The sequence below is a fragment of the Cryptomeria japonica genome, chromosome 9, assembly GCF_030272615.1.
Source record: "Cryptomeria japonica chromosome 9, Sugi_1.0, whole genome shotgun sequence".
Classification (NCBI taxonomy): Eukaryota; Viridiplantae; Streptophyta; class Pinopsida; order Cupressales; family Cupressaceae; genus Cryptomeria; species Cryptomeria japonica.
The window spans coordinates 664,780,225-664,852,313 of record NC_081413.1 but is presented as its reverse complement, the minus strand read 5'-3'; positions in this window follow the sequence as shown (position 1 = coordinate 664,852,313).

Genomic DNA, 72,089 nt, shown 5'->3' with positions numbered 1-72,089 from the left:
ACAGTTATTGAGCTAGACGAATGATATGCAGTATCTCTTGACTCCCAATGTTCATTGCCTGAGTTGGCTCGATCAATATGGAAGATCTCTCCTGGAAGTGACTCAGGAGTATATCAAGAATCTCACCTTCAGGTGCCTCAGAGAGGTTTTCACCTTTAGGTATGTCCTTTATTTTCTCTTTTTTAGAGTCTAACACCACCACAATGTGGTTTTCACCATTAGATCTTTTATTCTTATTTTTTTTGTTTTTGCGACTAAGATACCTGATATCTGATTTAGTCATGTTTTCATTCTGTTCACTGGTGGAAGAGTACATGGGTTCAACAACATTGAGATCTAGTGTATAGTCATTGACAAAGGTAGGTACATTCAAGGGTTGGTTATAAAGAGTATTATCAATCAGTTCTAGATGCATTAAGGATAAGGTTGGAACAGGCTCAAGGGAGTTCATGGTACTATCATCATTGTTTTAGACTGACTAGTCAAGTTCCAGAAGACTACCTTGCATATGTGTCTTGAGACTAGGAAGAGTTACGACATGATTATCATCATTCATGTTAGTATTTATTGGACCTAATTCAACTGACCTAGTTCTAGCATTGTCATCTACTTCAAACTGGGCTACATATCGTGGTATAATAGTAGACAGTATCTCATCATTCATGACAGAGTAGTCATAATGCATTGTTAAATAGTTATCATAGATAGAGCTCCTATCTGAGTCATCAGAGTCATAGGATGGAGTTGTTGACTCATCTTCAAGTGGTTTAGTGAAGGCATATATAGTATCAACACCCACATCCTTCATGTTGCGAGTTCCTTCATGATTTGGTTCATTGATTGCTTGCATTTGACACACTTGTGGACATGACTTTGACGGTTTTGTTAATCCCTGTCATCTGTTCCATTCAGCTTCTTCTGGACTGATGACTGGTTCTTTTTCTGTAGCTTCTAGTTCTTCTTGTGTAGTTCCGTACTTGATTTGTCCTATCTCATTAGGAGGGTTGGTAGGTGAAGGAATTGCTTGTGTCTTTTCTTTCTTCAACTGTCGTTCATAGTCTTCTTATCTTTTTAGTATGATTTCCTTTTGCATTCTTAGGCGTATTAGTTCTTGTGCGTCATCTGTAATAACTCTAGATTCTTTAGGGGTTTCTATAGTAGATGTATCTGAGAGATGGTCATGACCCCATTCATACTCATTTGAATCAGTTTCTGAATCATCTACTTGTTGTCTGCCAGTATATGTGACCAGAATGTTCAGCGGTGCAAACAATTCTCTGATTTTGTATATTTCATCTCTCATATCCTCTGGGGCTTCTACTTCCTATGGTATTATAGCTGATATAACTAGAACTTGATTACCATCTGTTTCCTCTTTTTGGGTGGGAAATTCTTTTTGTTCACCATCACATTCCTCCTAAGTTTGTTGAGTATCAATTTCTTGTGTTGTTAAAGGTAGTGCCTTCTATTTCCACTTACGTTGATGGTGAGATATGTGCTTCTGATCCGATTGCTTTCTTGGATCATATCCCAGTCCAGCTTTATCATTGACAGATTTATTTTGTAACTAAATAGGTTCAACAATACCCTTTTGATGTTTGCCAAGAGGACTAGTACCTAAATATCCCATGCATTGAAGCATCTTATAGCTTGGACCATATTGTGTTGGAGAAATCTCACAATGTCGCATTTCTTTATCTGCACTGTCTTCTTTGAAGAGTGATTTAAGGACATCATCCCCTTATATTTCACCTACAAGAGAAGTAGAGGACTATATAAAGGTGCCATCATAAATGACTTTTGGAGTTGAAGTTTGTGGCCTCATACCCTATGACAGTTTTCCCAACTGTCTTGGTGATGGAGGAAGTGACACCAATGAGAGTATAGGTTCTATCTTGTAGCCATCCATGCCAGTGTTTGTGATTTTTAGTTTCTTTTCCAAATCTTTTAGCAAAGATTCCAAACTTTTAGCTGCAAAAGTTGCTCTATTATTAGGAACAAAATCATCAGCACCCTGTGTTAATAAATTGTAGGTATAGCTTGTATCGGCAAGAATACCGACTTCAACTCCATTATAGGGAAATTTCAGGCATTAATGATACGTAGATTGTACTACTTCCATTTCATGAATCCATGGCCTACCTAGTAAGATGTTGTATGAAAGATGAAGATTCAGGACTTGAAAAATGACATCTCTCTCCACAGGTCCTACTCTGATTGGTAATGATACCAGTCCCTTAGAAGTTCTTTCCTCTTCATCATAAGCCTTGATTGTTATCTTCTTTGTTGGATCAATAACATTTTTCAGAGAATCCCAGCTGTGTTAATAGATTGTAAGTACAAATATTCAACCCAGCGCCTCCATCTATCAAAACACGTTTAACGCGGTGTTTATGGATCATGGCTTCAATGTGTAATGGCTAGTTATGTGGGTGACTTAGTGAATTATCATCTTCTTCAGAGAATGTGAGATAATGGGGTGAGGTCAGGTGACCCACCATATATTGAAACCGATCTATGTCTAAATCTTTAGGGACATTGGTAGTAAGTAGAGCCTTGTCTAGGACCTCTTTATGAGTAGAAGAGATCTTAAGCAGTTCTAAAATGAAGATTTGAGCATTGGTTCTCTTCAATTATTCGACAATACTATAACCAAGAGAAGACGATGAAGCTGGTTGTTTCAATTTAGCCATGATTGTGTCTGTTTGTCTATTTGGCAATTTTGATGTCATTTGATCAAAAGTTGGGGGACTAGCTCCTGGGAGAGAAATCTTCTTTTGAGCGTGAGTCACGACATTAGCAGTTTGTGCTTGACTTGGATGATCCTGGACTATGATCACATTGCAATATTCAAGTTGAACAGATTCAATCATGTTGATCACATTATCATGATTAGTGTAAGTATAATTGACTCTAGCTCCTCCCTTGGATTTTGAGGATTCTCCTTGTTCATAATTGGGTAAGGGATCTTTAAAAGCCTTATGATCAGCATTAGTCATGTGACTTCCAACAATGATCTTGCCTGTGTCAATGAGATCTTGGATTTCGTGCTAGAGTTTCATGCAGTTGTTTATGTTGTGTCCCTTGTTCCGATGATAGTCGTAGTATTGATTTTCTCTCCACCATCTGGGTCTAATTTATGGGTCATATGGTCTGGAATTGTCTGGCAATGTTATCAGATTATTTGCCAATAAAGTTTTAAAAGCTGATTCATATGATTCATCTAGAGGAGTAAAATCACGCTTCGGTTTTGAGACCCAAGGCTTGTCTTTAAACCACTCTCTTGTTTTCTTTGGAGGATTTTCCGTTGTAGTTTCAGCTACCTTGAGTGCTTGTGTGCCACTGGCCAAGTTAAATATTGTGGATTTTGTTTTTTCTTGGATAGTATCTACCACTCCATCACTAACGATGTTCTTGTTGTTGTCTTTGCCATATTTCTAGTATTTTCTCTTTTCTTTAGAGCTAGAACCTTGTGATGTTTCTTTCCAAAGTGATATATCTCCCTTTTTGATAAGCACGTCTTCCATTCTGAGGGTGTTATCTACCATTTTGTTGAATGAAGGGTGTACTTACATCTGGACACTATATTTCAATTTAGGGACTAAGTTGTTGACAAAGATATCCATTTTCTCAAGATCTGGGATAGTTTGTGAATATCTAGAGAACATCTTTCTCTATTGTTGGAGGAAAGTGAGAGAGGGTTCTCCTGTCCTTTGTCTAGTATTGCAAAGCTCTATCATAGTGACTGGGTGATGAATGTTGTATGAATATTGTTGTAAAAATAGTTGGATTAGTTCTTCAAACATTTTTATTCCTTTGGGTAGGCTTGCGAACCATTCCATTGTTTGTCCTCCTAAACTTCTTGGGAAAAGGTGCATGAGGTACGTTTGATCGTGCATGAATTTCATACAAGTGGCACAAAACTCTCTGACATGATCTTGAGGATTTGAGGTACCATCGTATTTATCAAATTTTGGGATCTCAACTCATGAAGGAAATGGAGACATGTAAAGGTTTTTGTCAAATGGGAATGGGCATATTGTGTCCAGAGAATATTGTTTTGGCGTTTTATCTTTGTTTTCTATTCTTGTGACTGTAGTTTGTAATGCTTGCATTTGTTTTCTCATTTTTCCCCATGGCGTCTCTTCCTCTTTGGCAACGAGGGCCTCCACATTATAACCACTAGGGAGTTTGGCACCTTGTTTTGCTAATTATAGGAAATAGTCTTCTTTTTCCCTAGCCATGATGACCTTCATCATTTTGCGGAATTCTTTATCATTCTAACATCTATGTACTTCATCTTCAGGAGGTTCAGGAAGCTCAGATTCAGTTGATGAATCGCTATCAGTGGCATGATTGCTGAAATCTTTGTGAGTGTTTTGTTTACTTGCTTCTCTTTCTTGCCTTTCTCCAGACATGGTGGGAGATAAGGGCTGACCAAAGATTGGTAAATCGTAAAATGGTATCTGTGACGAGGACAGTTTATTGTGAAAAGGATTTTCTTTCTAAAATGGATTGTCGTTGGTTGAAAAGGGTGTCTCTTTTACTTTGTCTATTTTGTTGCGAGAGCTTCTGGTTTGAACAGGCATTTCTAACCGACAGGACCAAGAGTGAGATGTGTTGCAGAAGTCAAGATCAAATTGTAGCTAGTAGTTCGTTTAACATAGTAATTAAGAGAAGTAACTTAAGATCTGGTCTAGTTTCAGGAACGATCTATCCTGTGTAAGACATTATCCAAGTTGACTTAGGTTTGATAAAATGTTTGTTTGAACTAGTTGAGAAATGATCGACAAAATTGTGCAACACAACTACAAAGGTACACTATCAAGGTTGTTTATGCTTATGAGGATGATAACCAATTTTAGTCTCGCTATAGACTATTTTGGATAGGTTTGACTGTTCTGCACTGGCAAAATCAAAGACTCATACGACATAATTTCTTAGACCGTACGACAGTTCAACAAGTTCAGGACGACAACAATTCTGTTTCGTACAAGTTGCTGCCTAGTACCGTACGACAAATGGGTAGGTCCAAGACGACAATTGATTCTGTTTGGTTCTATTTCGTACAACACAGGATTTAGCTTAAATGATAGACTGTTTGGTTTCATATGACACAAGATTGGACATAGGATGAAAATTTAGTATACTTGTATGACACGGGATTTGGTAAAGGACGACAATTCAGCAGACTCGTATGACTGTTCACAAAGCAAAGACTAAAATTTTGAGTTTTTCAATGACTAAGCATGATAACTGAGTACAACCAATTTCTGAGATGGACTAATTTTTTATAGAGATAGGCCAGTTTTGACACAGACAGAGTTTTGATCACTGAGTTTGTTGATTTGTTTGCTTCAGTTTTAGTATTCCAGTTTTAGTTTGAGGGATGAAAACACAGAAAACACACAGTATAAATAGTAACTCCAATCACAGCATGCAAACCCTATGGAAGTTGGCTTAGAGAAGAAAACCTTTGCTTGCTAACTTAGGTACACACCCAATAGCTAATCAGAATATGAACATTGAGTCTCACACAATGGATTCTCAACGCCGTATTATCCGACTCCAAATGCTAATGGGGGCACGATATGGAAAGTGTCTTGGGAGAGTTACTATCTCTCTTGCACAAACATTATCAACCTTTCAGAGGTGAATCGGGTAGCTTCTAATTTTATAGTTCTTAGTTAGGAATTTCATTTGAAATTACCCCTTGAAGTCATGCAAGCATGATTGAGGCCTATAGCCCGACAAGGTACTGAAACAAGCTGTAGTCACATAAACATGATTGAGACCGTGAGGCCCTACAAAATGCTCGATATGAGAGATCTCAAAGAGAAAACTCAAATAATCCCATCCTCTGAGACTTTAATCATCAGAAGCCTATTTATTATAGTGAGTTGGAATGCTCAGGTCTAGCTGTACTCACTTGGGTCATTCTCACAAGGTGATTACTTTTTCCCACTGTGACAGGCCCGCTAAAGGTACACAAATCTCAAAACTTAGAAAAAAGCTTCGAGGGTCTAGATTTCTGATTGTCTATAAAATACAAGAGCATACTCTCCTACCTCTCAGATTTTTTTGAAAATACAAAAGACAGTTTTTTTCTTTAACCAGATAGCAATTTAAGTGCCTAAAAAAATGAATTTAAAGAATACACGATGTTTGGTTGACTCTTTAGGCAACCTGCAAAAACAACATATCAGTAGTCATGTTGTTTTTATTCTTTGACAGATGTATGTTTGATTTGATAGATTCTTTGACAAGCGTCCTACAAGAAATTGGTCAGGCTGTAAAAATCTCAGGTAGACAAAAGACAATCCAGGGTCAAGGTTAGCATCATCAAAATTTAAGCAAAAATCCTGAAAGGTAGTCTATTTTTAATCTATCAGAAAACAGAATCGTACGACAATATTCATAAAATAGAATGACAAAATAGTTTTATCATACAAGTTAGAAACCAACATAGAATGACAAAAAGATAGCATAAGCAGTATGTCGTATGAGTTAGAAATCAGCATAGAACGACAAACTATAAGAAAATCAGTATGTCGTACGAATCCATATTCTGATTCGTATGACCATTTAAAGGATATGATCTTGTTTCGTAAGATGGAAACTGCAGGTCTCAATATAATGTCATACAATGCAGTGAAACTACTCATATGATATTTCGCAGAGGCTGTACGGACGAAACCTGCAGGATAAAAAAATGATTTTGAGGCCGAAAAAGTAGTTTTCTGGCCCACGGTGGGCGCCAGAAATGTGTGTGTGAAAAGTGGACCTGTATCTGTGAGCTAACCTTGAATTTTTCTTTATACTCACTTGCAATAGCCAGATCATCTCTCAGAATTATCATTTGTCTTTCAAGTTCTTGTTCATTGCTCTGGATTGCACTAAATCAGTTCTCAACATATCATTTTCATAAACCAACTGGATGCAATCTTTAGATCTATCTTTCAGGTATCTCCCAATATTTTATTCATTCATAATTCGGTCCTCAATCTCCTTTGACATCCTCATAATTAGGGCTTCGCATTTAATTCCTTATGACCATATTCTCCCAACTCACCTTCTGACATCTTTCATTAAGGGTATCTTTCTCTTCATTATCTTAATTTTGTAGAAGCTCCTTTCTCCTAGCTTGAACAGATGACAACCTCTCCTGTAGGATAAGAATGAATTCCTGAGCAGAATTCAATTCATCTTGTAACTTCAAGTGCTACCTTAAGTTGTCTCTCCAAACTCATATCCATGGATTCTAGATTCAAGATCTCCCTCAAGTTGTTAAACTTCCTCCGGGGCACAAGGCTCTGATACCAATTGTTGGAATCCAAGAACACTGAAAGAGAGGGGGGTGAATCAGCGTTCTACCAAAATGATCAATTTTAACCTTATTAAAACATGAATTCACCAATCGGTATATCGGTAACTATAAGATTGAAAAAGTAAAGCAACCAATAAGCCAATCACACAAATCAATAGTATAACATAAATAATTATACATGGAAAACCTCAAAGAGGAAAAACCACGATGGGATTTTTGACCCACAATATCAATCCACTGGCCATATGAAAAGATATTACACAATATGGGGGTCTGCACATGCAGGAAGGCTTATAGCCTAGATCACATTGCTCATCACAAAAGGAGTCTCACTAACTACATACAAATTCAGACTACAATCTGGAAGAATAAGTGAACTACAATGATAACATCTCCTATGCCTAAATACTGTCTGTGTGTGTGAAAAGTGGACCTGTATCTGTATGCACAACACTTCAATCAAGTCATTACATGCATGGTTAATCAGATATAATCAATGAATAATAAACCATAACAAATCAACCCATTGCCTTCTAAAAGATGGGAGTATAAGATTTCTCTCAGATTATTTAGCAATACCAGTGACTAGACAACATCAAGACGAAGGATTTTATCTATATGAGCATGATGAATGCTAGATGGATGCAATATTGATCTAACAATATTTAAGAAATATTAAGCTAAATGATTTAATCAATATGAAATAATCAATATGCAATATATCAATGAACCTAGAGCAAAAGCAGTATAATAACAATATATTCTCCAGGATTTTTGAATGAGAGATGAGAGCCTGAATTTATAGAAAATTCAGAAAGAAACCAACGGTTGAGATCAAATGATGATGAGCGGTCAAGATTTTCCAAGAGGAAGCACAATCCAGGTGAGTTGATGTGATTGGATGTTTTTCTCAGTTTTAAAGGAAATTGTACTAAAATTAAGATAAAATCAAGAAAAACTGATTTATTCTCTATTTCATTCAATTTTAATATTTAATTGTTTTAATTGCTTTCTTTGAGATTATTCATCAATTTTTAATTTGTTTTTTCAAGATTATCTCCAATTGATTTCTTTTTCAATTTTTAATTCTTTTTTGTCAATTAATTCCTTTTTTGATTTATTTCCTTTTTTGAAGATTTGTACTCATAATTTCCAATTCCTCTTTCTTGATTTGTTTCCTTTTTTGAAGATTTGTGACAAATTGATTTATTTTTGAAATTAATTCCTCTTTTTGATGTTTTAATGGCAAATTGATTTATTTAATTAAATATGTTGGGATATTTAATAAAATAAATAAGATAATTGTTTAAAATGATTTACTTGGAATGTTTTAATTAATGAAATAAATATTTAATTAATATTGGTTGATTAATTTTTTCATGTGACATTTGATGATTAAAGAATTAATTGTGTGCTCAAGATTTATTTAATTGCCTTTGGTTAGGACCTTGGTGATGTTGTCGAGATTAGGGGCTCATGGTTTAGATGACCATTTTTAGGGTATTACACTGTCCTGATTAAGCTTTGACTATTCTGGTTCTAAAACCCTAAACCCTTACCGGAATAACCTCTCACATAATCAACATTCCTCCCATTACAATTATATCTCTCTCACTCACATTACATTCCATCATATCATAAAACAATCTAATCAACTGACATATATACCCTTACAATCCTTCATGCCTTATGTCAGCTTACATAGATAATTACAAAATGAATATACATGTCGGCTCAATTATATATTTACATAAATATCAAAATCAATTGTCAATTGTTGGATCTCCCAAATGATGTCAGCCTCCTATACTGATATCTTGAATGTAAATCATGTCGGTCTGCAATGTCGGTAACCAAAGAATTGTTTTATACCGGTGAAGATACCTATCGGTGTTGGTGCCAGTGTTGGTGAAGTGTCTACTAGTAAACAACCAAACCAAAATATGAAAGACAACATGTTGCCATCAATGATAACATATTGAAACCAATCAAATAAGTGTCAATTGCCAACATCTATATGTTGTGCTCTTGTGTGTCTACTTGAGGGTGATGCAAAGTATTGAGATCTATTATTGGTCTCTTCCATGTTGACTCAAAATGACACGTGTGCTCTTCTTCCTTTGTGTTTGTAGTTCCACTACCTTTGGGGCATGAGGTCAATTCAATACAAATATTCGTTGTGTCGTCTTGAATTTCATCCTCAGAATGCTACCCGCAACAAGTTAGTTTCACAAAATACCAATGGAAATGCTACAGGAAATCCAAACTCAACCAATGAAACTACATGAAATACATATGAAATAAAAATACTAATATTACCTTCATAGTTTATGTCTCATTGTGTCCTAACTCCACTGTTTCTAGTTGTAGATGGTGTGCTCTCAGACAATGCACTGATAGCTTCCAAGATGGCATATGAAGGATGGATTGATAACTGATAGTTCACAAATGCTATGATATGCAATACTACATGATTATGCTAAATTGCTTCAAGATTAAAACTCACGGTTGCATAAGTTTTACAAATGATTTTCTTGAAAATGCACTTGAAGTCTAACTCTCTCTCAATTGAATCTCTTGATATCATAGACCTTGAGAGGATGAGATGATGTGGCTTAGATCAATGGTCATGATCAGATCTGTAGATTTGAATGGTTGTGAGAAAAGGTGAAGGTTGAGAGAAAGGGGGAAGGAGAAGACAAGTGTCACTCATCTCACCTTGACTAGGTTGCTGACTGAGGGAATCTAGGGATGGTTGGAGAAGATTTAAGCATGAGAGGACAAGTGGACTCAAGTCCTTCCTAAGATGTAGGGATGTTTGGAGAGAATATAGAAGCAGGTTATGAAATATGTGTACGTACACAATATTCATTAAGTTTGGTGGTTGACGATAAATGATGAATTAATATTTAGGAAATATTAATTTCCTTAGCCACACGATAGATGAGTTGGCAAAGGGAAGATGAAGTGGAGATGGAAGGTGAGCTGGAAAAGAGGGATTAAATAATTTAGGAAATCATTTAATGAGACTATAGGATAGGAGAATAACCATTAAATATTAGATATTTAATTGATTAGAGGAGATATTTAATTAATTAGAGGAATATGATAGATGAATTAATTAATAAATTATTAATTAATAGAAAGAAATGAAATAAATTAAATAAAGTAATGTTTTCAAATTAACTATTTAATAGAAGAATAATTATTAAATAAAAATAAAATGTTTATTTAATTGCTCATAGCCATTTTTATGTGTATACATTCTTAATATACATTATTTATCATAAGAGCATATTGATCCCATAGTTAGTGGATCCCTTATGTGACTTTTTTATATGTTTTGTGATCATTATCCTTTGTTTTGTCCTTTCTTTGGGGCATCTCATTGTGGTAACATGTTTGTCTTTTTGGATCCATTCTACCTTAAAGCAGTTACTCCCGATAAGGTGTTTGCAATTACTTTAACGTGGGGTCATACACTCCACTCAATGTTACACTTTATGCACACACCATGACATGTTTTTGATACTCAAGTTACTTTCAAAACTAAGGCTTTTTATTGTAATTTGGTATTTTTCTTTTCATGACTCATAGTAAGTAAATCTTACTAGGCAAGTGCAATCATGCTCTCTCTCTCTCTCATGTGTTGTCCCTTTTATCTTTATATTTGAGTAGTAAGATCCTAAAGTTCCTAGGGGCTTGGTGTATCTTGTCTCATGGGTATCTAGGTGAAAGTTTTTCGATGCAACTTTGTACTTTACCCTGAGTATGCTTATTTTTCAAGGTAATTTTTTTACTTTACTATGAGTATTCTTAGTCTCATACTCCTGCTAAAGTTGGGGCTAAATGTAGTTTCGTAAATTGTATCGACATATAATTTCATCCTCACCTAGACGTCACTTTGGTGCTTTGGTGTCTGATCCCCAATTTTTATCCTAATTCTGCTCACACTGCCTATCAACATCACATTTTCATCACCTTCACTATCTCCCCCTCATGTTGGAGTCTTCATTTCAAGGACTAGGGTGTGATAGCTCTGAAAAATGATTACATGATAATTATCAATTTTGAGCTTAAACATTGATTGTTCTGGTTTTATTTGCATCCTTTATCAAGGTCAAAGGTCTAGGGTTTACGGTTTATCAAAATTTATTATGTTTTGTGAAGAAAACCCTACCAATGATATATCGCATGATTACATTTTCCCACTTAAAGCCAAGGGTTGTAATCCATTGGTGGGGCCATTTTATTCCCTAAGTATTAAGTTGTGTTAGACCCATTTATGAAATAATTTTTCCTAAGTCATGTGCAAAAATTTCCCTATGGTCGGTCTCCCTTTAAATATTTGTGACCACACTTATATTTCCTAAGTCTAAAAGTCCTAAATATTTTGGTTAGTTGCTAAAGACAAATTGAATCCGATGGTTTGCACTTCCCCGTGGTCAAACGTGCAAGGATGATAAAGGTCGCAACATCGTGGGATGATGCCACATGTCTTCAATGGAAACCGACAAGCTGGTGATGTAATCTGCTAAAGGCATTGTGTTACCGGTTCTCAGGTGGTAAAAACCGGTTTACTAACAATCTTATCAATTGGCACGTGTTCAAAATGAATGGCGATGTTATGTCCTAAAGGTAAAAGGTGCTCGATTTTTAAATCTGGAGGAGTTAACATGCACTTTGCAAAGTAGTAAAGAGTGAACAGATCTGACAACCCCCGTATCCCCGTGATGGAAGTTGCAAGGAAGTTATAAACCGCGGCATCACGAGATGATGCCACCTGTCCTGGGTTGGCCAGGAAGACTTATGGTGGGGCCGCTGACAGAGTCTATTCGAAAGATGATATGACGCTGATTAGTCATGGCTTCGTGGGTCCATAGATACAGATGGAAGGTCAAATTCCACATCAACAAGTAATGATCATTAGATTTGGCAAGCTGGGTAAGATCTATGGTTGAGTTTCAAATGTGAAATTAGGAGGGATCATTGAAGGCATTAGTCATAGCCCGCATGGGAGAGGTAAGATGAACAGGAATACAGACTTGTCGACTCAGGATTGATTGGACAGTCAAAGATGATATCTCAAAGATGTCAAAGGATTAGGATGAGCTTCAGGTTTTGATATGATGGATCACGAGTTCTCTGATAAATTCAAAGATTTGTTTATTGATAGGAATCCTGAAGTAGAAAACTATACGCTGAAAAAGGAATAAGATCAGAACAAAATCATTCATGCAAGGTGAACATATGCAGGTGGCAATGGAATGATGGCCTAGAAAATGACTGTGACCTAAGTTGTAGGCATGATTGTTGGAATCTATAGCTGACAAAATGAGCAAAAGCAATCAAGATGATGATTCTTCACATGGATTGGCACCGCCACTTTAAAGGGAATTTTGATTATAAATTCACTAGACCGATGATAGAATAGGTAGAAACAAATACAAAATTCTTCATTTTTCTGAGAATAGTTTTTCATCAATGAGAAGATGGTGTTCAAACAAAAATATGTATGGATTCATTGCATATTTTGTGACACTGGATGGATATTTTTTCTCTAGTATGAGGTTTCTCATTGTCAGAGGGGTTGTGAAAGATCAGAGGATTGTCAAAGGGGGTGTGAAAGCCTTTTCTTATTAGGAAAAGCCACCTAGGACATCTCCTTTGTTCTTACTCTGCATTTCGTTGGCAAAGTATTCTAAGAGGGAGCTCGCAGGGAACTGAAAGAAGGATGTGTTCGAGTGAGGATTGGTAGCCAGTCGTCTCTGCAATGACATGGAAGCTGCAACACCTTCTCAACAAATTCTATTTACCCCCAAGCTCCTCTTTCCATTTTCTCTAATTTGGGGCATAAAGGCTAGAGATTTTCCTCTATTTCAGTGGGATCTTGTTTCATGTCGGGATCTATTTTCCTTTTTCAGGAAGGGAAATTCTATGGAGTAGACTAAGCATCTAAGGGTCCATCTAGGAGTGTTTGGGTGATATCAGCATGGCTCAAGTCTTTTTGTTTCTACCGATAATAAGTTAAAGATTTTGGTTCCACCTCATCACGGGCACCAACTTGTGAGTAAGGAATATTTTGTAACAGAATGGTGTACAACCTCTAGGGCTTGGTTTTGGTGACAAGTGTCTTTTGGCCTGAAGCTTGTCGCTCCCTTGTTTTCTATAAAAGAAAAATCAAGGCCATTAGTTAGGGTTCCAAATTTTCTGAGAAGGATCTTTGTAAAAATAGGTCCATTCTGTAGGGGTAGGTTCCGTATAGTTCGAGAGAGTCATGGAAAATACCAGGGACAGTAATGTCATTTTGCAGAGCAGAAGTAATAAAGCAGTTGCAAGTTTCCTTTTCAAGTGGGTTATTAATTGAAATTGTTGACTATTATCTGATAGAAGATAGCTTATGATTTTAATGCAAATATATTTTCTAATCTTTACTCTCCTGAGTGCGATTTTATCTTCTTTTGAGCAAATGGGATCAAGGGTTTCATTTTTTGTTGCATTGTTATGATGTATGTAATTTTCCATTCAATGGTTTAGTCCAAGGGTTAATTAAAATGCTTGAATGAGATTATAGAGAAATAAGACTTGTAACAAGATTTGATAAGAAGTTTAGGTAAGTGATTGTAGGCAGAATAATATTGTAAGGCAATATTGTTCAAGGTTATACTAGCTATTAGACAAGTTCTATTAGATTCATCACTTTTTCAGAGACTCAGTTACCCAAATGAACAAGGCACTAGTATTTGCTAGCAAATGTCATTAGGTTTTCGGTTTCTGGTCTATGTTCTTTGTGATTTATCAGAACAAATCTTTTAAAATATCAGAATATTATCTGTTGAGTTTTAATGTTTTTTTGAAAGTTGTCTCACCCATCTCATGCTCCAGCCTAAGGTCGAGGATCACTGAAGGACTTTCCATCCTTGAGCATTCTCCCTTTCTGTTGAGTCCTTTTATGAGATAATCTACTTTGTTTTTAGTAAACTCCTGAGTATCATTGTAGAGAGCAGGAAGTTCACTGAAGGGATCACCCTCTCGGGTCCTGCAGAGCCCAAAGTGTACAAGGATCTTGAATCCTTGTTGAAGTTGGTCCAAGCCTGATGAATATTGATAGTTGGAGGTGGCTTTCCATAGGTATTTGGAGGAATCAGCTTGGTCTATGCCCTGTGGCTGTGTAAGCCCATTTATTTTGGGAACCAACAAAAATGGCGACTCTTCTTGGGAGAATATGAATTGTAAAGAATCTCTGGTAAGAAGATTTGCTATTATGTAGTTGAGATTATCCCATCCGAGTCACCAACAAAAATGGTGACTCTACTAGGCATGTTGCATAAATTTGTCTGGTTCTTTTGTGGTTTCATGGTTGAGCATTGCTCGCGTCACATGACTAAATTTTTTCTCCAAAGAGTGAAAAGTTTCTTAACATGTCCCTTATCGGTTTGAGTCAATTCTCATAAATTTTGCTAGAGAATCTGTTGTAGTTCATATTTTTATAAAGAGTTTTATCCAGATCTATCCGTATTTCAAGATTATTTGTAATACCTCACAAGTTGTAAGTGGCGACTCTGAAACTCTGAGATCTATGCACCAGTGTGTGTTTGTTTGAAGAACCAATGAATTTACAGAAGAGATGAAGCAGATTTGAGCTCTTATGATGAAGTACCCTGACAAGCTGAGGACAGAATCCATATAAGGTCATTTGATGATAGGGAAGTGTTGTAGTGTTGTGTTGAAAGAAATCTAACCTGTGAAGGAATTCCAGTTGTTTGAGTATTTGTCCTCTGCAAGGAGGTGGTGACTCTGCCAAAGATCGGTGTTAAATATTTCAAGGATCAAAGGTGAGTTTTCAAGTCCCAAGTTAAAGAAGGCAGCAACAACTTCAACATTTCAAGGTATTTTTATTTTCAAGAGTCAAATGTATTTTCATGAAAATTATGTGTAAAAATGTTCCCTAAAGAGTAAGAGAAGCACTAAGGAAGGGAATGGTAGTGATTATTTTATATACTCCTGTGATACAATGTTTTACATTTTGTATGAGGTTAGATATAGTATTTTTTGAGCTATGCAATGCAATAATTTAAGATTCATAGCAAAAAAGGAAAGAAATAGGGAAATGAATGAAAATTTGTATTATGTTCTTGTGCTTCCCTATGAAATGTCAACTATAAATGTGCAACCTCTACTGAATCACCATACAGATTACTTTATGGAAAGATATAGGCCATTGAATTTTAGTGGTATCCAAGCTTTTCCAAATCCTATTCTTGTAAGGGTTAGGGAACAATTGCCAGAATTCAATGGGAAAAGGTCAGAATCAGCATGACAATATTTGCAGGAGTTTTCTGAATTAATGGAGGATTTTGAGATAAATCAAGTAGATGTTTTCATGACGTTGTTTGTTCAGTCTTTGAAGAAAAATGTTAGAGGCTAGTTTTCTTTCATACCTGTATGTTCTATCTTGTCATGGGATGAGCTAAAGGTAGCATTCATGGAATAATTTGGTGAAAAAATTAATCCAAACTCAGTTATAAAAATATTCATGGGTATCTAGAAGGAAGAAGACAAGTTAGTACCTACTTTTAACCTTAGGTTTTCTAGGGCATTCAATAATATTCCTAGTTGTTATAGACCAAATGATGCAGTATGCTTAGTTGTTTATTTGGCTGCATTTGACGAGGAAGAAAGATATTTGCTAAGAGATAAAGATCCTAAAACCTTGTATCAGGTTTATAGGATATCAATGGATATTGAGAACAACTTGAAGTATGGGATCCCTTGAGGTTATCTATATGCAAGAGTATGCTATCCCATAGTATTAGAGGTTAAAGAGAGGTATGAGTCAGAAGATAAAGATCCATATCAAGGCGTATGAGCCCTGTTATTGATTATAATTTGAACAAAAATATGAGTGAGGAGAACTCATCCTAGATAGTGGTTATTCCTCATATTGATGAAGAAAAGGCTAATGAGGTATTATTTGACTTATTGGATATAGAGATGGAAATATTATCAATCACTTTACCAAGTGACAATAATAGTGGTTGTTCCAGGAATGAATTCCACAAGAGGTTCATCTGCAGTCTTGTGTTTTAGATAGATCCAATAGTGAGTATGAAGGGTTGGAAAGTGTTATGTCTCAATTAGATGCAAGCATGCAAGATTTTAATGATATAAATGCAGTCTCTTAGGAAGTAGTTGTATATGATAACGAAAACTCAGATGATGAGATGCCATCAACATTTGCTGATAAGATTTGTGAGATAGACAGCTATATGGTGTGTTTAAATAATGAGAATAGATTGCAATTTGTATCTGAGCCATAGGAATCCACCTAGAGTAAGGTGCATAAAAGGCTAATTGAGATATGTGTCCTTGAAAATAATGTTTTGAGTAGTTGCAAACCAATTGTTCCATTACAAACAATTGTGTATGAAGGAACTCAAAAATCAACAAACAATGAGGAGATCATATTAGAGCAGTTTAGGGATCAACCTTATAGTGAATTGTCTTTATGCAAGGAGTTTACTTCACATTAAGAGTGGGAGATTGAAGAAGATGAAAAAGATTATGCTAGAACTTGTTGTCCTGATACTCTTGGGGATTTTTATAAATTTGATCTAGAAATGTTTATGACCAATGAATGCAAGGGTGATTTCCTCTTTGATCTTATGAGTGCTGAAATTGAATATGAGAGTGTGGAGTTTGTTGATATTAACCAAGGTTATGAAATAGATGAAGAAGATTGTTGTTTTGTTGCTACACATAACATCTTAAAACCAGAATTGAAATGTTTTGTTGTACATGAGGATACCTTTGTTGACGCATTAATCCTTGATGTTGTCAAAAAGGAGACAAAGCCCTTAGAAGGGGTGACCTTTAGCAAGGATCATGTTGCATTGGTCATGTGGTCATTAAGAAGGGAAGAAATCAGGAAAAGAAAAGGCCCCTCAGAGTCCAGCTACTCAGGGGGAATGATTGTAACAAGAGTGAAAGACAAAGGGCTGGTGGAGGCTGCTAGTACAACTTTGGAGTCTACAAAGTTCAACATGTCAGTAGCTAAGAGAGAAGCAAAAGAGAAGGTTGACATCCATGTGAAGATGGAAGTAATTTTAAAAGCATACAATGAGGCTAAGGTGGAATTAGCCCACAAGGATAAAATAATTGCAAACTTAAAGGTCAGATTGAAGGGTCGTAGCAGAAAGGTGAGTCATCCACTTTGATGATTGCTTCCACTCTAGCAACATCTTCACCCACTGTCCCAATCGTTGAGCTTCCCCCTTCCCCTGGGACATTTGGTTTTCAATCATCTAAGACTCTTCAGGATGAAATAGAAAAGTTGAAGCAAGCTCAGGCTATTTTTGCAAGCAAGTATGAAGAGAAGGTTAGAGACACAATTTTGAAGTTTGCTGACATAGTAGGGGCTCCTATTGTAAATATACATGAAGAGAATTTTGAATATGTTGACCTCTTTAAATGAGGATAAAGTTGTTTTGGAGCCAATTCTAAATAAATGGATGGCTACGGAAGTGGATTTGGAACTTATGTGCTCATCCAATGAAGGGGCAGATCCTAATGCCACCATTAAGTCCACCTATGAGTTAGTAAAAGGTATGTCTAGGTTAGCAGAAAGAAGAGTTGGTCTAGAAAGAAAAGAAAACCTATACAGGAAAGAGTACGCTGATAAAAAATTTGAATTATTTCCTGGAGGTTTTGTTAGTAATAGAAAGATAAAGGATGAAGAGGTATGGCTTGGTGAGTTAGGCCATAAATTGTCACAACGGATAAATAATGTTATCAATTCTGATGACACGTCTTTATTTATTCGAACAATTGAAGAAATTGAAAAGATGAAGTCACGTTATGGTTTTTTGGAAGCAGAAGTCAAGCAGTTAAGAAGCACTTGGAAAAGATTAAATAAGCTAAAGAAGAAAATTGTTAGTTATTCTTAGCCTAGTGATGACGAGTTTCAAGAATGGAAAGACAAATATATGATGCAAGAAGTGGAGGCTCAAGAATAGCTAATTGATGTGGCAGCTTTGCAACAACCCTCAGGAAGTTAGGAATGAAAATGGTTGTAACCTCTTTTAAAGAGGAAATTATGGTTGTAACAAAACTATTCCTAGGAAAGTCTGAAGCTTGTTTGCATCCATATCATTATAAATGGATACAAGGACATCAAAAATAATCATCACAAGAATTTGTAAAGAAACTCTGCCAAAATATATCTAAGCTTTTTTGGTCCTTTCAGAAATCACCTTGAGTTCTATACGATTTTGAAAATGAATATTAATATATAGATCAAAGCATTTTGAGCCTAGATCTTTGCTGTCTTTTTGTGTGCATTCATTGATTTACTAGTTTCTTTTAAATAATCTAAGGTTATTTGATTGAATAGGGTTTGCAAGGCAATCTTACAGACATGTTTTAGGTTTTTCTCTCAAGGAGGAGAATTAAATATACGTGAAATCTTTCTGTTAGTAAATTAATAGTTTTCTGCTTGAATTTGATGATTGGGTCTAGCATAAAGAAAAGACTTATATATATGTCAAACATATATTAGGTTGACAAAGCCGAAGTGATGAGATGTATGTGAATGTCCAGATTTGGAATTCTTGTTTAGTTTGGGTGATTTTGTAGTTCGGAAAAGGCACTGATATCATTTGTGGAGTTTTTCTATCTTCCTTGGTGTCAAGACTAAAAATGAACACAAGTTTTCTTTTATGTTTCAATATTGTTGAGGTGATAAGGTTTACAGGTTTCTAACACTGGTTTACTATGGATCTTATATTATAATTGTGAAAGTATTCACAAGAGGTATACCCACCTAAGCTTAGGATAAGCTTAAAAGTGTAGAAGGTTTTGTATAAACCTTGTTATATGTTATTCTGGATTTTGATTTTCTTATCATTCTCTCCATATGCAATAGAGGCTCTAATTTTCTTACAGAGGAGATAGGGAAATCAGAATTTGAGACCAACAAAAGTGGTGACTTTGTTGGGGAGAGTCATAGTGTGAATCTATGCTACAAATTAGTGCTTATATTAACTAAAAATTTGTTCAAAATTGTGTGTATTTGGTCCTTGTTGTAGGTCATTTTATCCCTGATCTTTGTTATTTTCTCTCTGAAGATTTTCTTGTTCTACTGTCTCCTGTGAATGATTTGCCAAGCTTAATTCCTTATTTTCTCATAGTTTTAGGTGGCGACTCTGACATAAAATAACCAGTGCTCTTGAATAAGCATAATTCATTTTAAGGAAACAAGTATAATGCAGAGAGGAAAAAACACCAGATCATACATGAGGAGAAATCCTCAAGACACATTGCAAGGGGGATTGCTTGAGTAGGCCCGAAAAGGCCAGAAAAGATCAGTTGCACATGAACCATCTAATGTTGCTTGGATACAAAAAAGTAGTCATACGGGTAAGTCATCTGAAAGACCCGTGAATCTGAGCAAGACATTTTGGGTTTTCAAATTGGTTTGTTTGGTAATAATGAAGATGTCCAAGTTTTGAATCCAAAGATTTCTCATGCTAGTTTATCTGGGAAGGATAGAAATACTTCTAATGTTAAGATTGATTTTGTACCAAGAACTGTAGATGGGAATATTAGTCTGATTGATATTGATCAGGTCAATATGTCAAATTCAAAAGAGATTTTTCCTAATGAAGATGAAGTATCCCAAGAAATTAAGGCTCTTAATAGAAGAGTTCATCAATTGATCTCTCTAAGGACACAAAGGAAATAAATAAAGAAAACAAAGTTAAGGCTAAATTGATTGAGAGAGATAGGCTTTTAAGGCAGATTGTTGATCTTGAATTGTTCACCCAAGAGAAAACCAAGAGTGAGGGGGAAGGTCCAGTTATCAGAGAAAATCTGACTATCAAGACCAACCCTACATGCAAATTTGTTGTGCAACCTAGTAGGGAGGTTCTTAGTGATCCACAACCTATTAGAACTAATATTGACAAAGGAAAACAAAAGTGCATGGAAACTGGGTCTAGATCTAAGACTACAGAAGAAATATCTCATCGATTGTTTGCACATGAGATAGAGATAAAAAGGATGAGGAAAGAAAAGGAAGATCTGCAAAGGGAATTGGAGAGAGCTGAGTTAGAAGCAGCCAATCAAGAGGTTAAAAGAAAAATTAATTATCTAAAGGCTCCTCCCATAATCTTTCCTTCAATAGACCCAAATAAGCTTTTACCTTAGCATGCCTTACACCCTCTAGTCAAAATTCAGTCAACCCTACCTGTGAGTATTGTTCTAGTTAGTCGAGTCCCTATTACCAATCAAAGTAACCTATTCCCTCTAACTCATGGTCTTAATATGAGAATGAACATGGGTAGTAATCCTACTGGTAACCAATTACAAAGAAGATCCATTAATTTGGAGTTGTACAGACAACTTTTCTTTGAGGGAATCCCAGGGTACCCTAACCATGTTCCTACCGAGTTGAGGGATAGGCTTCACAAATTGCTGGCAATAATGCTATAAGTGCAGAAGAGCACTTAAAATCTTTTGATGACCTGGTAAATGACTATGAGATTGTAGATGAAGATGTCATCATGAAATTATTTGTATAGTCTTTGGTGGATGATGCAAGGGATTGGTACAGAGGTCTATCCATAAATAGCATTGGTTCTTGGGAGGAGTTTAAGAATTGCTTCCAAGAGCAATATGGTGATAAAATGAATGTGAGCTTTATGCTCAACGATTTCAACAATATTAGGAAGTCTAATAATGAAATTGTCATAGACTTCAATGCGAGGTTTCAGAAAGCAATGCATAGGCTCTACCAAGTGATGAGATTAGATGATAATATGTGTCTGAACACTTACTATAATTCTTTTGATTCTAAAATGGCTTACATCCTGAGGGATAAAAACCCACATAGTCTAAGAGATGCTTTCAGAATTACCATAAATGTAGAAAGTAATAGGAAAGCATCTGGAAAGGTGGGAAGGAGGACTGATGGTAGGCTATGGCAAGAATCAAAACAACAGCCTAATAAAGTTGCCAAGGAAGAAGACAAAATGGAAAAGTTAATGACTGTTCTGAAAGATCTTACTGCTAAAGTAAATAAGAATGACAAACCTCATTACAATTGGCAAGATAGGCCTCCCAAATTACATGATATGCCATACAACACCACTTGGAAGGATGGCAAACCTTAGCATGATAAGTTAAAAAACACACAGAACCAGGACACTCCAGATCCATTAAAGGGAGGAAATGTACACAACATGGAAAATAATCCTTGGTGCATGGCCTATGATGGGCCAAATTCTCCCCATCAGTGTGTTGTGGCTCAAGCTCTAGATGAATCCATGAGAAAGGAGGGTGAGCCTAATATTAACATGTTTGACACTATTGTTGAAAATGATAATGAGTCTTCAAAAAGTGAATCTAGCGGGTATGATGCACTAAGTTATAATGAATGTTATCAAGGGTAGCTAAAAATTGATTGTCATCCCACTTTAAATGTGGTAACCATTGAAGATGAAGAAGTTCATCTCAGAAGACCTAGTGATGAAGAGGTAAAAAATCTTACTCAAGCTGCCATAGCCAAAGCCAAGCACAATTACAATCTGAGAAGTAATAAAAGGGATGGAGATTAGGGTGAACCTGGCTCCTTGTTCATGAAAGAAGTATCTTAGAAAATGACAACAAGCAATAATGCTTTACCTCAAGATGGTCATGCAAAAGGTGACCAATCCAAAGATGTGGCCAAGAGTGAAGATAACAATACTACAAGAAATTTACAAGGGACTGCTATAGCTAAAAGGGCAAACCAACCAAAAATAGAAAAGGATAAAATTAATACTGAGTCAATTATCAGTTCCACTTTTGATATGACTCAGACTTTGACCCAAATGAAGGTTACAGTCCCATTGGTAGAACTATTGAAAATAAAGGAACACAGAGAAGTTGATCTCTCTTTATTTTCTAATATATTAGATAATAGTGCAGCTTTACCTGTAGACACCATGAAGGATGAAAAGGATCATGAACTTTAGACTCCAAAAATATATGTCAGAACAACAATTACTCAAGAACCTTCCCAGGTGGATCCGTTTTATGTGACCTTATTAGTCAATAATAGGCTAATTAAAAATTGTATGATAGACTCTGGTGTAGCTGCAAATGTGATGCCATATGGTGTCATGGAAGAATTGGGATTATCAGTAAGTACTGTGTATGGGAAATGTTATGCTATGGACAATAGAGAAGTACCTATGGTAGGTACAATGAAGGATGTGGAGGTAAAGATAGCAGCATTTCCTGTAGCAACTTATAAGATGGATGTCATAGTAACTGACACAAAACCCCATTATGGCATGTTATTATCCAGACAATGGGTTGCAACAGTTGGAGGAAACGTGCAATTAGATCTTTCATATGCAACAATCCCAATGAATGGAAGCCAGGTTAAGTTATATAGAGAACCACATGCTCCTAGGGTAATTGAGAAGATAGACCCTGATATGTTGAATTGTATGATTGATGTGGATCTTGACAATTTCAGAGTACAGCCAATTCAACCTCAATTGAGAAATACTAATCCCATTGTCAATGAATTGAAATCTCAACAAGAAGGCTTGTGGCATATGTATATTGATGGAGCTTGCTCGAAGGAAGGGTCTGGAGCAGGAGTGCTTTTTGTGTCTCCATCAGGTATAACTTTCAAGTATTTTTTTCTATTGGCTTTCCAATGTACAAACAACACATCTGAATACGAGGCCTTATTTATTGGGACTGGAGATTGCTAAGAAACATGGCATTCAGTTGTTCAAATTATTTGGGGATTCAAAGTTGGTGGTCTCTCAGATAAGGTCTAAATATGCATCCAAAAATTATCATTTGAAAAGATATAAATATGTTGTTTGGGATGTGATTGAGCATTTTTTTGCATTTTCTATTAACTGGATAGAAAGATCAAAAAATATCATGGCTGATTTTTTAGCTAATGTTGCATTAAAGAATGATGATGTAACATTAATCGGTGTGTCTACAGTTGAGATAAAAGCTAGGCCTGCTATTCCTAATAATGTATATAACTGGCAAGAATTTGTAGATGATGAAGATATTCTTAGATTCATACAGTGCATTGATGATTATAATGGACAAAAAAATGATTGCAATGCATTAGTAGAAGTGGTGGATGATAGAGAAATGGTGTTTGGAAGTGACATGGTCCAGTTGGATACCAATGAAATCCTTAAAGGATTGGTAGAATTGGAAGGTATGTTCAGTCACAATGATAGTCATTTGCATCAACAATCAACCACCAAGTTGGAAGAATTGGAGGAGGTGAATTTGGGGACTCAATCACTCCCTAAGTTGGTATATATTGGGAAGAGCCTTTCTCCTCATATTAAGACCAAAATTATTAATTTATTAAGAAAATACAAACATGTTTTTGCCTAGTCTTATGAGGACCTAAAGGCATATAGACAGGACCTATTTCAACATGAAATTCCTCTACATTCAGATGCTAAGCCTTTTCGATAGAAGCAAAGACCTATCAACCCCCTTTTAGAGACTAAGATGCAACAAGAACTAATCAAGTTGAGAGGGGGGGGATTATTAAACCTATAAGGCATTCTTCATGGGTGTCCAATTTAGTCCCTGTTAGAAAAAAGAATGGGGACATAAGGCTTTGTGTTGATTTTAGAAACTTAAATGTTGATTCTTTGAAAGACAACTATTCTTCCCCCAATATGGAGGCAATGTTACAAAGAGTAACTAGATGTGATCTATTGTCCATGATGGATGGATTCTCAGGATATAATCAGGTTTTGTTAAAGGAGCATGAACAGTTTAAGACTACTTTTACCACCCCTTGGGGGATGTATGTATATATGAGAATGTTGTTTGGTCTAAAAAAATGTTGGAGCTACTTTTCAGAGAGAAATGGATGTAGCTTTCAAGGAATTTATCAACATCATCATGGTTGTGTACCAGGATGATTTAACATGTTTCTCTAAAAGGGTAGATGAGCACTGCGGTCATTTGGAAAAAAATTTCAGCAAAGCTCTGGAGTTTGGTGTTTCCCTAAACCCAAAAAAGTGTCATTTTGCAATCACTGAAGGGAAGTTGCTTGGGCATATTGTCTCCAAGGAAGGGGTTAGAATAAACCCTGAAAGGATCAAAGCAATAAACAATGTATCTGAGCCAAATAATGTCAAAGGTATTTAGTCTTTCTTGGGCAAGGTAAATTTTGTCAGACAATTCATTGCTAACTTTGCTGAAATAGTTAAACCTATTGTTAAGTTGCTTAAGAAAGATGCAAAGTTTTCTTGGGATGAAGAAGTTGCAAAATCTTTTGATAAAGTTAAAAAGGCTATTCAGGAGGCACCAGTGTTGAAGTCCACTGATTACAATAAGCCCTTTTCATTATTCTCTTTTGCTTCCTATCACACAGTGGCAACAGTCTTGCTTCAAAAGGATGTTGAGGGATATGAACACCCTATTGCTTTTTATAGCAAATCTCTACAATTTGCAGAGCTGAAATATGAAATCATGGAAAAGCAAGCGTATGCTCTAGTTAAAGTTGTAAAAGCATTTAGGCCATATCTTGTAAATGTACAAATAGTTGCTTATGTCCCACATGCGGCTGTTAAGGACATCTTATCTCAATCCGAGATCATTGGCAAAAGGTGCAAATGGATAACTTGGATTCAAGGGTTTGATCTAGAAATCAAGATTACCAAATTGGTAAGAGGGTTAGGTCTTACTAAGTTGATGGCTGAATCAAATTTCCTTGATGTTGAAGTTAACAATGTTGAAATTGAGAATGTCCTGGTCACAAGTATTGAGACACAACCCTGGTACTCAGAAGTAGTACATTTTCTGAGGGATGCAACATACTCAGAGGGAATGACTCCTAATTAGAGAAGGACATTGAAACTAAAGTCTCAAAATTATGTACTTATATAGGGTGATCTATATTGACGAAATAGAGATGGAGCATTGTTGATGTGCCTAGATAAATCCCAAGCTAGAAGGATGCTAACTAAAATGCATAATGGAGTATGTGGAGGTCATTACTCGACCAAAACCATGGTAAAATAGTCTGGGCTAGATACTATTGGCCCACTTTGTTCAAAGATGCCCATGAGCATGTTCAGAGGTGTGACCCATGCCAAAAAATTTCTTCCAAGTTAAAGTATGAAGGAGCTTTTCCCCTTAACCCGGTTACAGTGGAAGCCCCTTTTGTTCAGTGGGGCATTGATTTTATTGGGGAAATAGCTGAGAAGTCAGGAAGAGGTCATAGATGGATCATAGTGGCCACTGATTACTTTACTAAGTGGATTGAGGCTATACCTACTAAAAGAGCTACTAGTAAAGTTGTCATTGAATTTCTGATGGATAATGTCATAACACGATTTGGTGTTCCTGTGAAACTGATAATGGATAATGCCATGAGTTTTAGATTAGAAGAATTCACAGAATGTTGTACTAGCCATGGGATAATCATGTCTTACTCTTCCCCATACCATCCACAAGGCAACAACCAAGCAGAATCCAGCAATAAAAGTCTTTTGAATATGATCAAGAAAATTCTTGAGGAGAACAAAAGGTCTTGGGATCAGAAACTAAATTTTGGCCTTATGGGCAAACAAGATTACTGTTAAGAAAGAAATCGGTGTATCACCATTTTAATTGGTTTATGGCACACAAAATAGGGTGCCAGTCAATAAACTTCTCCCTATATATAAGTTCCTACAAGCTAGGGAGTTGGAGTTGTCAGAACCCATGGAAGACAGAATGGTTTAGATGGTGGAAGTGGAAGAAATCAGGACTCTGGCTCATAAAAGAAACTTGAAGATTCAGTTGCAGTCCAAGTATCCTTTTGAAAAAAGAACCACATCAAGGAAGTTTCAAATTGGTGACATGGTTCTTCAATGGAATGCAAGAGGACAAGATAAGGACAAACATAAAAAATTTGAGTCACTATGGATAGGCCCTTCTATTGTCTATGATATTAATGGAAAAGACTCATACTTCTTGTAGAAAATGAATGGTGAGGTACAGGAATTTCTAGTGCATGGACAATTTCCAAAGTATTACTTCTCTTTAGTTTTAAAAGTCCATGCACAGTAGGTTGTAGTCTATACATATTTAGGTTTGCTTCTGTTGGTTTTTTGGGCTTGTTTTCTGGTCTACTTTCCAGAGTTTTTTCTATGATCTTGTGTTGGTCTCACATCCAACCACCCCCAATCAGGGCCACTGTTGTTTGTATTTTGAGTATTGGAATTTTTCTTCTTTCAATCTGCTAAAATCTGCAAGGGTTTAGTATTTCTTTCTGCCTCTGAAGGTTATCTTTCTAGGGGTTTAGGGTTTTGGAATTTCACCTTTTCATCTTGTAGGCCTTGCGTTCTTTTTCCTTGTTGCTTTTTCCACTTAAGTGGAAGGGTTAGTCTGTCATGCGAAGAGGGGCCCTTTTTAGATTTTATCCTAGGTGGGTTATGATTTCTCTTAATTTTCCGCCTTTTTCCTAAGTCTTTTGCATCCCTTGTCGAGTCTCTTAATCACCGTGCAAGTTCCTGTTGATCCTGTGGATATTGCTATACCACAAATAGAAGATGCACAAAGATTACTCTTCACGAAACAATGACTAACGGTGGGACCTACCTTTTTGAGGATGTTGCTACGGGTGTTAAAGTGACTGCATGTTTGATGATGATCAAGGGTTGTCGCTACTCTGCAATGCGAAGGAATCTGAAGTTTACCCTTCGTGGAATAGCGACCTATGAGCTGGCAATCCGGGTGGCACTAAGCTAGCGGGTCCCAATGAGGTGGTAAAACACATGGCATAATAGGTGGAAGTGTTTGCGAGGCAGTTCTACCAAAAGGGAAAATGATCCAGTTGCCTGAAATACACATGGTTGTCAGAAGGTGGAAACCGCTATACTTGTGAGCAAATAAATAGATGAAAGGTGGATACACCTGGCATAAGCGTGGGCTAAGTAAATCAAGGGTATAAGGCCAACTTTGATAGTTAAAGGAATTAAAATCTGGATGAGTTTCATTGAGATCTACTGGCATCACTGACCCACTAGTTGAAGTCGTGTGAAGTTTAAGGCCCGCGACCTAGTGACAAACCATTCGCAGTCACAGTGAGATAAAATTTAAAGGACAGGCGGTTATAGTGAACGATAAAGATCGAGTGGTTAAGTGAAGATCCAACGATTGTCGCTACACCGTGAGACAGAGATGTGCAATGTTTAAAGTCAGCACTTTAGCGACAAACCACCAGTGGTCGGCCAGGAAAATAGTTAGCAAATGGCGGTTAGTGCTTAGCAGTTAAGTTAAAGTTTCCCAAGGAAGGTAAAGGTCAAACAAGTTTGGAAGAGGTCTACAGCGGTCGCTAAGGTGCATGGTGAATTTATGCGAGGTTTAAGGTTTGCGACCCAGCAACAAGCCATTACAGGCAGGCCCAGATGATAGTTAAGATTGAGTGTTAAGGGGAAAATAGTTACAATGAGATAAAGGTCGATTTAGTTCCACAAGATCTAAGGGTCATCACTAACCTGTTGGTTGAAGGTGCATGAAGTTTAAGGTCCGCGGGTTAGCGACAAAGGAAAAGCAATTTTTTTTTAAAGCGATTGGTTACCCGTTGGTGCCAAAATTTGAATTTATGAAATTGATTGTTGAAGCGTGCCTCTTAATTAGCCCTAGTCAAGTCCTTAGTTACTGCAAAAAATTTCTCGTAAGGCCAATTTTTTCCTATCTGCATTTAAAATTCTCGAACAAGAACCAGAGCGTAAGGCGAATTTTCTCTAATCACAGGTAAGTTTCTTGAAATCCTGCTCTGTAATTGTCGACTGCTTGGTGTGCTAGGTTTCTGATTTTTTGAGAGGGCTAAAGGGTTAATTAGTTAAAGAAAGTAAATTTCCTTAAGATGGCTCCACAGAGAGAATTCAAAGGGAAGGTTGATTATCAGGAAAGAGCCATCTGCGATGACTTCCTGGAGCAATTGACTCTGTCAACCAATAGTGCAGCAAAGATTAAAGAACTCATGCCCAAATCTCCCCACCTAAGGGTTACTGATGGTCTGTACGACAAAGGAAATTGGTTAAGGGATGCACAAATAGGAATGACACGGTTAGGACTCTTTAGGGCTTCTTTTGGTCAAAGGCATTCTCTTGCACCGAACAACAATTTGTGGGAGCTAGATATAAGAAAATTGATAGTGCCTAGGGTTTTTATGGATGTGGACCTCTTGACCCAGATTGTAGCCAATTATGACCCTGTGGCCAAAGTAATTAGAAATGTGAATGGAAGGGTTCTGATTGAAATAAATGATGATGAGTTTAAAAAGGTTTTCAAACTCAATGAAGTCTCCAATTACTTAGAGCCTATCAATTTTGAGACATTGGCTAAGGTTTATGAGACACAGAGGGATCATCTCCGAAGTGGTCCATTGAAGGAGTTTTTTATAAAGATAGGAGGATTAATAGTGGTAGGCCCAAGCACCATGGAACCCTTCTCCCTAAATATTTTTACTTTGAGGGCTAAGGGAATGTACTGGTCTCTTTGTCAGATTTTTGGAGAAGATGTAGAAACAACCATGCCCACACATTACATGCTTATGATGGCACAAATACTTAACCCATCCTTGGCCATAACATTTGACTTTTCTCACTACCTTACTGATGCTATTCATGAGGGTCTGATAGGAATTAAAAATGCCAAAGTAGTTAGGCCTTTTGGATGGTATTCCCTCCTTATGCACATGTTCTTATTCAAGGGTGAAAACTACTTTGCCAGTGAAATGGATTTATTAATAGAGAAGGATGGAGAAGAAATGCCAGTACAATTATGGAGCACTATCCTATCTTGGGATAGAGAGGATGCTAGCTACCTGAAATTTGATAGATGTTTTGCAACCAGGATTAGGATCCTGATGTGTTCTGAAAACCCTAGGATTCCCAAAGCCCTTCTTGATTTCCTCAGGCCAAAAGAATTTGTTGAGGACATAAAAATTGTGCATAACTGGGTTGATATTTAATTATACCTTGTTTCTACTATTTTTCAGAGTTTATGGGTTCAGAGGAGCTCCATATCTGCTCCCTTACCAGATCCCCTTGAAGATTGGAATCGCAGAGGTGTTGAGACAATTAGGAAGTCTGTAGGAAGCAGAGTTGACAAACAAAGGCAAGGGATCTATTTTCCCAACTGTAACCATGGCTCACCAATTTGTAATTACCAAGGGAGGATGGGTACATTTTGACAAGTTCCTTCAACCTTACAGGTTGTTCACTGCGATGGTAAGATTTGCTGACCCAGAAGGGTTTTTCAATGATATGTTCAGAAAAAGAGTCAGATGTGGAGGGAGGGACCACCAATTCCACTTTCCTGAAGATTTGATCAAGAATGAATTCAACTTATATGAACAGGAATTAAGAAAAGAAAAGTGGATTGCATACAACAAGGCCATTGACTTCATCCACCAGTTTGACAGTAGTTATGATCCTTTGGCCAGTTTTAACCCTTTTGAGGAGAAGGTCAATTTTTTTATACTCCATTTGAGGATTTAATGTAGGTTTTAAAGGAGAAGAGGGAAATTATTTTGAAAAATGACCCTGAGAAGGTTAAAATTGTCTTAGTTAAGCCTACATTTGCAAAGGCAGTGCCCTCAGGAGATTATGTAATACAAAAGAGATCAACATAAAATGTGTTGATGTCGGCAAGAGATGAGCCCTCCTCATCAATAGGAAAAAGGCTTGTAATAGATGTGGTAGAAATCCAAGATTCATCCAAGAGGCAAAGAGTAGAAATGCAGATACAAACAGGTGAAGATTTATAATCTCCATCTGAATCCCCAATTCATGTGGGAGATGACCATGTAGCAACAGAGCAACTGTTGCAATTAGGAAGTCTTGGGGAAATTGCCCTCACTTATGAGGAGTTGCAAGAAGGAATGCCCGAGGAGCCAGTAAGTGCCCAAATGGACTTAACTGCAGGGGAGTTTATAGGCAAAGAACTGGACCCTGTTATCAAACAAGCCAGTGAGGATTTTTTGGCCGATAACAATTTTGTCAAAATGGGATCTTTCATGCAGTTTGTTTGGAAAACAAACATGCAAAACTTCAAGAAAAGATGTGAGGAAAGGAAAATGGAGTATCTAGATAAGGACACATCTGTAGTTGAAGAAGAGGTTAAGAAATAAATGATGACTGAATTTGAAGCCATTACCCCTAAGCAAGGGAGAGAAATGATAGAAAAGGTTGGAGTGTTAATTCTACCTAAGTGGGATATAGCTGACACATTAATCCTTGATACTGTCAGAAAGGAGACAAAGCCCTTAGAAGGGGTGACCTTTAGCAAGGATCATGCTGCATTGGTCATGTGGCCACTAAGAAGGGAAGAAATCAAGAAAAGAAAAGGCCCCTCAGAGTCCAACTACTCAGGGGGAATGATTGTAAAAAGAGTGAAAGACCGAGGGTTGGTGGAGGCTCCTAGTACAACTTTGGAGTCTGCAAAGTTCAACATCATAGTAGTTGAGAGAGAAGAAGAAGAGAAGGCTGACATCCATGTGAAGATGGAAGTAATTTTAAAAGAATACAATGAGGCTAAGGTGGAATTAGCCCACAAGGATAAAATAATTGCAAAGTTAAAAGGTCAGATTGAAAGGCCGCAGCAGAAAGGTGAGTAATCCACTTTGATGATTGCTTCCACTCCAGCAACATCTTCACCCACTTTCCAATTTGTTGAGTTTCCCCCTTCCCCTGGGACATCTGGTTTTCAATCATTTAAGACTCTTCAGGATGAAATAGAAAAGTTGAAACAAGCTCAGACTGTTTTTGCAAGCAAGCATGAAGAGAAGGTTAGAGACACAATTTTGAAGTTTGTTGACACAGTAGGGGCTCCTATTGTATATATATACATGAAGAGAATTTTGAATCTGTTGACCTCTTTAGATGAGGATAAAGTTGTTTTAGAGCCAATTCTAAATAAATGGATGGATAGGGAAGCGGATTTGGAACTTATGTGCTCATTCAATGAAGGGGCGGATGCTAATGCCACCATTAAGTCCACCCATGAGTTAGTAAAAGGTATGTCTAGGTTAGAAGGAGGAAGAGGTGGTCTAGAAAGAAAAGCAAACCTATATAGGAAAGAGTACACTGATCAAAAATTTGAATTATTTCCTGGAGGTTTTGTTAGTACTAGCAAGATAAAGGATGAACTAGTATGGCTTGGTGAAATAGGCCATAAATTGTCACAACGGATAAATAATGTTATCAATTCAGATGACACATCTTTATTTATTCAAAAAATTGAAGAAATTGAAAAGATGAAGTCACATTATGGTTTTTTGGAGGTAGAAGTCAAGTAGTTAAGAAGCAATTGGAAAAGATTAAATAAGCTAAAGAAGAAAATTGTTAGTTATTCTTGGCCTAGTGATGATGAGTTTCAAGAATGGAAAGACAAATATATGATGTAAGAAGCAGAGGCTCAAGAATAGCTAATTGATGTGGCCACTTTGCAACAACCCTCAAGAAGTTAGGAATGAAAATGGTTGTAACCTCTTTTAAAGAGGAAATTACGGTTGTAATAAAAATATTCATAGGAAAGTCTGAAGCTTGTTCACATCCATATCATTATAAATGGATACTAGGACTTTAGAAAGAATCATCACAAGAATTTGTAAAGAAGCACTGCCAAAATATATCTAAGCTTTTTTGGTCCTTTCAGAAATTACCTTGAGTTATGTACAATTTTGAAAATGAATATTAATATACAGATCAAAGCATTTTGAGCCTAGATCTCTGCTATCTTTTTGTGTGCATTCATTGATTTATTGGTTTCTTTTAAATAATCTAGGGTTATTTGATTGAATAGGGTTTGCAAGGCAATCTTACAGACATGTTTTAGGTTTTTCTCTCGAGGAGGGGAATTAAATATACATGAAATATTTCTGTTACTAAATCAATAGTTTTATGCTTGAATTTGATGACTGGGTCTAGCATAAAGAAAAGACTTATATATATGTCAGGCATATGTTAGGTTGATAAAACCGAAGTGATGAGATGTATGTGAATGTCCAAATTTGGAATTCTTGTTTAGTTTGGGTGACTCTGTAGCCCGAAAAAGGCACTGATATCATTTGTGGAGTTTTTTTATCTTCCTTGGGGTCAAGAGTGAAAATGAACACAAGTTTTCTTTTATGTTTCAGTATTGTTGAGGTGATAAGGTTTACAGATTTCTAACACTGGTTTACTGTGGAACTTATATTATAATTGCAAAAGTATTCACAAGAGGTATACCCACCTAAGCTTAGGATAAGCTTAAAGTGTAGAAGGTTTTGTATAAACCTTGTTATATGTTATTCTGGATTTTGATTTTCTTATCGTTCTCTCCATATGCAATAGAGGCTCTAATTTTCTTACAAAGGAGATAGGGAAATCAGAATTTTAGACCAACACAAAGCTTAATTGTGGGATCGGATGGCAAGTTGGACGCAACAAGCTTTGAGGTGAAAGGAAATTGTGACACTTGGCACAAGGAGGGAACTTTGGAGAAGTACAATTCTTAGGATATTGTCAAACCCCCTTCCAAGTCACATGTGGCAATTGCATTCTTTAGCACATTTTTGGAAAGATTTTCAGTGGGACTAAATCTTCTACTTGGATAGGCTTGGAGTAAAATGGAACATTCCAAATTAGAAAAAGGCTTGTTTATCTCATCTTAGATGATTTATGTTTATGGAATAAATAATATTTGTATTAAATATTATTTATGCAAGAGTTATGCAAAAGGAAGTTTCTAATAACATTCGTGGATACATTGAATGTGGACACTTGTGGGAAGCTATTGTTTTTTGCATTGTAAACTCTATAAATGTAAGAAATGCTAGATGAGTTGAGAAGATAGAGGAGTTTATTTTACAGGGGTTATGCTGCTAGATTTTCTCCAGGATGGAGAAGGATGTAAATCTCCATGTAGAGACCTAAAGCCTGAAATTTTTTATTGTAACTGTATATTTCTTGTTGAATAATACAATGGCTCTTTGATTTTGGAGTGGGGGGATTTTGACCTGAAATTATTTTCCTGACAATAAATCTATGTTCTATTAGATTCTATCTTTTTCTTCTGTTTTATGATTCTGTGTTGTTGAATCTAAATGTATGCATGTTGTTGAAACTGCTCTTCAATCTCACAAGATCTAAAATTGCAATCGCTTTCCTCTAAGGGTTAATGTGGGAAATAAAATGTGTCTGGTTTTTCTTTATGGAATATTAGTGTGCGTTTGTATTTGATGTTGGATGCACATATTGATCTCAGATGGATGTTCTAGGATGCCCAATTTCCTTTCATTTGGTATCAAAGCAATGTTCCAAGATTTGCAAGTTGCTTGCATGTGCATTTTGTGAGATGCATGTACTTGCATGGACTTACAAGTTGCTTGCATGTCAATGCATGTGTAGATTATTGGTGTTTTGGGTTCTATCTATTCCTTCTATGAAGATTTCTTGGCCTGCCAAGCTTGAGGGAATCTGAAAGAATTGACTAAATATTGATCCTTTGGTGAGTGGAAGTTTTGTACTTGTTTCAATCTCAGGTGACATCACACATTTTGAAGGATGGTTAAGATGGATAAAATAGAGTTGGTCACGTTGAAATGATATTGATCTGAAGATCTTGTTTGATAGCAGAATAATTCCTAAAGCATGGGGTGTTCTTTTTACACTTTGTGGTTGCATGCAACAAAGTTATCATATTGGGTGTCTATGAGTGGCTCCCTGGTAATAAGGAGAAGATTGGGTTGTTTCAACTATGTAGTGAGTTTCTTATGTAGCGTGCTTGATTTTCCTAGTATTGGAAGGTGTTGCTTTTGTTACCCCGAATGCATGGAGGCTATGGAGTTGATCATTCGATGATCTAGAAGCTTCTAGATAACCTGTCTCCCTCAAATACATGTACTGATGGTGGTTAAAGAGTTGGCCTACAAATGGGTCTGGAATTCCTAATCTACTTTTTCCTTATGGATGATTGTACTTGCATGGCTCAGATTCATGTTCCTTGGATCTGAGGGGTTTATAGATTTTCCTTAAAAAATTATGGTGATACTCATCTATGATAGTCCATTGTTCTAGGTTAAGTTGTTTGGTACTTTTTCAAACTTTTGAGTCTTTCAGATGTGAAGTGGGCATGGATGTGCATAGGTGTTCTCAAACATAGTGGTTTTGCAAGTTTTACATGCTCAAGAAAAAAAACTTGTGGTTTTGTGGAGCTATAGAGGAGCTATTTTCTAGACCTTATTTCCTTTCGGGTGTTACTGGATGAGATAGTTGCAGTTCTCCATGCATTCTTTGTGCATGGTGAGAGGAGGTGAGATGCTTTCTCTACATGGGGATGTTGGTATGTGATTATTCACTCAACATTTATGTGGTGGTACTTGGTGGATTCCTACATTATGGTGCTCAATGTGGACATGATTGGCAAATCAGATTTGTGTTTGATTTGGTGCTTGAGTCATGCTGTCTACATGATTGTTCTCTTTAAGATCTCAATTTGCATGTTGCTGATGTGATAGTGAGTTTGCATGTTTCAATGGTTGGATCTATGAGTTGTGCAATATTGTGGGTTGTCTTTACCTACATGTTTGCAGTGGGAGAACTCGAATGTGGACTGTCTATATCCATGAGGTTTGATTCAGTGTTAATGTAGACTTGTTAGCTAGCCTTGTTTGTGGTCACTTGTGCATTGGTGTGGTTGCTTTGAGATGAGAGGATGAAAGATAAGTGAGCACCTGGATAGTTGGCTATGGGGTCATGTAGCATGGTGTATTTCCTTGGTTTGGAGATCTTGGTTTCACTTTGTGTGATTATTAGTACACTTGTATGTGTGTAGACCTGGATGATTTTAAAATTTGGGAGATAGTGCATCATGTGGTTGGAGAGATCGATACCATGTTTCAATGGGAGCTTTAGGAGTGACTGTGTATTCATCACTTGGTGATGGATGATCTTATTTAGTGATGAAGATGGTTTGGAGGGGCTCTTAGATCATGTTGTTGCAGAAGGGTTCTTTCATCTTTTGCATGTACACTATTTGAGGATGTGTAACATCTTGCATCCATGGAGGGCTCTTTTAGTCTTTGGCGTGAGGTTTTGGTGGTGTTGACCATATGATGCAATTGATTATGTGTTTCATTGATGTTTTGTCATTGATGTCAACACTAGCTGTTATGGTTGTTTACCGACTTCCGGTAGAAGGATTGGATTGGGAAGATTATTAGTTGATTGTCACTGGTATGATCTAGATGATGGAATAAGTTTGTATGGATGGTTCATATTCTTTTAAAGTATGTTTTAGTCAGTTGGTATTGACTTGATGATCCAATGCTATCTCATGTTCTAGTAAGCCTGCTTTGCAAGTCCGGTAAGGGTTTCACCGGTAGAGCTTTATTGAAGATCTTTGATGTAATGCATAAGTGGTGTTGGTACAGCTTCTAGAAGAGATTCAAGATGTTGATGGTGATTGTGTTCGTGCCTTGACTGATTGATGTCATTGCTTTGTCATGTGTGGATCTAATTTAGGCCCGATGCTATCTAGGTTATGGACCGGTTTTCATGTAACATGTTGGTGGATCCTCGGATGCATTTTTGGGATGTTTTTTTTGATTGGGAAGATTATTAGTTGATTGTCACTGGTATGATCTAGATGATGGAATAAGTTTGTATGGATGGTTCATATTCTTTTAAAGTATGTTTTAGTCAGTTGGTATTGACTTGATGATCCAATGCTATCTCATGTTCTAGTAAGCCTGCTTTGCAAGTCCGGTAAGGGTTTCACCGATAGAGCTTTATTGAAGATCTTTGATGTAATGCATAAGTGGTGTTGGTACAGCTTCTAGAAGAGATTCAAGATGTTGATGGTGATTGTGTTCGTGCCTTGACTGATTGATGTCATTGCTTTGTCATTTGTAGATCTAATTTAGGCCCGATGCTATCTAGGTTATGGACTGGTTTTCATGTAACATGTTGGTGGATCCTCGGATGCATTTCTGGGATGTTTTTTTGGCCTTAGGCCGACATGCTTTATTATTTTATTTTAGGATTATGTAATGGATCTATTGAATTATCATTTGGGTGGTTGACCTAATTGGTTAGGTCCCAAGTTGGTATAAATATATGTAAGATCTCATTGTAGATCATGGCAAGGAGCGAACAATGTAATAATCATTTGTGTAGAGGATTTTGTCGATCATAGGAGATCGAGTTGCATTTATGTAAGAGGTTTTAGACCTCCTATATTGAGCTTATCCGGAACTAAAATCTGATATGTTTGATGCTATCACCGATAGTTCTTCTCTCTAGATTGTTGTCCAAATATTTTGAAATCATTGACATCTATGTAGTCAATGAGACTCCATTGTGATGAGCAGTGCACTGTAGACATTGTGTCTTCCTGCATGTGCAGGCCCCTATTGGAATCATATACTTGCTGCAGAAGTATCATCTGACTGTGACTAGGGTTTCCCATCGTGGTTTTTCCCTTTCCGAGTTTTCCACATACAAATCATGGTGTTATGTGTTATGATTACATGGTATTAATTCTTTGGTTTTCAATTATTCTTTAATGCTTAATCAGTTATTTTGGTATAAAGTTTTAAGTAGTTTAATCCACATAATCTATTAAGAACTGATTCACCCCCCCCCTCTCAATTGTTCACCAGTTATCCTAATATGGTTATTGATAGGTGATGTTGGTTTAGAGTAATGTTGGTGTTATGTCATGGTATACTCTTGATTGTGCATTTAGAGTTTGGCATGATGCATTGCTCTTGGGACCATGGTATGTTCACTTAGAGCATGTGATCTCCTAGGAGGGGATGGTAAGATCACGATGTCATGATGGGTTCTTGATTTAGCTGATTGGAGCTTTGACAGTGGTCTGGTGAGTACTCTTTGTATTGGGTGCATTGGTCATATGCCTAAGAACTTCATGGAAGTGCAAATAAGCATTAGGAGTTTGGCATGGATTGATCATTTATTGGTACTCATGGATACATGGAGACTTAGTGAGGCTATAGTTATCTTGAGATGAGAGAAATGTGTTGAGATGGTTACTCTTGATGAGATTTCAATTGGAAGTCTGAGAAGCCTACACCTGGATTGGATGTGAGTTCAATAAAGACCTATGAGGAGATTGCTCTTGGATGAGTCATGATGACTTGGATATTTTGGAGTAGACTTCTCATTCCCCACTCTCGGTCTACTTGGCAATTTATAACTTGAGAGGTATTGCCCATTGTTTCTCTCAAGTGGTTTATGCTTTTCTTTCATATACATGGATCTTGAGCTAAAGTTGGATAGTTCTCGAGGATTCATTATGAGAGATTGTTAGCATGGTTATCTCCTTAGAATGTGCTTTCTTTTATAATGATCATAGGGGATGGTAGTGGGTTGATTTCCTAAAATGGGAAATGGAGTAGTTTGATCTTCTTTAAGACGCTTACATCCATGTAGATTTATGATGCATATGTTATGTTTGATCTCTTGAGGTTCAACGGGTTTGAGAGTTCATCTAGGGTTTCAAGGTATGAGAGAGAAATGAAAGAGATGGAAGTGTTAGGTCCCGGGGACAACTGAGAGGGGGGGTGATATAGTTGTCTGATAATTACAAACCAAAAACAACTTAAATAAATTACTGCTTAGTACCGATGAGACATTTTGTTATACCAGTGGACAGATTAACCTATAAATGCAATACCGATAAAGATTAGTGCATGAAAATAAAAGACAAAGTCATCCAGTAAACATAACACCAATTTTTGTACGTGGAAACCCTGTAAGGGGAAAAACCATGGTGGGAAACCTTACCCACAATAAGATGATACTACTACAGATAGTAAGTGTACATAAATGGGGTCTACACATGCAGAAAGGCCAAGTGCCTAGAGATCACTGCTCAAACACAAATGGGAGTCCCACTGACTACAATTGGATGGTTAAATCCAATAAGAATGTACTGCTCAAAATAGCATCTTTATATGTTGGATTCAGTACCAGTGTAATGCTGATATACTTTCATAAAAACCTAGCTTCAACTTCAAATGATGTCTGCGTGTATAGCTCTACTTAATCTCGCATATACCTTCACAAAAACCTTCTTCGCATTCCACACTTGATCTTACATCTAAGATCTTACATTTATACCATAACCTAAGACCAATTTTAGTAGGTCGACTCTACAAGATATTACAATAAAATTTTTTTACAAATAATACAATATATGATGCAATAACTAATTGAACATGTTGGTTTAATGCATTTACAACAATAATTAATCATCTCCATAGCGTGCCATGCTAATCTGGAAAAGATAAACTTGTCGGTGTAAACCTGGATAACCCTGGACCTATTTGTCGGTAAAGGCAAATATGCAAATATGAATATACCAATGATCAATTCATTAAGACAAGATGTCCACATGATGTCTTCAATATTACCAAGTGTCTTCCATGCCATTCCAAGTGTCAGTGATCATTATATTCTGTCAGTGTACCATATACCACTAACTATGCAATAGTTGCTTGCCAGTGAATGTTGCTGGATCTTCAAAGTGCTAGTGTTTTAGTAGGTGTTGACATCAATGACAAAACCATACCAAAATACCAACAATCTCCCCCTTTGGCATTGATGGCAACACAAGATGGAAAAACCATCAAAGTGCCAAAACGAAAATGCCAAGTACCAAAAACCAAAAATTTCCAAAAAGATCATAACCAGAAATCAAAATACAGATACAAAGAGTAATAATATCTCCCAAACAACAATCTCTCCCCCTGGGAGCAACATATGTTTTTTTCAAAGTTTTTCCATACCAATCTCTCCCCCTTTGACATCAAATGTCAAAGTTACAACAAAACCAAGTTCATATACAAAATACGAATCAATTCAGTATACCAACTACTCCCCCTGAGAAGTAGCTTCCTCATCAAAGCTGGAGTAAGAATATATCTCTGTTAATTCTGTTGGTTGATGATAGACATCAACTCTCTAAGTATCTACCGGTGGGGGTATGACCCCAATCTGCTCTCTAAGATATTCAAAAGTCTCCTTAGGCAAAGGTTTTGTAAAAATATTTGCAAGTTGTTCTTTAGTATTCACATAAACCAGATTTATTGTTGTTGTGTTATCACAATAGATAGTTATAGGTTCCTTGCATTTTACCTTTAAGTCTTTCAACATTTGTTTAAGCCAAAGTACCTATGTACAGTTAGTTGTTGTTGCAACATATTTTGATTCTACTGTTGATAAAGATGTACAACTCTGTTTCTTGCTCAACCAAGAAACTACTCTGTTTCCAAGAAAATAATGCTCTGTCAGTGGTGCTTTTTCTGTCATCCACATCTCTTGCCCTATTTGCATCTGTGTATGCACATAGATCAAAATTTTCATCTCTAGGATACCATAATCCAAGATTTGTAGTGCCTTGTAAGTACCGAAAAATCCTTTTTACTGCTGATTCATGATTTTCTCTAGGATTACTCTGAAATCTTGAAACAATACATATTGCATTCATAATATCAGGTCTTGTTTGTGTTAAATACAGTAAACCTCCTATCATAGATTTGTACCTTGTTGGATTAACAGGATTAGATTCATCTCTTAAAGATAGTTTGTCATTTGTAGTCATAGGTGTGCTTACCGGTTTAGAGTTCTCCATCCCAAATTTATTAAGTAACTCTTTTAAGTATTTTGATTGACTCAAGAATATACCTTTGTCAGTCTTTGAAATCTGCAATCCTAAAAAGAATCTTATTTCACCAATCATAGACATTTCAAATTCTTGTTTCATTTTGATAGAAAAGTCTTTACACAATCCATCTTCTCCTCCAAATATTATATCATCAACAAAAACTTCTATAGCCAAGATGTCATCATTAGTCACTTTATAGTATAAGTTACTGTCAGCATTACCTTTAGAAAAACCAATTTTCAAAAGATACTTATCCAATCTGTCATACCAAGCTCTTGGAGCTTGCTTCAATCCATACAAAGCTTTCTTTAACTTGCAAACCATATCTTTGTCATCTGTTAAAAAAAATCCATCAGGTTGTTCAATGCAAACTTCCTCCTCAAGATCTCCATTCAAAAATGCACATTTAATATCCATTTGATATACTTTGTAGTTCTTATGTGCTGAAAAGGCCAAAAACAATCTAACTGCCTCAATTCTACCTACCGGTGCAAAGGTTTCATTATAATCAACTCCTTTTTGAGAATATCCCTTACACACTAGTCTTGTTTTGTTTCTTATAACTTTACCATCTTCATTAAGTTTGCTTCTGAATACCCATTTTGTTCCAATTACATTTTTATCTTTAGGCCGGGGAACTAATGTCCAAGTGTTATTTTTCTCAATTTTCTCTAATTCTTCTTCCATAGCTTTAGTCGAATAGTTATCTTCACATGCCTCATTAATTGATGATGGTTCAATTTGAGAAATAAGACATACCTCTTCATTTGCCAATCTTTCTCTTGTCATAACTCCTTTGTACTTGTTTCCAATTATCTGATCTTCAGAATGATTCAATCCTACATATTGGGGTGTCTTTGTTTGTTGTTGTTTTTTCAGTCACAGTGGAATTGTCAGATGATATCGATGTAACTGGATCTTCACTCTGTACCAGTGTATTCAGTGTAGGTTCATTTTTTAGAATTTTTTTTATCGGTTCTGAGTCTATATACCTTGAAGTTCCCCTGAATTGTTCATCAATCTTTACGTTTGTACTCTCAACAATTTTCTGCAATCTCTTATTAAAACATCTATATGCTTTGCTCTTAAATGAATAACCAAGAAATATTCCTTCATCACTTCTAGGATCAAATTTTCCTATATACTCATCTCTTCTAATGTAACATTTGCTTCCAAATACTTTGAAATACTTAAGAGTAGGAGTATTACCAAACCATAGTTCATGAGGGGTCTTACTAGTTTCACCTTTGATGTGAACTTTGTTGAATGTATAGACCGTTGTACTTACTGCTTCTCTCCAATACACGTGGTAAATTTGCTTCTGATAACATACTTCAAGCTACATCCAAGATACTTCTATTTTTTCTTTCAACAACTCCATTCTGTTGTGGTGTCTGAGGTGCTGATAGTTGTCTTTTGATTCCATTCACTTCATAGAATGTATTATATTCCTTATATGTGAATTCTCCTCCTTGATCTGATCTTAAACATTTGATTTTCTTACCAGTTTCATTTTCAACCATTGCTTTGAACAGTTTAAACTTTCCAAGTGCTTCTGATTTTTCTCTAAGAAAAGTAACCCAACACATTCTGGAATAGACATCAATGATTAGCATGAAATATCTATCACCTTGTAAGCTTTTAGTTCTAGCTAGACCACATAAATCAGTATGAATTAAATCAAGAGCATTATTAGATTTCTCTGGAATACTTTTGAAACTATCTCTAACCTATTTTCCAAATTGACATTCCTTACATACTGTATTGTGAGGTTTGACAATTTTAGGTAGATCTCTAACTGCCTTAGTAGTACTGATTTTTACCTCTAGTCTGATTACCGGTTGCAATTTCTAAACCAGTTCTGTTCATGATATTGCATTTTCCATTCTTAAATTGTAACTGAAATCCTTTCTCAACTAGTTGACCAACACTCAAAAGATTATGCTTTAAACCTTCAACATGGTAGACATTGTCAGTGTTATGCTTACCATCAAGAGATATTGAACCCTTACCTTTGATCTGACAAGCTTTGTCATCTCCAAATCTTACTAAACTGCCATTATATTCTTGAAAGTTCAAGAATTTACCTTTATCTCATGTCATATGATGTGAGCATCCAGAATCAATGATCCATTCATCCTTTACTTTAATTTTAGTTGCTAGGGCTTGTTCTACCAGTTGCACTACAGGTGTTGGTTGATCTTTAGTTATAGCAACAAAAACCCATCCATTGTCTGTCGGATCTTCATCAGAATCATCAGTCACTCCTTCATCAGCAACATAACAAGATTTGTCCTTATTCTTCTTAAATCTGTATCTCTGATATTCAGGATTAGGCTTGTATGTCCTTCTAGCTTCTTCTCTTAGTCTAGCATGTCTATCAGGGCATCTTAAAGCCATATGACCAATTTTATTGTAGTTAAAACATTTAAAAGGTGCTTTACCTTCATACTTACTTCCAATTGGACCTTTAGGCATTTTCCTTGCAAATAGTGCTTCAAGTTCTTCAAGTTCTTTCCTACTTTCTTCAAGTTCTCTTGCATAAAAGGATTTCCAATCAAATTTGTCAAATGATGGAGCAGATGATGTTGATGCTTTAAAGGCCAAATTTGTCTTAATAGTAGCAACAGGACCAAATTCTTCAATTTCAAAAGCTGAAAGTTTTCCAATCAATGTATCCCTAGTTACTGATGTATTAGGCATTGTTCTTAACTCATTTATAGCAGTAACCTTCATTTTATATGCCGGTGGCAATCCTCTTAAAACTTTTGAAACAATTTCATCTTCACTTAAGGTTCCTCCACAACATTTAATACCCAAAACAATTTCATTTACTCTTTCCATAAAAGCATAAATTCTTTCATCTTCTTCCATTTTCAGATTTTCATACCTGACTTGGAAGCTTTCGAGTTTGCAATTTTGACTGTGGAATCTCCTTCATTCAGTGTTTCCAAATGATCCCAAATAGCTTTAGCAGTTGATGTATCTAATAATCCCATGATTTGTTGATCTGTCAATGCGCTCAAAAGTGCTTCTCTTGCTTTGCAATCATTCTCTTCATCTTTAGTCAAGTTAGGTGGATTAGGCTGAGTGGTAGTGGCAACAGTATAGCCATTATTTGTAACATCCTAGATGTCTTTTCCAATGCAATTCAGATGTGTCTCCATTCTGATCTTCCATATCCCATAGTTAGTTCCATAAAGTTTAGTATTGTCCTTCCTAAAATAGTTAGTAGATATTGGATCTCCTCAAGTTGTTAAACTTCTGCAAAAAGAGGACTTAGCTCTGATACCAATTTTTAGGTCCCGGGGACAACTGAGAGGGGGGGTGAATCAGTTGTCTGATAATTACAAACCAAAAACAACTTAAACAAATTACTGCTTAGTACTATTGAGACAATCTGTTATACCGATGGACAAATTAACAGATAAATGCAATACCGGTAAAGATTAATGCATGAAAATAAAAGACAAAGTCATCCACAACACATAACACCAATGTTTGTACGTGGAAACCCTGTAAGGGGAAAAACCATGGTGGGAAACCTTACCCACAATCAGATGATACTACTGCAGATAGTAAGTGTACATAAATGGGGTCTGCACATGCAGAAAGGCCAAGCGCCTAGAGCTCACTGCTCAAACACAAATGGGAGTCACACTGACTACAATTGGATGGTTAAATCCAATAAGAATGTACTACTCAAAATAACATCTTTATATGCTTGATTCAGTATTGGTGTAATGCTGATATGCTTTCACAAAAACCTAGCTTCACCTTCAAATGATGTCTGCATGTATAGCTCTGCTTAATCTCGCATATACCTTCACAAAAACCTTCTTCGCATTCCACAGTTGATCTTACATCTAAGATCTTACATTTATACCATAACCTAAGACCAATTTTAGTAGGTTGGCTCTACAAGATATTACAATAAATTTTTTTTACAAATAATACTATATCTGATGCAATAACCAATTGAACATGTCGGCTTAATGCATTTACAACAATAATTAATCATCTCCATAGCATGCTATGCTAATCTGGAAAAGATAAACCTATTGGTGTAACCCTGGATAACCCTAGACCTATTTGCCGGTAAAGGAAAATATGCAAATATGAATATACCAATGATCAATTCATTAAGACAAGATGTCCACACGATGTCTTCGATATTACCAAGTGTCTTCCATGCCATTCCAAGTGTCAGTGATCAATATATCCTATCGGTGTACCATATACCAGTAACTATGCAATAGTTACTTGCTTGCCGGTGAATGTTGCTGGATCTCCAAAGTGCTAGTGTTTTAGTAGGTGTTGACATCAATGACAAAACCATACCAAAATACCAATAGGAAGAACAGGAAAAAGAATTGGATGAGCTTGAAGCACTTATTGCTTGGAGATTACCTAAGGGAGCTAGTAATTATGATGGAAAGTTACCTTTGAAATGTTTCTCTTGTAATGCATGGAGGCTATGGAGTTGATCATTGGATGGTCTACAAGCTTTTGGATAGCATGTCTCCCTAAGATACATGTACTGATGGTGGTTAAGGAGTTGGCCTACAAATGGGTCTGGAGTTCCTGATCTATTTTTTCCTTATGGATGATTGTACTTGCATGGCTCGGATTCATGTTCCTTGGATCTGAGGGGTTTATAGATTTTCCTTAAAAAATTATGGTGATACTCATCTATGATAGTCCATTGTTCTGGGTTAAGTTGTTTGGTTCTTTTTCAAACTTTTGAGTCTTTCAGATGTGAAGTGGGTATGGATGTGCATAGGTGTTCTCAAACATAGTGGTTTTGCAAATTTTACATGCTCAAGAAAAAAAAATTGTGGTTTTGTGGAGCTACAGAGGAGCTATTTTCTAGACCTTATTTCTTTTGAGGTGTTACTGGATGAGATAGTTGTAGTTCTCTGTGCATTCTCTGTGCATGGTGAGAGGAGGTGAGATGCTTTCTCTACATGGGGATGTTGGTATCTGATTAGTCACTCAGCATTTATGTGGTGATACTTGGTAGATTCCTAGATTATGGTGCTCAATGTGGACATGATTGGAAAATCAGATTTGTGCTTCATCTGGTGCTTGAGTCATGTTGTCAACATGATTGTTCTCTTTAAGATCTCAATTTGCATGTTGCTGATGTGATAGTGAGTTTGCATGTTTCAATGGTTGGATCTACGAGTTGTGCAATATTGTGGGTTGTCTTTACCTACATGTTTGCAGTGGGAGAACTCGGATGTGGACTGTCTATATCCATGAGGTTTGATTCAGTGTTAATGTAGACTTGTTAGCTAGCCTTGTCTGTGGTCACTTGTGCATTGGTGTAGTTGCTTTGAGATGAGAGGATGGAAGATAAGTGAGCACCTAGATAGTCAGCTATGGGGTCATGTAGCATGGTGTATTTCCTTGGTTTGGAGATCTTGGTTTCACTTGGTGTGATTATTAGTACACTTATATGTGTGTAGACCTGGATGATTTTAAAATTTGGGAGATGGTGCATCATGTGGTTGGAGAGATCGGTACCATGTTTCAATGGGAGCTTTAGGAGTGACTGTGTATTCATCACTTGGCGATGGATGATCTTCTTTAGTGATGAAGATGGTTTGGAGGGACTCTTAGATCATGTTGTTGTAGAAGGGTTATTTCATCTTTTGCATGTACACTATTTGAGAATATGTAACATCTTGCAGCCATGGAGGGTTCTTTTAGTCTTTGGTGTGAGGTGTTGGTGGTTTTGACCATAAGATGGAATTGATTATGTGTTGCATTGATGTTTTGTCATTGATGTCAACACTAGCTATTATAGTTGTTTACCAACTTCCGGTAGAAGGATTGGATTGGGAAGATTATCAGTTGATTGTCACCGGTATGATCTAGATGATGGAATAAGTTTGTATGGATGGTTCATATGCTTTTAAAGTATGTTTTAGTCAGTTGGTATTGACTTGATGATCCAATGCTAGCTCATGTTCTAGTAAGCCTACTTTGCAGGTCCGGTAAGGGTTTCACCGGCAGAGCTTTATTGAAGATCTTTGATGTAATGCATAAGTGGTGTTGGTACAGCTTCTAGAAGAGATTCAAGATGTTGATGGTGATTGTGTTTGTGCCTCGACTGATTGATGTCATTGCTTTGTCGTGTGTGGATCTAATTTAGGGCTGATGCTATCTAGATTACGGATCGGTTTTCATGTAACATGTTGGTGGATCCTCGGATGCATTTCTGGGATGTTTTATTGATTGGATGATGTTTTTTTGGCCTTAGGCCAACATTCTTTATTATTTTATTTTAGGATTATGTAATGGATCTATTGAATTATCATTTGGGTTGTTGACCTAATTGGTTAGGTCCCAAGTTGGTATAAATATATGTAAGATCTCATTGTAGATCATGGCAAGGAGCGTATAATGTCATAATCATTTGTGCAGAGGATTTTATCAATCATCGGAGATCAAGTTGGGTTTATGTAAGAGGTTTTAGACCTCCGGTATTGAGCTTATCCGGAACTGAAATCTGATATGTTTGATGCTATTACTGACAGTTCTTCTCTCTTGATATTTGTCCAAATATGTTGAGGTCATTGACATATATGTAGTCAATGAGACTTCATTGTGATGAGTAGTGCACTCTAGGCATTGTGTCTTCCTGCATGTGCAGGCCCCTATTGTAATCATATACTTGTTGCAGAAGTATCATCTGATTGTGGGTAGGTTTTCCCATCGTGGCTTTTCCCTTTTCGAGTTTTCCACATACAAATCATGGTGTTATGTGTTATGATTACATGGTATTTATTCTTTGGTTTTCAATTATGATTTAATGCTTAATCAGTTATTCTGGTATAAAGTTTTAAGTAGTTTAATTAACATAATCTGTTAACAACTGATTCACCCCCCCCTCCCCCGCACCTCTCAGTTGTTCACCAGTTATCCTAATAAGTGGTTATTGATAGGTGATGTTGGTTTAGAGTAATGTTTGTGTTATGTCATGGTATACTCTTGATTGTGCATTTAAAGTTTGGCATGATGCATTGCTCTTGAGACCATGGTATGTTCACTTAGAGCATGTGATCTCCTAGGAGGGGAAGGTAAGATCACGAAGTCATGATGGGTTCTTGATTTAGCTGATTGGAGCTTTGACAGCGATCTGGTGAGTTCTCTTTGTATTGGGTGCATTGGTCATATGCCTGAGAACTTCATGGAAGTGCAAAGAAGCATTTGGAGTTTGACATGGATTGATCATTTGCTGGTACTCATGGATACATGGAGACTTAGGTGAGGTTGTAGTTATCTTGAGATGAGAGAAATGTGTTGAGATGGTTACTCTGGATGAGATTTCAATTGGAAGTCTGAGAAGCCTAGACCTGGATTGGATGTGAGTTCAATAGAGACCTATGAGGAGATTTCTCTTGGATGAGTCATGATGACTAGGATATCTTGGAGACTTCTCATTCCCCACTCTCGGTCTACTTAGTAGTTTATAACTTGAGAGGTATTGCCCATTGTTTCTCTCAAGTGGGTTATGCTTTTCTTTCGTATGCATGGATCTTGAGCTAAAGTTGGATATTTGTGGAGGATTCATTATGAGATATTGTTAGCATGGTTATCTCCTTGGAATGTGTTTTCTTTTATAATGATCATAGGGGACGGTAGTGGGTTGATTTCCTGAAATGGGAAATGGAGTAGTTTGATCTTCTTTGAGAGGCTTACATCCATGTAGATTTATGATGAATATGTTATGTTTGATCTCTTGAGGTTGAACGGGTTTGGATGTTGTTATGGCTTTTCACATAGGGATGTGAAGAAGATCTTACTTGACATAATTGACACTTAGAGGTGTTTGTAGAAGGACATGCTATATGTTTATGGTTTGCAGATTCTGTCTTTGGTCTTAGTGATCTTCTTGGAGGTTCGAATTCACTTTGCATTGGATGTGAGGTTATGTATGGAGCTGTAGTGATCACTAGTTTGTGGTCATATGTTGTCCCTTGGGTGATGACATGGAGGTTCATGTATCTATTTTCTTCAGTCAAATGTGCAGAACTTGGGAGAGATATGGAGACTTGTTGAGAGAGAAGTTTCTTACAACTTTTTGTTTGCAGGATGTGTGCATATATTTGTGGGTGCTCCTTGGTACTACATGGTTACACTCTTTATGTGTTTTGATTGGTAGACTTGATATGCCTTTTGATCTTTTTAGATTCAACATTACCCATGTACTAGGAGTTCCTGGATGTGTTTGGTCTTTATTGACTAGTTTTGCACATGGAGCTTTAGGTTGCAATTTCTTGGGTTGGTTATGTTGGTGGCATGAGTTTACTGATGGTGTATACCTTTGAGGTATGGTGATTAGATAGATTAACACTTGTTGTGGGTGCTATTTTTAGTTGTGTGGGTTTATCAGGTTGAATGGAAGCATTCAGTTTGATTGTTGTTCTAGCTGGTGGTTTATCTTGTTTTCTGGAGGATTACTTCACGGTTGTGTTCTGGTTACAGGCTTTGAAGTTGATGTTGTTGATGATTTTGTATAGCTTATGAGAATAGTGGAGTGGTGGCAGTATCCTGTAGCCTTTGATATCACTAGGATCTTTTCTTTGTGTTCTTTAGACCGGTGCATTTTCACCTTGGCTTGTTCCTTTTCTTCCATAGGTGGCATGTTGGAGGATGACAGGGTTTGTTGCCTAAGATGGTGGACATCTTGGATGTTGTTGCATATGTCTTGATGGACCATGAGAGCATGTTTGGGGTCTATGTGGTTTCATGGATGGTAGTGATGATGTGGTTTCATCAGGCAACTCTTAGAAATGTAAATCTTGTGATGAGATGACTCCTGTAAGGTCTTCGTCAAGTGGGAGATTGTTGGGATTAAGGTGCCTCAACCTTAGGAGTCCCAAGAAAATTATTTAACTATCTTTAATGGTCCTATGTGCTAATTTTATTTATTTAATGGAATATATTAAGTTTCCAAAGTGTAAAGCTTAATTGAAGGGCTTGATGGCAAGTTGGGTGCAACAAGCTTTGAGGTGAAAGGAAATTGTGACACTTGGCACAAGGAAGGAACTTTGGAGAAGTAAAATTCTGAGGGGCTCCTCAAACCCCCTTCCTAGTGACATGTGGCAATTGCATTCTTTAGCACGTTTTTGGAAATATTTTCAGTGGGACCAAATCTTCTACTTGGATAGGCTTGGAGTAAAATGAAAAGTTCCAAATTAGCAAAAGGCTTGTTTATCTCATCTTAGATGATTTATGTTTATGGAATAAATAATATTTGTATTAAATATTATTTATGCAAGAGTTATGCAAAAGGAATTTTCTAATTACATTCATAGATACATTGAATGTGGATGCTTGTGGGAAGCTTTTTTTTTGCATTGTAAACTCTATAAATGTAAGAATTGCTAGAGGAGTTGAGAAGAGAGAGGAGTTCATTTTATAGGGGTTATGTTGCCAGATTTTCTCCAAGATGGAGCAGGATGTAAATCTCCATGTTGAGGCCTACATCCTAAAAATTGTATTGTAACTATATATTTATTGCTGAATAATACAATGGCTCTTTGATTTTGGAGTGTGGGGTTTTTAACCCGAAACGGTTTTCCCCACGATAAATCTGTGTTCTATTAGATTCTAACTTTTTCTTCTATTTTATGATTTTATGTTGTTGAATCTAAATGTATGCATGCTGCTAAAACTGCTCTTTGATCTTGCAAGATCTAAAATTGCAATCGCTTTCCTCTAAGGGTTAATGTTGGAAATAAACCGTGTCTAAATCTGCTTTATGGCATAGTAGTGTGAGTTTGTATTTGATGCCGAATGTGCATACTGATCTTAGAAGGTTGTTCTGGGATGCTGAATTTCCCTTCAATAAATTCAATTTACTTTCAACTCAAAAAAATCATAGACCAACATTTTAGTCACTACAAAGGAGAATAACCTTTGAATAAATATGTCACAATTAATGCCAAATTTAAGAAATTGCAATATCTTCAATGGATTGAAAATAGATCTCAACATTCAAAAAATAAATAACAACAATCTTTCATACCATTTCTTTAAGCTAAGTGAAAAAATGATATATTTCTCTTCTTTTGAAGTGCTACTAAATCTCCGCATTACTTGCCTCCAATATATTTCCCACCATGGAGTCTAATACCAACACTACCAAGATGAAAATTAAAGAAACCCACATTACAAAATACTATCAATGAACACTCAAAATTATATTATGTGGAATATTATGTAAACATTACATAATATTACTTATTCTCAACTACCTAAATTAAACTTTTTCAAGATTTTAACAAAATATTAACATTGGCCCAACAATGAAATTGATAAATACTCACAACAATCTTACTGGAGGTGTTGTTATTGTGTTTTTTAATAGTCACTCATTAAACAAAAATAGTTAGTTGTGTGTCCTTCTCTTACAACATGACTATATCCTAATTCTTTATTTATTTATTGAAAAAATCAAATTACATGTTAAAAACTTGCAAGAGAAATCATTAAATAAAATCTAGCAAAGATTACAATATGACAAGCTGAAAACTTAAAATAAACATTTAACAATGAAACAACTGAACCTAAACAACATTATACAAAACAACAAATAGAATTCATGACAAGGACCATACAATTAGACGTTGAAGCACAGGCATTATCATATATTTTCTTTCCAACATTCATTTTGCAAAATTTAAGAATGGACATCTATTTTTTATTTGTATATTAAGTTGCAGTTACAAAACTTTAAAAAAAATAACAAAAATACTTGAAAATCATCAAGTCACTAAACATTAGCAAAGTTGTGTACTTTTTTATTGCCTAGAGTTACTAATGCAAGAAAATAGCTAAAATGAGGAACTAACAAATAAGAATTTATTGAGAATTTATTAATGAGGCACTTCCATACTGAACATGAAGGATGCAAATTGTTTGTTCAAAAGTAAAAGGATCGGTTGCACAACTTCATCAAACAGACTCCTAAACTTCTACGTCATTTGCTTCCATATAGCATTGATTTTAAGAGCATAAATAAAAACAATCAGTATTTTAATGGCTAACAGAAATAGTAAAGGTAATAAATTTTACATCAACAACAAATAAATTTCATACTAGCTATCTAAATATTAGAGTACAAAATTTGAAGGTAACTCCATTTCAATTTGTTTAAATGGATGACAAAAGATTAAAAAAGGGGGGGGGGGGGGTATTTTTTAAATGTAAATCTTTGAAGTGATGGTCGACCCAACGTCATATCTAACTTCTCATATTGCTGCTTGTGACTACAAAATGAGCATCAAATTTATCATGTAGTTCTAATCGATGACAATTAAATAGACATCAAATTTAGGCCCAATTAATTCTACGCATTAATCTCTGTCAAATTTAACCTTCAAATGTGTACACTAACAGCCAAACAAGCATCAAATTTGACTCTTCGATGCTTGGTTGAGTTTGGATTGTTGGTTATCAATGTTGAATCCTTTGGCAAGTGTCTATTTTGGGTTTTCGATCCGTGTAAAATCCAAGGGTTTCAAGTCCCTTCAAAACTTGTTGTAAGGGGTTTCGGGTCCCCTCAAAACCTATTTTATCTCTAATAAAAAACAAACATCAAATTTAACTTCTAATATTTGTGTGACTGTCAAAATAATATCAAAATTATTCAATTGATTTATCCTTGACATGCTAAATGCTAGTCAAATTTAATTCACTAAAGTTAGAAATGATGTTTGAACACACATCAAATTCAAACTCTTTTTTTTGAGATGACAAATAAATGAATGTCAAATTTGACCTCATACTTTATAGATGATAGTCAAATGGGCATCAATTTTAAATGAATATCGTTGGTGATGATGATCATATGGGTGTCCAATTGAAGAATTAAATAATTTAATGACAACCAAATTGACGTCATTTTTTACCGACACATGTATTGAGCAATGACAATTAATAACTCCATAATTTCAATATATGACCAATCTAATGAACATTAAATTCACAGGAGCAATTAGAAAAATCCTAGTGTTACTCTCAGATCACTCAGACTTGCAAACAAATCATTAAAAATATCAAATTTTCAGATATTTTATCTCTTCTTCTTTCTTGATAAAATTATCTCACATTCTTCATTGTTTTGAGAGTGTTTTAAGACATTCTTCTAATGCCCCTTCCTACGCAACTTCCTTTTCTTCTATGGATTTGAATAAAACATACCATTGTGAATGAACTCAATATTTTATTTATTTCAAGTGAAAATATTCACTGGATTGCCTTGAAGGTTTATACATTTAGTACTTTGATATTTAACTCAAGATTCGCAAAGGAACAGTGCCAAGTTTTTTTTCAATGTTATTGAGATAATATAAGAGAAGATATTGTAGAACAACCCTTTATAGCTTCATTCATAATATATAGATTTGAAAGCTAAGATGAGTTGACTTATTAGTTGTACAAAAATTATTTGGTTGCATAAGAATCCCTTGATCAGAATCCTAATTCCATGTTTGATGAAAGGATTTTGACAATACAGATAGAAAAAATGTTGGTTGTCATTAAATACAACCCAATTCATGCACAATCTAATTCACATGTTGATCTGGTCCTAATTGGCCCTTCCATCACCATGTTTAGCACATAACTTCTTTCTATTCATAAGCTTGTCTTCCATTACCATGTTTAACCTTTTTTCTTGTACCTTTTCTTTCCACAGTTTTTTTGTTATAATGAAAACTCCTCTATGAGCACTACTCGATAGGCCCCTTGTATACAATGTGAAATATTTTATTTTGAATGAATAGAAAAAAAAAATTGATATACTTAGCGACTTCCTTTGCAACATCTTTTAGATGGTTAGTCTAAATGTTGAAGTCTATAGTCGATTTAACAATTTTTCCTTATTTGACATCTAGATCTTAGAATTTCTTAAATAAATATATTATGTATTTCTATGGCATGATTTTTTTTAGTTGATTGATCATGTGGTCTTAATTCGTAATATTTCTCTTATCTATCTTAACTATTGTCCACTCCTCTTCCTTCTTTGTGAGTCATAGCTCCATTAGTTTGCAATTGATTTGAAAGCATTTGACACAAACTATGTAAGTGGGTCAAATAAACAACTAACTAAAATTCAAGAAGATCAATGAAGAATTAGGAAAGAATGTTCAATATATTATTTTGAAGAAATGAACATCCTATGGGCCACTCCAAAATAGACGACATCCAACCAAATTTTACTACTTGAAACAATTGAGTATAATCATCCTACTTAGAGAGACTCTTTAAGGTATAGTCTATCTATTTTTATAAAATTTTGCTTATACTTAAGAACCACTTTATTTACATTCTTTTCTTCAACCATTATTGTATGTATGTTTCATCTCTTTTTCAACCATTACAACCATTTGTGAGTGACTCAATTTTCTAATGATGTGGAATATTTTAACATGCCTAGAATTCACAATCTAGTTTAACCACAAATTTGAAATAAGTGTGATACAATAGTCAATCCATGAATGGGAGAATGAAAAGTTATCTTTCACCTATCTGTCACTAAATCTTCAAGAAACCTAATGCTTCAATCTACATTATTCCCTAGCTTTTTTTGAATTCCATTATAACAATAGTAAAAAGTTTGTAGAGTCAAATGTATCTGATGAGAATGACTTGAAATTTTCTATTTATTATCCAAAGAATGTCTCCTTCACAATCTAATATCCAACAAGAAGAATTATCCTTTTTGGTAACACATGACACCTTGTGACATAGTCTACCAGTGTAGTTACATAAGGACTGTAAGGGTTGTTTCTACTATCACTTAAGTAAGAGCCTACTTTAGAATGTGTGTCTATATTTGAGTCTACTTTACCTAGTTCACCAGCACATAAGCTTTTAAGTGTATCCCAACTAGAAAGAGGAATCTCAATTCAACCTATACTAAAACCAAGGATCCCATCATCTTCATAGCTCATTGTTTTCTGATGACAAGACAAGCACCCCATACTACATGTTGTGATCACTAGAAATTACATAAATATAACAATACATAACAAATGAGGCCATTATTATACATGTACACAGTGATTAACTCACACATGGTGCTCAGTTGATAATAGCAAGTGGATGCAACCTTATTGTATGCATCATCTGATTACTTGGTTCACCAATACTCACCCTCCAAATACATCCCAACTAGAAATAGGAATGTCAATGCATCCCATGCTACATTGTAGGTTTCATCCTTCTAGATTCATTTTTAGCTATGTTGACAAGACAAACATCACATAGTAGTTGTCGTATCCAAGGTGTGCCTTTCAAAATACAACATAAAGATATTAATGATATGTCAACAACTTACTAAACGTTTGATTTAGTGGATCCTAATTTCTACCACCTCCTTACAACTAGCAAAAATCTATCTAAACTAGAACAAGGTAACTCATACACACATCATAGGTACACATGGTGGTTAAGTCATGCATATATCCCATGTTCACATAGTGACATGCCACAAAAGCCATGGGGAAACAATATACTAAGATTTAATAACCAAAATAAATCATGTTTTATATTACTAGTATGTTCTTTTTAGTGTTTGAGATAAGGTTCTTACACTACTAATGATAAAAGAAAGTATTATAAGAGTAATAATGAATAATTAAAATCTACATTTATCTCACTTTGAAAACACAATTTCATTTTACTTTGAGAATCTCAACATGCATATAATATGAACTATATAAAATATAATTTATTTACACACATCATAGGTACACATAGTGGTTAAGTCATGCATACATCCCATGTTCACATAGTGATATGCCACAAAAGTCATAGGGAAACAATATGCTAAGATGTCATAACAAAAAGAAATCATGTTTTATATCATTAGTGTGTTCTTTTTAGTGTTTGAGATAAGGTTCTTACACTACTAATGGTAAATGAAACAATTATAATGAATAATTAAAATGTACTAACCAAAAAAATCATCCTACAAAGGCAATAGGGAAACAATATGCTAAGATGTTGTAACCAAAAAAATCATGTTTTATATATATCACTAGTATATTCTTATTAGAGTTTGAGATAAGACACTTACACTACTAATGATAAACAAACTAATTATAATTAAGATTGTAGTTTCTTTTTTATTAGAGAATTTCAACATGCATATAATATTATTTATTTTAAATGAATATATTTACACAAACTTCTCTTAGCTTCAAGAAATATTATTTCAAACATTCTCTACTAACAAGGTCAACTGCATGAAGGTGGAAGCTTGTTTGGCCTTCCCTAATTGACCTAAGACAACCACAAAACAACACAACACACAAATACACACAATACTACACACGACATGACATAATATATTTTGTTTTATTTATAATAAAAATTATTTACACAGTGTTAATATGTTGAGTCAAAATGCATTTTTAAATAATTATGGTGAAATTTTTATGCTCTCCAAATGATATTTTTATAATGAGTAAACTTTTCTTTGTGCATTATTTTATTATCAAATCTTTTAAAATATTCATAAAACATTTAGGAAGAGGGATTATGTTTTATTTTTAAATTATAAGCATTCTCCACGGTCCAGCCCAACGCATGTTTGCCTTACCTTGGTCTTACTTACTACCAAGTTGGGGTCAGGTGTAATGCCCCACCAGGAACCCTAAAGGATAGCAACACAACAAGGCAACTAAAAGGCGCAATACATTTTTTTTTAAAGATTAAGGGAAATAATCATAACCTTGCTCAATAATTAACATAAGCGGAAGACTAACATTACATCCTAAAGGGTTACCAACGAAGATTACTTCAAAATAAAAACCACATCACAATATTAATCCAATCTTCCATTTAAATTAAGGAAAGCTAATAATGATAAAATAATTCATATTCATAAATTGATCTCGAAAGGATAGGCTTACAGAATTACAACATACATACTTCCAAAGATTCATTTATACAAATAGGAAAGATAACTGAAACAATATACATCCCATGACTTAAATTACAATATTCCATAAAATTACATGGCTTCCATAGAACAATAAATTACAAAGATTACAAGTTGATGATACAATGACCACACGGCCTCAAAGTACAAATCAAGAATATAAGTGCTACAAGAAGCAAGAACCAAGATACATCGGCGAAGCCAATCCTCGCGTGAAGGTAGGAACAAGATATCCGATGGGAAATGGCACTACTACCCGACCATGTGATCCCATCATGGAACCACCCCACCATGCTAGGAGATAGCAGACGACCCTCAAGCAAGCAAGAAAACTACAACAGTACACATGACTCCGCAGTACACAAGTGACTCGACTCGCAAAAACTAGCGACCCTAGAGAGAGAGTGTCATCACATGGCTTAACATGGTTACCCTAGGAAGGTCTCCATAGGTCCCGGCCCCCATCATGGGTTATCCTGGTAACCTCTCCCGAACCCCCGGCTCCATCTAAGCATCATGCGGACCCTACCATCCTTTCGTGAAGACAAGGTGGTAGGTTTGCCATTCTAGGCCTTCCCAAACACCTTGAGCCTATACAAGCACTCAACCGTGTACGAGGTGCATTATCTTAATTAAATTAATAACTACCCACCCCCTAAACAATTATTAGGTTATCACTTAATAGCTGACTTTCGAGGGGTTATCCTGCCATCCACTTTGGGTGTGGCCCCCGCCCGAAAGCCACTCTCTCTACTAGGTCACTAACTGGATAAGACTATCTATGAGAACTCTATGGTGGACTGACAACCATAAATTATCCAGACATAACGTAGGTGTAGGACTCACAGTCACAAACCCAGAGTTGACCATTAGGGACATAACACATAACAGCCCACTTCCTCAAGGTTTGTACAACGACACCTGACCAAGGGTAAACCTCGACAACATAATGACAGTTTTAAACATAATGCGACGACATTTAAACAACTAGACTGCAATTATAAAAACACCACAAGCAATCTTTCTTGAGCAGTCAACATTTAAATCAAATTAAAAAAATGTATACAAGCTGTTATAAAATAATTCCAAAACAACATCTATTTGACGAATACAATCATCATACGATTATTTTATAATACTTGCATAGCAACCACTAACATTAAATTTAATCCGACTTTCCTTAATTCCAACATTACTACTAACCCCTAAATCATTTTATTTATTTTCACGATACCAAGCAATTAATCCTCATTACTAAATCAAAAAGAATTACTAATTACTCTTAACATCATCATAAACTACATTTAACACGTTATTATTATTTAATATTAAATAATAACATATTGTCATTATTGTTAAAATAACAATATATTATTACTTAATACTAAACACAAAATAACGCTTATTGAATTTATTAAAAACCATTAACATATAATATTATTATTTAATATTAAATGATAACATATTATTATTTTTATTAAAATAACAATATCTTATCACGTAATATTAAACATAATATAACACTAACCATTTTATTTACCACTAACATAGCAATTAACATTTCCGTTTCTTTTTTTAAAACCAAAAAAAAAACATTAAAAAAAAACAATTTTAAACACCCCGTGGGCCCCCACGCACCCACAGGCAGCAAGCGCTGCCTTTCCCAAACTGGGAAATGCAGCGAGCTGCATTCCCAGCTTGGGGAAAGCAGCGCTACTGCTACCCACGCTGGGTGTTGCAGCGAACGCAGGGAAAAGGGAAGGGGGGGTGCGTGGCTGGGTCGAGCCCAGCTCCCCGCCACCGCCCCCAATGCAATTGACTTTAAACTTAACCAATTTAATTTTATTAAATTTAACAATTTAACACCTGTTCAAATAAAAACGACAGAGGCTTAAAAAAAATAGAAACTCAAGACACAGACAGAGGTGAAAACCTCTGTCAAACACAATTAAAAATTAATCTCCCAGCCATCGAATTTTATCAAACATTCAAACAAACAAAAATAATTTAAAAGGAGTCACAATTTTACCAGCAATAACCAATCTTCTGAGACAAAACAGGGGCATTAATATTTCATTCAAATCAGCCCAGTTTGCTTTAAAAGTTTAATTTAAATGGGAATAGACTAAATCCCCAAACCCCAATTGAATCTATTTGCTCCCAATCAAGCATGAACAAGGAAATTTGATTCATAACCATTATTTTTAAAACTGGAAATTTCTAGGGAGAGGTATTTTATGAATGCCTGGCAAAATTTTGCCAGCATAACACTACCAAAACCCATCAAAATTCCTAATTACAAACAGCATGATAAACCAAGAAATTTCTTGCATAGCAAAGATGAAACAATATAAATTCAGTTAAGGAAACTACATGGGAAGAAATTAAGTTAAAATTTGATAACAAAATAGTAGAATTCCTCTTCCATAACCCATGACAAACAAACACCCAACACCCACAATTCACAATTCAAGATTTTAAACAATTAACAGCAAATGGGAAGAAAGCAATGATTTTTTTGTTGCAATAAGCAAGGATTCAACCAACCTTTATGATTTCCAAGCAAGAATGGTATGCTTCAGCAAGAATCCCAGCTGGTTCACACCCAAAACCACCCTTCAAGCAAATTTTCCAAAATTTCTTTCTCCTCCTCCAAAATAAGCATAACCCCCAAAATCTCCTCCAAAATGGTTTAGTAAGAAAAATCTCTTAACCTAATTTTCTAGGTTGCCCAAAATTTCTATTTTAAAAAAAAAACATTAAAATTCCCCATTGACTTTCTTTTCTTTTTTTTTCTATTTTTCCTTTTTCATATTTCTCAAAACAAATAAATGAAAAATTCCCTCTTTTTGAAAATTACATTTTCATAAGTAGCAATTAAATCAATTTTTCTACTAAATAGGAAAGCAATGAGTTAACTTAATTTGCATATATTTAAAAGCAATTAACTAATCTATTCTATTTCTTTCGTTGGATCTAAACACGATTACTTTGCCAATATAAGCAACTAAAAATTAAAATCTAATAAACTAATCAATTACGCTTGATTCAAGGCATAAGGCATAATAAGGAATGAATCGCTCAAGTCAACAATAATGACAACTTAAACTTAAATAATTAACCGAACCACCAAGGCACGCAAATCGAGGAAAAGTAAAAAGACTCGAAATTTAGACAAAAGGGATGAACGACTGACTGACGGCACTCACAATAATAGACTGAGGTAAGGACTAGGGTCAAAAGCTATCTCCTCCACTCCCATCGGACATATAAGGCACGCTCAGACCTGTGAAGCCAGGTGGAGATGATACCCCGTACCTACCCGGTACTTGTACCTGCAATAGCCTGCATCACCGAAGCACACATACATGCATATAGATATAGAATACACGGCACGCACACCGATGAAGGAGAATCGCGACGTTCCCTATCTCATCGAAACGAGTGAAGGAAAATCGTCCCCTTGCATCCAATACAATAGCAAACACGCAACATATATATGACACATCACCTAGATAAAGTAAAATGTCAGTACGAGCAATAATCCATGAAACACTAGAAATCACCAATACTGAAATACTGAAAGTAACTCATGCATCCAATATCCAAATAAACATGATATAATATCAATTACATCTGCAAAATGACGAGCAATAAAGTGCCAACTGAATAGTAAACTGAAACACCAAATCAGTCTAATAAGTCCGATCAAAACGGGGTACTACATTCTCCCCCACAAAACTAGGCTTACTCTTGGAAGCCTAAAATAGATACGGATAGAGCTCTCTCATCTTCGCTGCATCCTCCCATGTCGCCGAGGTCTCATCATTTGGGTCCCATAGGACCCTTACCTGGTCGATGGTGCGTCCCCTGAGGGTCAAATCCCGACGCTGAAGAATGCGCACGGGCTCCATAGAAAGCTGCCCGTCCTCGACCTGCAAAGCGTTCCAATCAAGAAAATGAGTCACATCTGGGTGATAAGGCCGAAGAACTGAAACATGAAAGACATCGTGGATGCGGGATAGACTCGGTGGCAAAGCAAGACGGTAGGCAATAGGTCCTATCCTCTCAAGGATCTCAAACTGGCCAACAAAACGAGGCACCAACTTAGAACCCTTTCCATAACGGATCGGACTCTTACGCGGACGCACTCTCAAGAATACACGGTCACCAACAGAAAACTGACGATCTACCCTGTGAGCATCTGCATACTTCTTCTGCCTATCCTGTGCAGCTACCAAATGCTCACGAATCCGCTCTACCTGCTGCTCCATCTCTTGAAGGATATCCGGGCCTATAAGCACCCTGTCCTCTAACCGATCCCAACTCAACGGAGTACGGCAAGGACGGCCATACAAAGCCTGAAAGGGAGACATACCTATGGAGCTATGATATCCGTTGTTATAAGCAAACTCCACAAGATAAATATAATCCTCCCAACGCGACTGCTGGTCCATAACATACATGCGAAGCATGTCCTCTAAAACCTGATTCACACGCTCAGTCTGACCATCCGTCTCTGGGTGATAAGCTGAACTGAAGTTCAACTGAGTTCCCAAAGCATGCTGAAGTGAGGTCCACAATGCTGAGGTAAAGACTGGATCTCTATCAGAGATTATCCGCCTCGGAATCCCATGCAATCTCACCACATCTTCCAAGAAGACACGAGCCACCACTGCTGCTGTATAGGAAGCTCGGATAGGAACAAAATGAGCAACCTTCGTCAACCTGTCAACAATGACCATGATGGCATCATGACGACGTGAAGAAACAGGCAACCCAACAATGAAATCCATGGAAATGATGTCCCATTTCCAATCCGGTACTAAATTAGGCTGTAAAAGCCCTGCTGGGTGTTGATGCTCCGCCTTCACTCGCTGACATTCCAAACACTTCGACACAAAATCGGCAATGTCACTCTTCATACCAGCCCAATGATAAATCTGTCTAAGATCTGCATGCATCTTCTTGACACCTGGATGTGCCGAATAAGGTGCACGATGGGCCTCAGTCATGATCAAAGTGCGAAGACCCTCCAAAGGAGGTACGTAGATCCGACCAAGATGACATAGAATGCCATCCGCCTCAAGACTATAACCAGTGAATCTACCCTCTAAGGGCCTTCCGGACTCCAACACGGCTCTAACATCCTGATACCAAGAGTCTTGAGGAAGAACTCCAAGAATTCTCTGTCTCAAGTCCACTCCAAGGGACAAAGCTGAAACTTCATGCCGCCTACGACTCAAGGCATCAGCCACTACATTCTCCTTCCCCTGAATATATCGAACCTCAAAATCATACTCGCAGAGGAATTCCATCCACCTTCGCTATCGAGCATTCAAGTTCGGCTGCGTAAAGATATATTGCAAACTGTGGTGATCACTATGCAGCTCAAATCGACACCCTAACAGAAAGTGACGCCACCTAACCAACGCATGCACTACAGCTGCCAACTCCAAATCATGAACTGGATAGTTCAACTCATGGTCCTTGATTTTGCGAGACTCATAGGCAACCACACGTCCATCCTGCATAAGCACCGCACCTATACCTTCTAAAGAGGCATCTGTGCATACCATAAACTCTCTGGATGGATCAGGGACTGCCAAAATCGGAGCACTGACAAGGAGTTCCTTCAAGGCACGAAACACTGACTCACACTGCTCTGACCAAACAAACTTCTTCCCTTTCCTCTGAAGAGAAGTAATCGGGTGACCTATACGGGAAAAATCCTTAACAAAGCGGCGGTAATATCCAACCAATCCCATAAAGCTCCGAACCTCTGAAACATTGGTCGGCGCTGGCCAATCCACTATGGCTTGGATCTTCGAAGGATCCACAGATACACCCTCTCCTGAAACCACATGACCAAGATATTTCACCTCAGTCTGGAAGAAATCACACTTCGCCAAATTGGCATAAAGCTGATTCTCCCTCAAACACTGCAAAACTAGACGCAGGTGACCCTCATGCTCTTCCATAGATCTGGAATAAATCAATATATCATCCAAGAACACAAGGACAAAATGATCCAGGTATGCACGAAAAACCCCATTCATGAGGCACATGAAAACTGAAGGCGCGTTTGTCAACACAAATGGTACTACTGTGAACTCATAGTGACCATAACGAGTGCGAAACGCTGTCTTATGAATGTTTGCATCATGAATGCGCAATTGATGGTACCCGGATTTCAGATCAATCTTAGAGAACACCATGGCTCCCTTCACCTGATCGAAAAGATCGTCAATACGAGGCAATGGATATCGATTCCGGATGGTTACCTTATTCAGCTGTCGGTAATCAATGCATAACCGAAGAGAACCATCTTTCTTCTTTACGAAGATAACAGGCGCACCCCAAGGAGAGACACTAGGACGAATGAATCCCTTGGCCAACAATTCTTCCACCTGCAACTTCAACTCACTCAACTCCTGAGTAGTCATCCGATATGGAGCTCTCGAAATAGGTTCTGCACCAGGAACCAAATCAATGCGGAAATCTATGTCTCGCTTCGGAGGCATACCAGGAATCTCCAAAGGAAACACATCAGCAAACTCTCGAAGAATAGGGTGACCATCAAGAGCGATTTCTCGACTCTCTCCCTCATCCATATCCTCAAGAGTTACTGCAAAAAGCTGACATCCTCTACGCATACACCGCTTAAGTTGCATAGCGGAAATCATACATAAGGATATCGATCTCTGAACTCCAACGATCCCCACTTTCCTGCCATGGTCATCTAAACACTCTATTGTCTTCTGACGACAGTCCACATGAGCACTGTGAGATGATAACCAATCCATCTCCAACACTACTCCATAGGATCCCAAAGGAATGACACGAAGGTCAACAGAAGTCACAAAGGGACCTAGATCCAACTCACAACTAGGAACAAAGGCATCTACGACCACGCGCACCCCGGTAGCCAACTCTACCTGCCACCTATCCGCCTGCTTAGCAGACGTGAGTCCACACCGCTCCACAATGGACGAAGAAATAAAAGAATCCGATGCACCGGAGTCAAAAAGCACTGAGATAGGGATACCACACAACACACCTGCGGCCTCAATAACTGTCCCCTGATGCTCAGCCTGGTGGTTATCAACCGCTGCAAACACTCTGTGGGTCCTACCGGCATCCCCTACTGTAGGCTCTGATGCAACTGGCCCCTGATTCCCTGTCTGGTGGATACGCTGAGGACATTGCACGGCTATATGACCATACTGCCCACAAGAGTAGCAAGCTCCTCTACCTGGTCCTCTACCTCCAGTCGGCCCACTGGACTGCTGAAAGCTTCCCCTACTAGGGGCCTGTGATGCACTCTGAGAAGACTGTCCTGGAAAACCCTGTTTGCTCCTCCGCCAGTTCCTGTTTCTCCTATGAGGAGGGTTGCCACCCTGCTGGCCCTGAGACTGTTTCGGTTTCTGCTGCTGTGGTTGCTGTTGCAGCTGCTGCTGCTGCTGCGGCTGTCCACCCTTAGCGGGTGCCTGAGGAGTCCTGAATGGTGCCGCTGACTGGGACTGATTCCCACGAGCTCTGTTCCCACTGGAAGGAACACTCCCTATCTGAACTCCTGCCTGTCCACCATGCGCACGGATAAGGTTCTGCTCAACCAATCTGGCTTTCGCCACTGCTGCCTCCACTGAAACTGGCTCAAATACTCTAACCCCTCCACTAATGCGGTCGTTAAGACCTCTCAAGAAATGCTGTACGAGCATAGTCTCATCATTGCCAATCCCGGCATATTGCTTCAGCTCATAGAATCTATGCTCGAACTGGTCAACTGACATACCAAACTGTCGCAATGAATAGAACTCATCTGCCCGAGTCTGTCTCCATTGCGGTGAGAGAAACCGTGCTCTGAACCTCTCTAAGAAGATCTCCCAAGAAACAGTATTGATATTCAGACCAATCTTCTCCTCCTCTAACTTCCACCATATAGAAGCAAAATCATCGAGACGCATGATCGCACATCTCGCTCGGGTGTTGCTACTGTATGGGAACATAGCGAAACACCTATCCAAACTGATCAACCAAGTCTCTGCCTCGAGACCTATGCCTCGACCATCGAAGAAAGGAGGGTTGGTCCTCAAAAGATCCTTGATGTGACTCGAGGGAGCTGAATCATGACCAACTGGAACCTCTCTCCTCTGAAACATGCTCATACGACTCCCCAACCTGAGCATGGATGGGCTGCTCACCTTCAGGCCTGGGGCCTAGCCTAGCTAGAACTTCCTGAAACATCTGCCTCAGCTCTTCCCTTTCGGGAACCTGCTCTTCTACACGCGGTAATTCCTGATGCACTGACTGATCCTGATCCACACTCACGTGCACGGGAGGTGGTGAAGGACTATGGCGGTCTAAACCTTGGCCCCGTCTCCCACCTCTACCTCTATTGCGGCCACCAACACGGCCAACACCCCTAGCTTTCCTAACCATGACCAAAACTGCAAAAGAGAAAACGGTTCAGCTCAATGACAAGGATATAGCAAGGGAAATCCAAACACTAAGATCTACACACAAGGTCAAACTGAATGGGCTCACTACAATCCCAGAGTACCCAATGTTGAAACATGGGCTCTGATACCAAATGTAATGCCCACCAGGAACCCTAAAGGATAGCAACACAACAAGGCAACTAAAAGGCGCAATAATTTTTTTTTTAAAGATTAAGGGAAATAATCATAACCTTGCTCAATAATTAACATAAGCGGAAGACGAACATTACATCCTAAAGGGTTACCAACGAAGATTACTTCAAAATAAAAACCACATCACAATATTAATCCAATCTTCCATTTAAATTAAGGAAAGCTAATAACGATAAAATAATTCATATTCATAAATTGATCTCCAAAGGATAGGCTTACAGAATTACAACATACATACTTCCAAAGATTCATTTATACAAATAGGAAAGATAATTGAAACAATATACATCCCATGACTTAAATTACAATATTCCATAAAATTACATGGCTTCCATAGAACAATAAATTACAAAGATTACAAGTTGATGATACAATGACCACACGGCCTCAAAGTACAAATCAAGAATATAAGTGCTACAAGAAGCAAGAACCAAGATGCACCGGTGAAGCCAATCCTCGCGTGAAGGTAGGAACAAGATATCCGATGGGAAATGGCACTACCACCCGACCATGTGATCCCATCATGGAACCACCCCACCGTGCTAGGAGATAGCAGACGACCCTCAAGCAAGCAAGAAAAGTACAACAGTACACATGACTCCGCAGTACACAAGTGACTCGACTCGCAAAACACTAGCGACCCTAGAGAGAGAGTGTCATCACATGGCTTAACATGGTTACCCTAGGAAGGTCTCCATAGGTCCCGGCCCCCATCATGGGTTATCCTGGTAACCTCTCCCGAACCCCCGGCTCCATCTAAGCATCATGCGGACCCTACCATCCTTTCGTGAAGACAAGGTGGTAGGTTTGCCATTCCAGGCCTTCCCAAACACCTTGAGCCTATACAAGCACTCAACCGTGTACGGGGTGCATTATCTTAATTAAATTAATAACTACCCACCCCCTAAACAATTATTAGGTTATCACTTAATAGCTGACTTTCGAGGGGTTATCCTGCCATCCACTTTGGGTGCGGCCCCCGCCCGAAAGCCACTCTCTCTACTAGGTCACTAACTGGATAAGACTATCTATGAGAACTCTATGGTGGACTGACAACCATAAATTATCCAGACATAACGCAGGTGTAGGACTCACAGTCACAAACCCAGAGTTGACCATTAGGGACATAACACATAACAGCCCACTTCCTCAAGGTTTGTACAACGACACCTGACCAAGGGTAAACCTCGACAACATAATGACAGTTTTAAACATAATGCGACGACATTTAAACAACTAGACTGCAATTATAAAAACACCAAAAGCAATCTTTCTTGAGCAGTCAACATTTAAATCAAATTAAACAAATGTATACAAGCTGTTATAAAATAATTCCAAAACAACATCTATTTGACGAATACAATCATCATACGATTATTTTATAATACTTGCATAGCAACCACTAACATTAAATTTAATCCGACTTTCCTTAATTCCAACATTACTACTAACCCCTAAATCATTTTATTTATTTTCATGATACCAAGCAATTAATCCTCATTACTAAATCAAAAAGAATTACTAATTACTCTTAACATCATCATAAACTACATTTAACACGTTATTATTATTTAATATTAAATAATAACATATTGTCATTATTGTTAAAATAACAATATATTATTACTTAATACTAAACACAAAATAACGCTTATTGAATTTATTAAAAACATTAACATATAATATTATTATTTAATATTAAATGATAACATATTATTATTTTTATTAAAATAACAATATCTTATCACGTAATATTAAACATAATATAACACTAACCATTTTATTTACCACTAACATAGCAATTAACATTTCCGTTTCTTTTTTAAAACCAAAAAAAAAACATTAAAAATAAACAATTTTAAACACCCCGTGGGCCCCCACGCACCCACAGGCAGCAAGCGCTGCCTTTCCCAAACTGGGAAATGCAGCGAGCTGCATTCCCAGCTTGGGGAAAGCAGCGCTGCTGCTACCCACGCTGGGTGTTGCAGCAAACGCAGGGAAAAGGGAAGGGGGGTGCGTGGCTGGGTCGAGCCCAGCTCCCCGCCACCGCCCCCAATGCAATTGACTTTAAACTTAACCAATTTAATTTTATTAAATTTAACAATTTAACACCTATTCAAATAAAAACGACAGAGGCTTAAAAAAAAATAGAAACTCAAGACACAGACAGAGGTGAAAACCTCTGTCAAACACAATTAAAAATTAATCTCCCAGCCATCGAATTTTATCAAACATACAAACAAACAAAAATAATTTAAAAGGAGTCACAATTTTACCAGCAATAACCAATCTTCTGAGACAAAACAGGGGCATTAATATTTCATTCAAATCAGCCCAGTTTGCTTTAAAAGTTTAATTTAAATGGGAATAGACTAAATCCCCAAACCCCAATTGAATCTATTTGCTCCCAATCAAGCATGAACAAGGAAATTTGATTCATAACCATTATTTTTAAAACTGGAAATTTCTAGGGAGAGGTATTTTATGAATGCCTGGCAAAATTTTGCCAGCATAACACTACCAAAACCCATCAAAATTCCTAATTACAAACAACATGATAAACCAAGAAATTTCTTGCATAGCAAAGATGAAACAATATAAATTCAGTTAAGGAAACTACATGGGAAGAAATTAAGTTAAAATTTGATAACAAAATAGTAGAATTCTTCTTCCATAACCCATGACAAACAAACACCCAACACCCACAATTCACAATTCAAGATTTTAAACAATTAATAGCAAATGGGAAGAAAGCAATGATTTTTTTGTTGCAATAAGCAAGGATTCAACCAACCTTTATGATTTCCAAGCAAGAATGGTATGCTTCAGCAAGAATCCCAGCTGGTTCACACCCAAAACCACCTTTCAAGCAAATTTTCCAAAATTTCTTTCTCCTCCTCCAAAATAAGCATAACCCCCAAAATCTCCTCCAAAATGGTTTAGTAAGAAAAATCTCTTAACCTAATTTTCTAGGTTGCCCAAAATTTCTATTTTAAAAAAAAAACATTAAAATTCCCCATTGACTTTCTTTTCTTTTTTTTTCTATTTTTCCTTTTTCATATTTCTCAAAACAAATAAATGAAAAATTCCCTCTTTTTGAAAATTACATTTTCATAAGTAGCAATTAAATCAATTTTTCTACTAAATAGGAAAGCAATGAGTTAACTTAATTTGCATATATTTAAAAGCAATTAACTAATCTATTCTATTTCTTTCGTTGGATCTAAACACGATTACTTTGCCAATATAAGCAACTAAAAATTAAAATCTAATAAACTAATCAATTACGCTTGATTCAAGGCATAAGGCATAATAAGGAATGAATCGCTCAAGTCAACAATAATGACAACTTAAACTTAAATAATTAACCGAACCACCAAGGCACACAAATCGAGGAAAAGTAAAAAGACTCGAAATTCAGACAAAAGGGATGAACGACCGACTGACGGCACTCACAATAATAGACTGAGGTAAGGACTAGAGTCAAAAGCTATCTCCTCCACTCCCATCGGACATATAAGGCACGCTCAGACCTGTGAAGCTAGGTGGAGACGATACCCCGTACCTACCCGGTACTTGTACCTGCAATGCCTGCATCACCGAAGCACACATACATGCATATAGATATAGAATACATGGCACGCACACCGATGAAGGAGAATCGCGACGTTCCCTATCTCATCGAAACGAGTGAAGGAAAATCATCCCCTTGCATCCAATACAATAGCAAACACGCAACATATATATGACACATCATCTAGATAAAGTAAAATGTCAGTACGAGCAATAATCCATGAAACACTAGAAATCACCAATACTGAAATACTGAAAGTAACTCATGCATCCAATATCCAGATAAACATGATATAATATCAATTACGTCTGCAAAATGATGAGCAATAAAGTGCCAACTGAATAGTAAACTGAAACACCAAATCAGTCTAATAAGTCCGATCAAAACGGGGTACTACATCAGGAAAGAGTTGAGGTGAAATGTAGTACCCCTACCCTAGTCTATTTCTAACCTTGGTTTAATCTTGATCAGTCTATCATGATATTATGATTATAATCAGATGTTGATTTTACGCATAGTTATTGATGTGGTTTTCTCACTAGTTTTATGCTAGTTGTTTAGTGTTCTTATTTCATGGTATTCATCGAGCTAACGCATTCATTAAGTTATTGTATATGTATGCATGTATGATCGTTGGTTGCAGGAGATTTCAGGTACGAAGTCGCATGAGTGCGAGGTTCGTCGTCACCTGGTTTTGCAGGTTTGAGTATACCCTTTTTAATCCCTAGAGTCAGATTAGGTGGTCGTAAGACCTTAGTCGACCTTAGTCGTGCTCTAGTGAGCATTGCCAGTCGTCGTCGGTAATCCCTTCTTGTTTGGGTTTGCGAGTCGTCTGTTTGGTTGATCTTCTCGGTTTGCGTGCCTGGTGTGTTTGGTTAACTGATTAATTAGTCTTTAATAATTATCTTGATTATATATGCATTTGTGCATTGATGATTAATGGATTAGATTAATCTGGTTTCCGTTAGGCGATTTTCGTTGATATTGTATTGCTTATTTTAGATTGGAAGTAAATTTGAATTTAATGGCTGATTTCGATTATTAAATGCATTATTTATATATGCTGTCGAAAAAGGAAGTTTTATATGTTATCGCCATAGAGTTAATTGTATTTCGTTAGATTATTAATTTGAAAGGTTAAATGGATCTGATATGAGAAATCGATTGTAAATTGAAAAGCAAGTTAATTTTCTGAAATAGTTAGAAAAGTATTAAATTTTGGGTATTATTTTTAAATAAAAGTTTTTATTCCAAAAATGGAAAATTTTGGGTCAACTCTTCCATATAACCCAAATTTGGGGAAATTGGAAAGGATGGACAAAATTGGAAAAGATTTTGGATGGAGAAAGATGGTTTTGGACAGCTGGAGATGGAGACTCCTCAGCAGATCTTGCCAGGAACGCGAGATCAGGTAGGATTCCATTCCCAATTTTAGTATTGGTTAAAATGGAAATGGAAGTTGGATGTTTTCATGTTTTTGGATTGATTTAGTAGATTAACCAGCTTGGCTGGAAGTGTCCTTGAGGTGTTGTTTTTCCCTCTTTGTTTTGGGCGTTTGAAACCCTTGGCTGTTTGTAAAAAAATGAGAAAACTCAACATGAAAACGTGATATCAATCTCAATTTGTTTAAACCGAATGTATAGTAAATCAAAATTTCATTATGAATCTTTGTGATGGGCGTTTGTGTTTATTGAAATCGAACTGTGCATTTTATATAGCAAATTTATTGAAAGAACAAGCTGTGCGTTTCATGTTTAGCCGAACTGGGCGTATTTTTTTATTATATCATATTGAACTGTGTTAAAAAAAAAAAAGAATTAAGAAATTATATTTTTTTTTGGACTGTGCGTTTTCGGTTCGAACCGGGCTGGGCGAAATGGTTTTTGGTTATCCAAAACCCCTGTTTTCTCCCCCCCCGCGCGCGCGTCCTCTGTTTATTTCCCCCCCCCACGTTGGTGCTTAAGATTACACCCGCGGCACACTGCGGTGGCCGCAGGGCGCCGCGGACCTGCGGGCACCGCAGGGGCGCCGCCCGTAAGGGTGTTCCCCTGCGGACTGGTGATGGACGGCGGCTAGGGTTAGGGCACGGCCCGCCCAGCTCGCCTCCATCCTTTTTTTTTTATGCGTTCTTCGTTTTAAACGAAGTTTTTAAAAACGTTTTTTTTTAATGTATTCTTTTAGTATAAAAAAAAAAGGGGGGGGGGGGGCATATGATACTTTATTTCTTTTAGTAAAAGTTATTTAATGATTAGCGTTATTTAAATTTTTAATTATGAATGAGGTAGCATTAACCTAATAAGAGTGGATTGGATATTGATTAACCTTATAAGGGAGTTTTAGGCTAATTGTTACTTAACGTCATTTTGTGACGTATGCCCTCTTTCTAATTAAGTTTTACAACTGTTATTTCGAAATTGAATATTGTGCTTTTATTCTTATCATTTGAGTAATTGAAAAGTGGTGAAACCTTTATCGTGGGTGTTTGAATTGAACGATGTGCTTTTGGGAATGATTAGCTGCTTTAGTTTCTCCTTCTACTTTTTTTATTTCCGTTATTCGCATAATGCATCTGGAAGTGAAATTATGAATCTGTAGAGATTGATTTTTAGTCCAGTATGTTTATGACGTTTTGGGATGGAGATTAAATATCTTATTTTAATCGTTTAAACGGTTGTCTGAATTTGATTAATATGAATTGGTTAAAACTCTTTATGGCTTAAATTGTCTGTTCAATGCTTGAACCTTAGGAGTTAGAAAACAAAGAACAAATTATCCCTTGTTGAGGTAGATAACTGTAAGTTGTTTTAGATCTTGTAGAAAACTTGATCGTCGTTTAATGATTAAATCAATTTGAGAAAATATTGTCTTTTCTGATTACTGCATTGCGAGTTTAATTACTGTATTCGCCTTTAATTACGAAATGGCATGTTTTGCTTGTTTAAAGGACCCTGTTGTAAGGATGATTTGGTGTTCCTGTTTTAGTCCTCGAATTCCGAGTTGACTGTTGTATTGTGATGTTGTCATAATTGGTCATATCCTCTTTGAGTGAGTCGAATAATGATCCGTGGTTAACCTTATTTGTCAGGTCTCTAGTTAGAGCACCGTCAGTAAGTGATTACCCTTGAGTCGTGTTTGACCTGATGATTGTATCTTCTTGAACTCCGTCCGTCTTACCATGTGTATTCCTTGGTTTGAGTTCGTCTGAGTTGGTCTAGTGTCGTATGGGAAAGTGGCTTTCGATTGGGGGCCGCGCCCAAAGTGGCTGCTGGGTAACCCATCGGAAGTGAGTCTAATAAGTGATAACCTAAGTAGACTAGAAAATAATCTCTAAATAAGATAATGTGCCTCACACATGGGACGAATGCTATCATAGATTCGGCATGCTGTGAGAAGGCCTGAAATGGCAAACTACCTTCCTTGTCCTCACGAGAGGATGTGTGGGTCCACATGAGGCTTGGATGGGCCGGAAGTTCGGATTAGGTTGCCAGGGTTACCAGTGTATGGGCCGGGACCTATGAAGACTTGCCATGGTATCCATACCAGGTTGTGTGATGACACTTGTCCCTACGTCCGCTAGTGTGTTGTCGTTTTGTCCTGTTTGAGTACCTTTGTGAGTCGTCCTTTGTCGCTGCCCTTGTGAGTGTCGGTTTCATGTTAGACCTTGGGTGGTGATGGTTCAGTTTTATGGATGCTCTCTTGGACCTCTTGTTTTAGCTTTGATTATGTTCAGCTGGATCCTGTTCTTTGTAAGGATCGTTTATGCATTATGGACCGATGTGGTCGTCTGTATATTGTTATGTATCGCCTTGATGGCTGGATTGGATGGTGTAACCTCTTGTATTCTTA